Source organism: Sceloporus occidentalis, unplaced genomic scaffold (assembly GCF_023333645.1).
Source record: "Sceloporus occidentalis isolate IW3139 unplaced genomic scaffold, rSceOcc1.0.p SCAF_39, whole genome shotgun sequence".
Lineage (NCBI taxonomy): Eukaryota > Metazoa > Chordata > Lepidosauria > Squamata > Phrynosomatidae > Sceloporus > Sceloporus occidentalis.
In genome coordinates, this window is record NW_028317019.1 from 5,106,570 (window position 1) to 5,178,658 (window position 72,089).

The 72,089-nt window shown below is 42.1% G+C and overlaps 1 protein-coding gene and 1 long non-coding RNA gene across 2 annotated transcripts; both read right to left on the reverse strand.

Annotated features, from left to right (window-relative positions):
* Positions 1 to 21,200: 21,200 nt before the first annotated feature.
* On the reverse strand, positions 21,201 to 24,572 carry LOC149290458 (uncharacterized). Its single transcript, XR_016277226.1, has 3 exons — positions 24,525 to 24,572; positions 23,548 to 23,668; positions 21,201 to 21,271 (listed from the first exon to the last, which is right to left on the reverse strand). It is a non-coding gene; the product is annotated as an uncharacterized LOC149290458 (long non-coding RNA).
* A 14,353-nt stretch (positions 24,573 to 38,925) lies between these two features.
* Positions 38,926 to 45,607, reverse strand: LOC149290459 (uncharacterized). The gene is made up of 4 exons (XM_089489225.1): positions 45,595 to 45,607; positions 44,980 to 45,144; positions 44,013 to 44,133; positions 38,926 to 40,767 (listed from the first exon to the last, which is right to left on the reverse strand). Exons 2-4 carry the CDS (start codon positions 45,049 to 45,051, stop codon positions 39,446 to 39,448), a joined length of 1,515 nt encoding a protein of 504 aa, XP_089345351.1. The 5' UTR covers positions 45,052 to 45,144; positions 45,595 to 45,607; the 3' UTR covers positions 38,926 to 39,445.
* Positions 45,608 to 72,089: the final 26,482 nt, after the last annotated feature.

Below are 72,089 nucleotides of genomic sequence, written 5' to 3' on the forward strand. Positions count from 1 at the left end.
TGGAAACAACAAGAATAGAGGAAAAATTGGAAAATATAATTTTTAAAGAACTTACTATGAAAGAAATGAAGGAAATAGAAAACCCCTTTTTAAAGAATATATTAGAAATGTGGAAAAAAAATAAAGAAAAACTAATGCCAGCTATTTCACCTTTAACACCAGTTATAATGCTAAAAATTTTTCCAGTAAATTTAAAGGAAGAAGTAGGGAAATTAGTAAAAGGTCAAGAAATATATAGGATAAAAGAATGGATGAAGACTATGAGGGAGAAAGGGAAAATAAAGGAGAAATTGCAAGGATCAAAATTAACTTGGTATAATTGTATTCAGTTGGAACAATGGACAAAGAAGTATGAGAAAAATATAGGAGAGATTAGAGAATACACAAAATTTGAACAGTTGATTAGGCAAAGAGAAAGTATAGAGGCGAATGAAACTTTGAAAGGGGTCACAAGTGAAATATATAAATTATTATTAAAATATAATGAGAAAGAAGATTATTTAAAGACAACATGGGAGGATGATTTAGTACAAAAAATAAATGACCACGAATGGGGGAAAATTTGGAATCAACGCCATTTAAAATTTTATTCTATACGAATAAAAGAGAACTACTACAAAATAATTTGGAAATGGTATTTAACGCCTGTAAGGTTAAGTCATATAAATAAGAATTATTCAAGGTTATGTTGGAGAGGGAGTCAAGAGATAGGCACTTATATGCATATGTGGTGGGGTTGCAGAACCGTAAGGAAATGTTGGCAAATGGTATTTGAGGAGATAAAAGAAATAACAAAAATTGATTTAGAATTTAGTCCAAAGATAGCGTTATTATCTCTATATGATAAAATTAACTGCACCCAAGTTATAAAGGATTTAATTACAAATTTATTAACAGCGGCGAGATTAATGATAGCAAAAAAGTGGAAAGACCAGGGAGATTTACAAATACAAGATTGGTATAGAGAGATTTGGCAAATAGCAATTAATGACAAGTTAACTAGTGAAATTAAGTTTAGAAGAGGAATAATCAAGAGAAATGATTTTGAAGCAATATGGAAAACATTTGTACAAAAAGTTTTAGGAAAAGAAGGAGGTGTTTTACCACCAGAGGAAGAGTTACAATTCTGGAGATAGAGTAATAAGAAGACAGGCTCGGGTGATGGGGAGCACTTGGGGGAAGGGGGGAATTATGAAAAATATATGATGAAAAGAAATATGAATTAAAGTTAGATAAAGTAGTAAAGAATGGAATATAAAGGGATATACTATATGTATGGGGAATATAATGTAAAAGTCTTTTTTATATATTATTGTAAGGTGAATTTAATCAATATTTTATCAATTTATTATAATAACATGTATTAATTTCATTCTACCAATAAAATAATTAATTTTAAAAAAAATGAAACATGTGCAAAAATACTTTGATTGACAGGTGGCATCATATCCTGTAAGGCTGCCATAGAGTCCTGAGTGAGAGCCCAAGGCATGATGCAAGCTAATTGTAGAGGTCACTTCATGCTGTTTGGCACCAGGAGATGACTCCCAACCAATACAGTATACAGCTCACATGCAGATTGGTGTGGATTGGACTGGAGTTCTGTGTACAAGAGATGGTGAAGTTCATGGAAGTCGGAGAGGAGAGCTTGCAAATATTTGTATTATTTTGTAACTCGAGATAGATAGATTTTTTGTGTGTAATAAGTGATCAGTGCTTTGCCAATATCTATATCTGGATATTTGCTTCTGTACTCTGCTATGTTATTGTTGAGCTGCATCTGGGAGTGTCACCCTCAGATTGTGCTGTATATTGGCTTGTGAACACGATAGGAATTCATTGCCAAGAAGGACTGAGAGCCAGTGTGCTAATCCTTCTTGTCTGATTTATTTGCTCCAAGCACCCATTGCATTCAATTTGGTTTCAGACCATTCTTCCCCCAGGACACATTCTAAGGTGATTTAAACCCTTTCGGACACTCGGTTTCTGCCTCCAAGCAACAATTACAGCATAAATATCTGCCCTGACTGGCTGTTGTTTGACTTCATTCCAATTACAGACAGACAGTCTGTCGGTTTACATGGCTAAGCACCTCAATGCAGCCGCCAAACCCATTTGTCGCAGGAACTCCTGACTTCTCTTCCCATTTCGAACCCTCAGCAATTGGAATCAAGATCCACCTAGGTAAAGTATTACCATTATGAAAGTCTTACATCTCTTGACCACTCCCACCTGTTATGTAGTTCTTGTGTGTGTGTGTGAACACTTATGTGTGTGTGTATGTGTGTGTGTGTGTGTATTATGCTTTTCCCCTCAATAAAAAATTTAAAAACTATTTCATATGCCTTTGGAGTTCTGTGTGCTTCCAGGTCTGGTATAGTTAAGCTGAATCCCAAGGTTGCTCTTGCCCCAAACAAATTTTATATCTCCTTTCAGCTAAGTAACAAATTGCCCTAAAAGCATAGCACTTGCGGTGTCCTCCCCAGACTCCAGCATTCTGGGTAACAAAGGGCCTCTTGAATCAACCATGGAACTAAGCAAACTCAGGTAGGAAAAGAAACATTAGAGAACATTGCCATTGTTCTCTAAGCCATTGCAGGGCCAACAGAGGGATTCTACCCAAGAAGACTCTCCAGAGTCTCAAAAGGCTTGAAGAGGGGCCAAAAAAGCCAGGAAACCTGGTCAGGGATGGGCTGAGGAGCATTTGGAGTCAAAAAGCATTTATCTCCATGGCTCCTTCCCACAAAATCCTAGAATTGACAGTTTAGGATAAGATTTTTAGAATCCTTAGAAAGTGGAGAGCAATAGTGACTCACTAAACTACAAATTCCAAGATTTCACAGAAAGCTGCTACGACAAATTATGTGTGAAAGGGATCTAGGAGTCCTGGTAGACCACAACTTGAACCTGGGCCAACACTGTGATGCAGCAGCTAAAAAGGCCAATGTGATCCTAGGACACATCAATGTGAGTATAGTGTTATGGCAGGGGGTTGGACTGGATGGCTTTTCTAGTTTCTTTCAACTCTTTGATTCTGCGTTATAGATTAAGGGAAGTAATAGTGCAATTCTGTTCTACTTTGGTTAGGCCCTCACTTGGAATACTGTGTCCATTTCTGGTCACCACAATTCAAAAAGGATGTTGAGAAGCTGGAGTTTATCCAAAGGAGAGCAATAAAAATGGTGAAGGGTTTGGAAACCATCAAGCCCTATGAGGAGTGGTTTAGGGATCTGGGAATGTTTAGCCTGGAGAAGAGAAGGTTAAGAGTGGATAGCCCTGTTCAAATATTTGAAGAGATACTGAGGATGGAGCAAGCTTGCTTTCTGCTGCTCTAGAGCAAAGGACATAGAAGAATGGAAGGAAGCCACAGGAAAAGAGGTTCCACCAAAACATTAGGAGTAACTTCCTGACAGTAAGAGCTATTCAACAGTGGAATATACTCCCTCAGAGCATGGTGGCATCTCATTATTGTTTATTATTATTATTATTATTATTAATTTCTAAAGCGCTCCTTCTTTGAAGGTCTTTAAAGGTCTTTGAAGGTCTTTAAACAAAGGCTAGGTGGCCATCTGCTGGTGATGCTTTCAATGTGTATTCCTGCATGGCAAGGGGTTGAACTAGATGGTCCTTGTTATCTGTTTAAAGTCTTTGATTCTATAATTCTAAACTGGAATCATAGTGCCATGATAATGCAGAATGAAAGGGCCCTCAGTCTTCATAGGAAGGGCAATGAATTCAGCTTCCTTACCCACAGAGGCCACATTCTCGTAATTCTCCATCATCACATCCTTGTACATAAGTCTTTGCTTCTTCGTCAGCAGTTTCCATTCATCCTCAGTGAAATATACTGCCACATCTGCAAAGGTCACCTGCAATAGAAAATAGCCCTCATCCAGAGAATGACTAATAAAAGGGGAGGGAGAAGCACATGATGCATCCCAAAAAATATTTGATCTCCTCAGAATTTAGTCCAGGAAATAAACTTTAAATTCTGTCAGCAAGAAAAAAGCTACTGCCTTTGAGATCCAGTTTGTCTCGAATTCTTTCAATGTAATATACAATATAATTTAGGCCATGGCTGGGATATTAATGATAGATTAGAATACTGACTATCCCAACAGGTATAGTACATTTAGCCTCCAAAGATTATAGAGCATTTAGACATTTGTTGGCAAATTTCAGAGGCGAATGTCATTTTTAAAAAGCAGTTCTTGGGAGCACTGTGGGCTTGAGGGCCATGGGGCCACCCCAAATTTAGATCCAGAGACATTCTCCCATATCCCCCAACATTTCACAGATGGAAAAAACAAGACATATGTGGACAAGCAACAGCAGAAAGTGGTGAAGATGGACAAAGATGTTTATGAAGAAGATCACACAAGTGGGAAAGGGCACAACAGTTTGGTTTTGCCTTAGACTCCTAGCAAGGGCAAGTCCCTGCCCCCTTCTTTCTTCTCCAACCCCCACTTTTGAGTTGATGGGCTGCAAACTCCTTGGCAATCATTATGCAGAAATTGAAATGAGCTGAAGTATTGGGAAAGTGGGAGGAGAAGAGAGAAACCAGGACATTTTAAAAGCCCTCAAAATATTGGGATGAAAGAGGATTAACCAGGACTGTCTCTGCCAAACTCAGACAGTACTTTATTTGCTTCCTTTCATAAATTGGCCCAGCAGTGATCCAGATGAAGCTAATAGAATAGTGACTCACCAAAGAGTTGTTGGACCTCGGCAGCCTCCTTCTCTTGGAGCCCATCTCCCTCCGGTTGGCCTCTGTGTTGGCCATCAGGTCTGCAGAGGGTTCCTGGTGGTCCTGCACTTGGGTCACTTCCAGAAAGAGAGGCCCCAAAGCCGTGTACAAGGAGGCCGAGTTGAAGGTCCTGAGAAAAGGGCCCAGGGTTAGGATTGGCTTTGCAAGAAACCCTGCAGCACTCAAAGAGACAGAGAACAGCATCCTGCTGGTGACACACGCTGATGACATATGCCTCTGTTGGGCCAATGCAGAGGTGGGCATTTGCTTCCTAGCCCGATTCCACACGGAGCAACACTGGAGCATAGAGGGTTCTGCTGGGTCAGGCTTTCTGGCCTAGTGGCCTCTCATTCTCCCATTGGCCAAAGCAGTTGCCCTCCATCCCCCAGGGAGTTGCCCGGTCAAAAAGGGCAGGAAAGGAGCTCTCTCTTCTCTGGTTGCCCCCCTTCCATGGGATCCAGCCCTCCTACCAGGATCGGGGGGGGACACCAGAGGATTGAGCTGATGGGAAGGGAACAACCAATTCCCATGACAGCCTTCTGCATGTAGAGAAGTCACAATTCTGAGAGTGTCTCTGCCCATGTGGAGAGTGCCTATTTTCCACACTGTTGCCTGGCCATCTTGGCTTGGAAATGTCCTGTTCTAGCCACAAGTAGGACTAAATCTTAGCCTGTATCCAATCCTATACTTAGTCCTGATCAGAGTAGAATCACTCAGTCTCTTGGATTTACCTATAGATTGACTCATGTCAATTATGGGTTGAGTCGGTCTACGCTAGGTTTAACCAACAGGATTCAGGTCTCCTCAGACTTTAAATTCCAATAAGTTGCAATAGAATGTAGAAAATATATATAAAGAATTATGCTTTGTATAAAATTCATTGTATGTACTTTAGTTTCAATAAAAATTATTTTAAAAAAAGATTTTAAAGGCAGGAATGTTAATTTTTCCATGCTGCATCATCATCACTGATGAGAATTCGATTTCTCTTTCATGCAGAGGAAGAGGAGGAGGAGGAGGAGGACCACCTTCTTTATGGAAAGAGCAGATCATTAAACAGAGAGTCTGTGAACATCTAGAAAGCAATGCCATAATCACATAAGGTCAATATTAGTTTCAGAGAAATAAGTCATGCCTGACAAATCTACTCTCGGTAGATGATCCTGGTAGATGAAGGGAATGCTATGGATGTAGTATATCTTGATTTCAGTAAGGCCTTGGTAGATGAAGGGAATGCTATGGATATAGTATACCTTGATTTCAGTAAGGTTCCCTATGTCATTCTTGCAAAGAAGCAATTTTGGACTGCATCAATAGAAGTATAATGTCTAGATCAAAGGAAGTAACAGTGCCACTCTACTCTGCTCTGATCAGGTCCCACCTGGAACATTTTGTCCAGTTCTGGGCACCACAATTCAAAAAGGATGTTGAGAAACTGGAGTGTGTCCAAAGGAGGGCAACTAAAGTGGTGCAGGATTTGGAAACCATGCCCAATGAGGAATGACTTAGGGAGCTGGGGATGTTTAGCCTGGAGAAGAGAAAGTTAACAGGTGATATGATAGTTCTATTTAAATTTTTGAAGGGATGTCATATTGAGGAGGGAGCAAGCTTGTTTTCTGCTGCTCCAGAGAACAGGACCCAGAACAATGGATGCAAGCTACAGAAAAAGAGATTCCACCTCAACATTAGGAGGAACTTCCTGACAGTAAGGGCTGTTCAACAGTGGAACACACTTCTTCCTTGGAGTGCAGTGGAGTCTGCGTCCTTTGAGGTCTTTAAGCAGAGGCTGGGTGGCCATCTGTCAGGGATGCTTTGATTGAGAGTTCCTGCATGGCAGAATGGGGTTGGACTGGATGGCCCTTGAGGTCTCTCCCAACTCTACGATTCTTTGATTCTATTATTTATATTCCAGGTGGAGAAACTCTGGCCCCTGGGCTGTATAAGACCTGTATTTCTTCAATGATCTGATCGATGGCCGCCCCCATTATGCCCCCTTCTCCATTTAGACACTAGTGAAAATAATCATTTCATTTTTACAAATGAGAAAAATCTCTGAGCTTAAGTACTGTGTTTATATTATTATTATTATTATTATTATTATTAATAATAATAATAATAATAATAATAAATTTATGTATATACCACCTTTCCCAAAAGATCAAAGCAGTTTACAAACTGACAATTACAAAATGTGTGTGTTTGTGGGTGTCAGTCATAGCACGAGCATGAGGTATGTACCTCCTCCCTCTGTTTGCTAAAGCCACACAGAAATTGAGGCATGTACATTTGTGTGCATTGTTTCTGAATGGATCTATTGTCAAAATCACAATTTCTTCACATTTCCTTGTATATTTTTTTAAAAGATACACACTGCTGAATATGTTGCACTTATACAACAAAAATCTATAAATGTATAGGATTATGAGTGAAACTAATATGTCACAAAGCTCTAGTAAACACCACATACACATACAGTCCCCATAAAAAGGACTCACTGGAGCATTGTGTGTGAGGTCTGGAAATCTCACTTCCACCTTCTGGGAAAACAATGCTGCTAGAGACTGAAATTGGGGCTTTATTCCTGCAAAGCATGGGCTCAGTCTCTCAGCTGCAACCCTTCCACACAATCCTGGACTGAAACATTTAAACAAAGGTCCTCTTTCAGCTCCAGGAATAAAGACCTACCTTCAGTACAAAGACCCTGATTCCTGCAGCCCCAGAAAGGGCTCTCCTTCAGTCCTTTATGGCCGGAGCTTCCCTGGGTCAGAGGCCGTCTCCTCAGCCGTAGAGAAGGGTTGCTCTGAGTGCGAAGGAGGAGGAGGTCCAAGGGCTGAGGGAGGGAAGGCAATGGGGAAAGGTCAGTGCCAATGGCCATGGAGGGCAGAAGGTGACAATGCCTAGGAAACTCCTCTGAGTCCCAGCCATTCTAGGAATGAGTGGCAGGAGTGAGTCCAGGGGGCTGAGGGGGTCTCCTTTCTCAAAGGGGGAGGCAAGGACCGGTGGACCCTCCCCAGCTAAGGCCCAAAGGGAGGGTCTCTTTCCCACCTCTCTCTCCCAGCCCCCAAAGCCCAGCCTCCCCACTGGTTCTGAGTCCCCTGCCTCCCCTTCCTCAGACCCCCACAGACCCCTTCCTTCCTTCCATTCTTCCTTCCTTTCTTCCTTCCTTCTCCCCAAAGTGGAGGGCCAAAGGCAGAAAGGGAAAGTCTCAGGGACAGAAAGAGGAGCCTCTTGGTTCAACTGAGGAGGCCTCAGAGAAGGTTCCAGAACATTATTCCCCTCAGTCACAAGCAGCAGAAAATGGCTGCCAGAACACAAAACGGTTGCTTCTGTGCCAGTGTTTGGCAGATGGCAGTTTGAGGCCATCAGGGAACCCAAAATGGAGGGCCCCAAAGTCGGAAGGGACACCAAACAAAGTTTCTGAACCTAAACAACACAGATAGGTTTTCCTGATGCTATTGAACCTGATCCCCTCCTTAATTACAATCAATAGTGAAAGATATTACTATTAATATTAACAGTGCCCATCGTCCACAACCCAGCTCAGGTCCTGACCGCTCAGGGAGGCCAGTCCAGCTGCAGGACTGGGACCATGTTAACTGCCCTGGCTCAGTGCTAGGGAATTCTGGGAAATGTAGCTTTGTGAAACATTGAGCCTTCTCTGTCAGAGAGCTCTGGGGCCACAAGAAACTCCATTTCCCAAGATTCCCTAGCACTGGGCCAGGGCAGTTAAAGTGCTCTCAAACTGGACTATTGCTGCTGTGTGTTTTGGACCTTACTTGGCCGCAAACTGTCCATAGCCTGCAATGCATCTCCTAATTCTGTTGGCAGTCCCTCCCTCCCAACACTTTCTCATTTCCCCCCAAAACCAGCACAAAGCTGGCAGATGGAAAGAGCTTTTAAAGCAGCATTTAAATTGCCATATTTGCTTTTAAAAGACTAAATGTCCCAAATGCTATTATCAGTTTTGTAGCTATTATTACAGAAAGACGTAGAGTGGAAACTCCTCAAGTACCTTTATTTTCTGGAGTGAGATGGGCTTTTCCAACTGACTCACTTTGATGATCTCCGGTGGTCCAAGCAGCCAAACAGCGGCCCTGTAGTAATAATAATAATAATAATAATAATAATAATATACCCCTCTCTTCAGCCAAAAGGCTGTCAGAGTGTGTTACAAATCGTTAATTACACATTTAGACATAATGGCTCTTAGCCCAGCAGACCCTTAACTTCCTTAAATCACGCTGCCACCATCCAGTGGATTTTTTTTTACTTTTTAAAAATATATTATTATTAAAACATATATACAAATAAACATATATCAATCTTCACATACAAACATATAGACACACACACACACACACACCTACTTATGCATTTCTATCTTACATATTCATCTTTCATCCTTTATTAATATATTCTAACAAAAATATTCTAAAGAGGGGTCACTTTTCTCTTGCTTCAGCTCTTACTCTAACCTTTATCTCTCTACTTTAATCCTTTCCAAAACACACACACACACACTCTCTCTCTCTCTCCACCTCCCAGTGAATTATAAAAGGACTTCCCTTAACCTCCACTGGGACCAGTTAAAGAACCTTATTTCTACTTCTTTACTGATCTTCCCAAGCATCTACTGAGCCAAAACACGTGTAAAAGGAGCGTTGAGTAGTAGATACTCCAAGGAGATATTTACTATATATAACAAAATATAACTGAAATATAAGGCATACAAGATATTAAGAGTCTTGCAGGTACAATATTTGTAAGTATATAATATTCAATTCATACAAGCTATTAAAGAAATAAATAGACCTAAACGTCCAATTCTGAGACTAACTTCCAAGATCCGCTCTTTAACTCTCTCTCTCTCGATCTCCAACCGACACAATTCCCCCAACTGTCTCTTGGTCTCTCAGGCCTTATATCTCCTTCTCACGGAAGCTTCCAGAAGAACCTTCATCTTGCTCTCTGATTGGTCAAGAGAGCCTTCTGTAGCAGTGATGTCACTCTGCATTTGCATAAACCTCCCTTTTCTGCCTGAAGAAGACCTCCATCGACTGGAGCCCAGTCATTACACTTTCCCAAGGCAAGGCTTGCACCTATTTCCCAATGTTGTTCTTGGGGTCTGCCTTCCAGTTGTTTCCAGGTCTTATGGTGACTTTATGGGAGTCTCTGAAAGGGTTTTCTAGGCAGGTTTCTTCAGAGTGGGTTTCCCATGGCCTTCCTCTGAGGCTGAGAGAGTGTGACTTGCCAAGGCTTCAGTTCTTTTGGAAGCCTTTTTGCTTTACCTTCTAGAAGGCAGCTGAAGTGTTGCTTCTTGCTCTGAAGAATGAGAGGAACCTTGTGGCATCCAAAAGGCTAACATTCTCTGGAGTTATGTCTGATAATATGGATATATAGGATTGCAATACTTGTTCATTTATTAAAAGGTTTATAGTGCACCCCATATCATAGAATCTCATAGATATGTCCCTTAATAGCAGTTAACCAAATTAAACAGTATATAAAACAAAAACATGAAAACAAGCTAGACAAGGCAACCGTTACATGATTTTGTAATTGGTTGACTGGCCAAACCCAAAGGATATTCAACAGTGGCTCCTTTTCATCCTGGAGAGAAGTGACCAGTGGGGTGTCCAGTGGGGCTCTGTCTAGGGCCCAGGGCTATTCAACATCTTTATCAGTGACTTGGACGACAGAAATGGGAGCATACTTATCAAATTTGCAGATGACACCAAATTAGGAGCAGTAGCTAATACTCTAGAGGACGGGATCAAAATTCAAAATGACCTGAACAGAGAAGAAAGCTGGGCCCAAGCTAACAAAATAAAATTTGACACAGAGGAATGTAAGGTACTGCACTTAGGGCGGAAAAATGAAATGCAGAGATATAGGATGAGTAATACCTGGCTGAATGAAACTACCTGTGAAAGGGATATAGGAGTTCAAGTAAACCACAAATTGAACATGAGTCAACAGTGTGATGCGGCAGCTAACAAGGCCAATGCGATTTTTGGCTGCATCAAAGAAGTGTAGTGTCTAGCTCAAGGGAAGTAATAGTGCTACTCTATTCTGCTTTGGTCAGGCCTCACCTGGAATAATGTGTCCAGTTCTGGGTACCACAATTCAAAAGTATGTTGAAAAAATGGAGCACGTCCAAAGGAGAGCAACTAAAATGGTGAAGGGTCTGGAGACCATGATGAATGCCTTAGGGAGGTGGGTATGTTTAGCCTGGAGAAAAGAAGGTTAAGGGGTGATATGATAGACCTGTTTAAATATTTGAAGGCATGTCATATTGAGGAGGAAGCTAGCTTGTTTTCTTCTGCTCCAGAGACTTGAACCTAGAGCAATGGATGCAAGCTCCAGGAAAAGAGATTCCAGCTCAACATTAGGAGGATCTTCCGGACAGAAAGGGCTGTTTTTTTAAATTGACAAATTTTTACTAGTTTAAAAAAATTATATAACACAAACTACATTCCTTACAAGGTCTTCTTTCCTCAAGGCAGAGTCATATTTAAGCTTCTTATTTACATTATGAAAGACATCTATCTTGATCCTCTTCTTTCTCTTTCTTTCTTCTGTAATCTCTCATTCTTTAACCTGAACCTTTGCTTTCCTTGATTCTTCTTGTCGTATTCTTGTTTGTAAGTCAGTCACTTGCTTTGCCTTTCGCCCCTTTCTTCTTAAACACTGACACTTTCTCCCTACTCTTACATTCATAACACACACATTCCTACTTATCTGTGACTTCCTCCGCTTTGTGAGAATGATCCAACTAAATGCTCTCTTATACCTTGCTCTCTCGCTTATACCCTCTTCCTTCAATATCTTAACAATACCATACTTTCCAAATGTCCCAACTACTATTTTGTATCTGATACGAATATCTTTGACACAGATAATAACCACTAGGTTTTCCAGTCTTCTTTTTCTTTCGCTATAATCATCATCGTCAAGATTCTATAATATGCTATATTGCTTTTTTATTATTTGTTTGTTTGTTTCTATACTGCTTCCTTAGTTTATCTCTATCTGCCTCTAACAACAAAACAAATTATTTTGTTATATCATGAAATCAAAAATACAGACTACAATAACATATTTAGTAAATTAAAGTGCAACAAGAAGTATCATCAATAGATAATCAAATTATTTCCCCATTTCTTCCTAATGAAACCTAATACTTTCCTCCAGTCTTCTGATATAGTTTCTCCCGAATTTTCTCTCAATATGCGTGATAGTTTGTCCATCTGCAATAAATCATAGAGAGAGTTAATCCATCCTTCTGTTTCTGGTATTCCTTTTGTCTCCCATTTCCTCGCGTATAAACCCTGGCACTAGCTAACATAGACATCCATATCCTCCCATACTTCTTATCTGTATTGTCCTCTAACATGCTTAATAACATTCATCCTGGGGTTTCTTCTGGTGTAATTTCTAGCATCGTATTTATTGCATCTATTATCTGCCTCCAGTATTCTTTCACTTTTATCTAATTTATAATATTTCTTCTCATTCAGATATTTTTAATCCCTCCCCATTCTTTTAAATCACATCGTGTTCCCTCTTGAATTTGTCAATATTCAAACCAATTTAAATCAATTCCATCAGCTTTTAACTCTTCCTGAGATTCTTCCCTTCTCCCAGACAGCCTCACCTTGAAGAGCGGTCTTCCCAAGCCAAGTGTGAAGTCCAAAGGAACTTGCTCAACCCCTCCCTAAGCCAGCCCCCAGTTCCCAACCTAAGCCAACACAAGCGGAGGTTGCATAGATACCAAGGTTGTGTATAGTCCCCCTTCCCTTCTCCCAGACAGCCTCACCTTGAAGAGCGGTGTTCCCAAGCCAGCTTCACTCCTCCTTGATAACCAGTCTCCAGCTGCAACCCCAGCCCCTCTCCAAATGCCCTCCTTCATCTAAAAGCCACTCCATCTGTCTTTCTAACATTTCCCACTACATGCTTTCTATAACCCATCACTCTACACTACCTACTATGAACTACAATTATAACTCCTACTTTAATAACCAAACCCTAATATTTTAATCTTTATGACAGAACCCTTATATACTGTTTCTGACACACAATGGGCCAGTCCCAATCCTTCAGGTATACAGCACCAGTCTGAAGTGACAATTCTCCCATCTCAACCTTTCAGGCAAGAAGCATCAGCCTGAGGTTGCAATGGGCCAGTCTCAATCCTTCAGGTAAAGAGCACCACCCTGAAGTCACAATAGTACTGTCTCAATCCTTCATCCAAGTAGCATCAGACTGAAGTCACAATGGGCCAGTCTCAATGTTTCAGGCAAGAAACATGCCATAAGGGTTATAGGTTTAGGTTTAGATTAGAGTTAAAATAGATGGGATTTATGGTGGGTTAAAATAATATGTTTTAATATGTGCTTTAATAGAATATACTAGAAAGAGGTAGAGATATCATGGCTAAAGAATGTGATTGTTTGCTAGGATTAGAATGTGCAGGAATCATCCTTCTAACAGAGGCTTGAGTTTAAAAGACTGGTTTCTGTAAAAGGAGGAGGAACACAGAGAGTTATTGGTATTGTTATATTGTATTATGTTCTTATGGGTTTATGCTTATTATATTTTCATATGGTACCATATTAAATTGGGATTGATGGGGTTTCATATTATATATTTAACAGTATATATAGTTAAGCCATAATGTTAATGAAAACTGTTGTGTGGATGAGTTCTGTGGTCCAAGGCCACAGGTTCAGTGGTTGAGAAAAGGCACATGAGAGCTTAATTGCTTTTAGAAAAGCTGCCAGAATCCCGGATGAGCGGACATTGCTCAGGAAAGGGCTATCCAATTAATTAGCTTTATTGGTTAATGGGGTGGGTTTAATTGCTATGGTTATAAAAGTGCTATGTTTATACTTTCTTTCTTTCCTGACAAAAAAGTCACTTCTACTGCATGTATCTTCTTCAATGCAAGCTGTTCCTTTTTCAAAGTACTGCCTTTTGTGTTGCAAGAGGGGCTGCAATTAGGAGCCTGACAAATATCTATCTCCCCTTCCATTCACCCTGCTATCCCAAAAGGGCTGGAGAGCATACCAAACCAACCACAGAACCTTTCCCTGCTCTTGTGTAATTCCAGGTCAGTCAAAACTATAACACAGATAGTCCAGGATCTCCTACTGGCCGAAGAGGCTGACCTGGCTTGTTTCACGGAGACCTGGCTGGGTGATGACAACTCAGCCACCTGGGCTCAGGCCCTACCAGCCGGGTTCTCCATCAATGAGCAGGTAAGGGGACGTTGCTTTGGTCCATGAAGACAATCTTGCTTTGGCCAGGATCCCTATCCGTAAGATGGACCACATCAAATGTATTTGCTTCAGCTTAAAGACTAGGGAAAGTCTGGGGATTCTGTTGGTTTAATGTCCACCCTGTTGCTTAACATAAATACTAACATAAATACTCTCTGGAAAAGATAACATCAGAATTATCACAAACCAGGGAAAGAGTGACATTCCTGGAGGAAGAAAATAAAAAGTTGGGAAAAGAGATAGAGAGATTAACAAAAGAACATACTGAAGACATAGCAGAAAGAATTAAATTAGAGCAAAGATTTAGGGAGGGATGTCTTAGAATAAGAGGTCTTCCTGAACAGAAGGACAAAGATCTATATAAAAGGATAATACCAGCCTTGGCTGAATTTATGGACCTAGATAATGAAACCTTTCTCCTTGAGGTGGACAAGATGTTAAAGTAAGCTCCTGGGTTGCAAAACAGAAGAGACTGCCCAGAGATATTGTGATGTATTTTGTTAGGACTCAAATGAAAGAAGCAATTCTACAGCAACACTTTCATACAAGATTCAGAACTGAAGAAAATGAAATGTTATTCTTTAAAGATATCTCTGGGAAAGTGTTAAGGAAGAGGAAGGAATATGGACCATTGACTAAGGTTTTGCGCAGCAATGGAATCTACTACAAATGGGAACTAATTGAGGGTCTTTCTTTTAAATTCAAGCCAAAAAGATACCAAATCAACTCGGTACAAAAAGAAAGACATTTTCTACATGAGAATGAAAAAGAGCTTAATAAAGAGGACAGTCAGAAAGAAGGAAGAAACAACCTGGAAAAGGAGAAGAGGATAAGGAGGAAGAGAGCTTAGAAGAAGAAACAGAAGAAGGAGATTTGCTTAGGAAACCAAACACAAGAGAGGACGATATAGATGGAGAATATGACAATGAAATGGGAAAAGACGGACATCCTATCATCGAATGTTAAAGGAATTAACAGCCCAAAAAACCGAGGTAAACTTTTTCATTATTTAGGGAAACAGAGACTTGATGTCATTTGCCTTCAGGAAACCCATATAAAGAAAGAGGATATAAGATTGTTGAAGAACGCCAAATTGGGGAAAGTATATAGCAGCCTCAAAAAAGAGGGGAAAAGGTGTAGTGATATATGTAAAGGATAAATGAGAATCTAAAGAGGTATTCTCAGACCCCAATGGATACTTTATTGGTGTAGAAGTTGCTTTACAAGACCAAAAGATCCTAATGGTGGGAGTTTATGTACCCTTAGAAAATAAAGGACTGTGTTTTGAAAAACTGAAAATACAAATGCCAGACCGTATGAGCGATAGGACCTTAATGATGGGAGATTGGAATGGACTGATAGACCCCCAGATAGATAGAAAAGCAGACAACAAAACATACTTAAAGAAAGGGAAATTGCCGAAATCTTTCTTTGAATCAAAAGAAGCCTTCGCATTAGAAGATACTGGAGAATCAAGTATGGTCTGTCTAAGGATTTATGTTCTTTTCAAACACCCATCAATCCTGGTGGAGAATAGATATGTTCTTGACTTCCCCAACTATTAGCACAATGGTGGAAGCAGGAGAAACTCTACTAAAAATCCTATCGGGTCACAATCCAATTTTATTGTCTCTGAAGAATAAACCTAAGGAACTGATATGGAGACTAGATGAGACTTTGTTAAAAGATGGAAAACTTCTAGATAAAGAAAAACCCCCACTTAAATCCTTCTTTGAATAAAATCTGAATGAGGAAGTCAGCCCAGAGATCGTCTGGGACACAAGGAAAGCGGTAATGAGGGGTTTCTCTGTGAAACAATCTTACGAAAGGGGAAAAATAGAGAAAAGAATTGGAAAGAACTATGGGAAAAGTTAAAAAATAAGGAACAATTACTGAAAGAAAACCCCTAAAACAAAATGATTCAACAACAGATTCAAAACATTCAAAAGGAAATATCCAGATGGCTAATAGAAGACCAGGAGAAAAAAATCAAGATACATCAAACAGAAACACTTTGAGAATGCTATTAACCTGGTAAATGTTTAGCATGGAAACGGAAAAAGGGAAAGGAGAAACGGATCTTTTCAAGGGTTAAAGAAGGGGTTGAGATTTATTCCAACCAAAAACATATGAAAAAATGTTTATATAAATATTTCACAAATCTATACAAAGAAGAATATATTTCCCAGGAGAGGATACAAGAATCTTTGGACAAACAAGACGTAGTAAAGATTGATGAAGAGCAGAGAATCAAACTTAATAAACCAATAATGGCTACTGAGGTGCTAGAAGCAATCAGTAAAACCAAGGCACCAAAGCGCCAGGGACAGATGGCCTAAGAGCAATATATTACAAGAGCTTACAGAAAGAGCTAATTAAACCCTTGTAGAAATCATGAATAGACTCTCCGAAAGAATAACGCCTGACTCTTGGAAGATAGATGATATTGCACTGATTCCTAAGGAAAGTAAAGGAGGTGCTGGAGGTGAAACATTTCAGACCGATTTCTCTCCTGAACAACGATTGTAAAATCTTTGCAATGGTTTTAGCAGAAAGATTTTTTTAAAACCCTACAAAATATCATAAACGAAGACCAAACAGGCTTCCTCCCAAAAAGGCACCTTAGAAACAACACAAGGAATTTAATAGATATTATAGACTTCTATGAGAAGAAAATAGATGAAAAGCAGCTATGATTTTTCTTGAGGCCGAAAAGGCGTTCGATGAAGTTAATTGGAACTTCATGTTGGAAACCTTAAGAAAAATGGTTCTGGGAGATAACTTTATCAGCTGGATAGATGCAATCTATAGAAAGCAAACAGGGAGACTTATTATTAATGGGGGGGAGCGAAGGCGTTACCTGTAATGAGAGATACCCCTCTCACCTTTGTTATTTATGGCCACTTTAGAGACTCTGAGTCCTAGCATTAAAGAAGATAAGAAGACCAAAGGCCTGGAAATGAAGCAGGAAGAGTACAAACTTAAACTATACGCGGACGACGTGGTGATATACTTATCTGACCCAATAGAAAGTGTTAATCCCCTGCTTTATAAATTAAAGGAATATGGACAGCATTCAGGTTTCTGGATTAAAAGGGATAAGACAAACATTTTACCAATTAATTTAACAAAAGAACGATCAGGAAAATCTACAAGAGGTGAGTGGCTTTAAAGTATGGAAAAGGGTCAAATATCTAGGTGTCGAGTTCACCTCTAAAAACCGAGACCTCTTTAAAAACAACCACAAGAAAATATGGGGTGATATCAAACAAGGTCTCAATAGATGGGCTAAACTCAACCTATCCCTCTTGGATAGGATCGTGGCAGTTAAAATGAACGTACTTCCTACATCACTATTTTCATTTCAGACTATACTATCCTTCTTAATGACAAACCAATTTTAAAACGGCAGAAGGACCTGCAAAAATACATCCGGGAAGAGAAAAAACCTAGAATGAGATTTAAATCTCTAATAGATGATGTAACGATTCACAATCCTCTCTTCTATTTTGACCCGACACCTCTTTGGGTGTTTGAAGGACAGTCGTGTGGATGGATTTTAAAACACAGACCAAGCGGCTGGTTAAACAAGAATATAAGTTTATTTTAAAACAGAATAGGCAAAGGTATCTTTGAGATGGAGTTGTTACTCTGTCTTCTTTTGTTACATATATACAGGGCTGGTTTTAACTCAATAATAATAATAATAACTCTGCCACACAGGCTATTACTATCACTCAAGAAATGATGTAAGCCAAAGCCCTCTTCCTGAGTGTGGTTCCACGGAGTCTCTCTTCTAGACTCTCCAGAACTAATCCTGTCCCTCTCTGGACAAAGCAGTTCCTTAAGTAACCATCCCTCAGGAACTATGGGAACCCAGTCCTCTCTTGGACTCTACTGTTCCCATCCTCTCTATAACTATCTCCCACTGAACTCCCGCTTCATCCCTCAGGATTGCAAACCCTAACTGACTCCACCCAACTGCCAAGCGGAATCTTCAAACTCCTCAGCCAGCACCTGATTGGCTTAGAGTCTCTGGCTTCTGATTGGCTGGTTTGTAAGTCAGTCCGTCACACGCCTCCCCCTTTAATAGGTTCATTGAGACACAGAACCAAACGGTTCTATGGTCCAAGGAACTCCCAGTTATCAATTATACTTACCCATTATATATAACATTATACACATATCAGGTGACACATGTGATATATTTCATATACTTGTTTTATCAATAACCATTTCCAACTTAAATATCTTGGTATTTTCCTGTATGTTCCCCTTTTAAACATATGTCTAATATCAGTTTTACTTGTTATAACAACTTACCATCATTTTCTTATAAGTTTAGCATATTATATCCATACTCCACATCACTTGTTGGGTTTTACTATTTTAATAACACTTAAATAACCTTTTCCCCAACTTTAGAGCTTTATATGTTCCATTTAAATGTTTTTATCAAACATATTTAATCTTTAACCCTTTTCTCTTATTGGATTAAAGGCTGATGGAGCATTATCTCCAACTACTTTGCCCCGTTCCCAGTATGGTTTTGAAAATATTTCACCTTCCATTATACTAATGGCAAACTACAATATATTGGTTTTCCAGTCTATCAACTCAATTATATCCTTGTCCTTTTTAGGAGTCTTCTCTGGATCAGTCCTTGTAACTGACCACGTGTTTCTTTTTACCGGCTGTGGACTTAACACCTCATCTAGTAAAAAGTCTTTGCTTCCTCCTGTTTCACTGGACCACAATCCTTGAGTGCGCTGAGCAATCTTTACATCTTCCTCTGTAGACCGTAAAGTGTCCCTTATCAAAATCATCCCGTTCTCTAGATAGTTCATCACAATCTTTGGTCTTTTTCCCTCTGTTGAATCTCCTTTTCCAGTTGGTTGATGGCTTTTGGGGTCCCACCGACGCTTGTCTGTCATCTGGTCGCCACCAGTATGTTTGACAGCGAAGTTTATAGATGTGAACATGTTCTGCATATACACATCTATTCTTTCAACTTTTACTTTAAGATTCTTCCAGTCTCTGTGAACTAAACCTTTTTCTTGGGTTATATCACCCATTTGCCAAACTACATATCTTTCAACACTGTCCCATTTAATATATAGCTTCCAGAACCCTGAACTCTTTATTAGAACCTACAAAAGCCTGCTGTGATGTTTTTAATAACTACTTGGCAGACAAAATCTCTCAGATAAGAGCCACTTTGGATGCTGGACTTACGACAGAGGCAACAGGAGAGGTATCCAGAGCCTCCGCCTATACTGTTATTCTGGATGAATTTGAGTCAGTTAGTACAGAGGATGTGGCCAAGCTCCTTGGGAGTATGAAAAGGAAGACTTGCTCTCTCTTGATCCTTGCCCATATAGGCTGGCCATCCAGGGGAAAGATACCATCAAGAGGCTGCTAAAAACATAACTAATGCATATTTCAGGGAAGGCTTTCTTCCATCTTGCCTCAAAGAGGCGGTGGTTAAACCACTTCTAAAAAAGCCTTCCCCTTGACCCTCTGGACAGAAACAATTACAGGCCTGTTTGGATCTTAATATTCTTAGGCAAGGTAATTGAGAGGGCAGTCACCATTCAACTCCAAGCAGTCTTGGAAGAAATGGATTTTTCTACATCCATTTCAAACTGGATTTAGGACGGGTTACAGAGTTGAGACGGCCATGGTCGCCTTAGTCGGCGATCTCGGTTTGAGCATCGACAGCTCTTTGAAAAGGAGAAGTGGGACCCTGCTGGTGCTCTTCGACCTCTCAGCGGCCTTCAATACCATTGACCACAGTATCCTTCTGGAACATATGGGAGAGTTGGGAATTGGAGTATTACATTTCGTCGAGTTCCAGATGCTGTCACTTAGGGACAGTTGTTCGACCAAGAGAGAGCTCAAGTTGGGCGTCCCTCAAGGTGCAATTCTGTCCCCAATGCTATTCAACATTTACATGAATTTTTTCATGTGTCCTCCATTTTTTATAAAAACGTGTCCTACATTTGAAAATGTGGCTCTACATTTGTCCTACATTTGTCCCGGCTTGGAGGTCCTGCCTTATGGCAACCCTACTCAGGAGGGAAAGGCAGGAAAGGAAGGCTCTGCTTTGGAAATATAGCTCTCTCTGTGTATCCTGTATGTTTGTGTCTGTGTCTCTGTGTTGTTCTTATGGCTGGGAATGGAGTTGAGAACTGAGGAGAGAAGAAAGAGTCAGTTTTGGGCAAATTCAGAAATTCTGTGCATCAAAGTCCAGTGTGTTGAAACAATAAAGAACTTTATTGAGAAGACATAGAAATTCAGTGTTTAAGCCAGAACTGACCACTCCAATACAAAGAATATATTAAAACCCCTTCCAAACCTAGCCCCCACTTTCAATTCCCACAGTCTCCGCCTCACAGGTAACAAGGCCCCCTTTTGCCATTCCCAGAAACTAGCCCTTTCTGTTAATACCTGCCCCCACCTTTCTTAAACCAAAATCCCACACATTGCAAAAGCTATAATTCCCATAACTATTCTAACCAGCTGCAACAAATCCCAACCTCCCATCTACCTAACCTATACCACAACCCACAATCCCCAGCCAAATTGACAACCCAAAGCAATTATCTATACTATTGGCAATTAAAACCTAACCTTAACAAAATCCAACTTGAAAACATAGAGACATATTGGCAGACAAATTTTACAAATAAGATCATAAGGGCCTTTTCTTTGCACTGCGGGATTGAAAATATATATTTTTGTATTTGTTATTGACAAATATAATGTTAGGATTTTTGTGGCTTCTCTCCTCTGTGGACTCTCTGATGTTTCACTAGGTGTGACTTCTGAGAAAAACATTTCCCACAATGCTGGCATTTGTATGGCTTCTCTCCTGTGTGGACTCTCTGATGTTTCACTAGGTTTGACTTCGAAGAAAAACATTTCCCACAATGCTGGCATTTGTATGGCTTCTCTCCTGTGTGGACTCTCTGATGTTTCACTAGGTCTGACTTCGAAGAAAAACATTTCCCACAACGCTGGCATTTGTATGGCTTCTCTCCTGTGTGGACTCTCTGGTGTTTCACTAGGCTTAACTTCCAAGAAAAACATTTCCCACAATGCTGGCATTTGTAAGGCTTCTGCCCAGTGTGGACTCTCTGATGTATGACAAGGGCTGACTGGAAAGGAAAACATTTCCCACAATGCTGGCATTTTTGTGACCTCTTTCCTGTGTGGACTCTCTCATGACTCAAATGTTTTTCTGTAAAGAAGGACAATTACAGATGAGACTGAAAATCAGACTTAACAAAGGAGGGCATTACCACATGATTTAGCCCTCATTAATCCCTCCTTCTTAGAGATTAAATTAATAAAGTTGCTGTAAGTAACCCAAGCATGACCCTGCTGCTTATGCCTCTAAATCCATTGAATGGTTGCATTCCTACTCATAGGAGCTAGCAAAGAAGAGACCGTATGGTTACTGCCTTGAGGGAATCAGTGGAAGAAGATAGTCAAAGGACTGTTGAAAAAAAATATTTAATTAAACATGTGCAAAAATACTTTGATTGACAGGTGGCATCATATCCTGTGAGACGGCCATAGACTGCTGAGTCAGAACACATGGCATATGCAAGCTAACTGCAGAGGATGTTTCATGCTATGTGGAACCAGGAGATGACTCACAACCAATACAGTATGCAGGTCACATGAGGATTGGAGTGGATTGGATCTGAGTTGTGTGTACAAGGGATGGTGAAGTTCATGGAAGTCGGAGAGGAGAGCTTGTAAATATTTGTATTATTTTGCAACTCAAGATAGAGGACCTCCAAGGATATCAATGAAATCGACTGTGTTTGTGACTTATTTTTAAGTGTGAAAAGTGGTCAGTGCATTGCCAATGCCTATATCTGGATATTTGCGTCCGTACTCTGCTATGATATTTTTGAGCTGTATCTGGGTGCATCACCCTCAGATTGTAGCGTACATTGGCTTGTGAACGCGATCAAAATTCAGAGCCAACAAGAATCTGAGAGGCAGTGTGCTAATCCCTTTTGTCTGATGTATTTGCATCCAACACCCATTGCATTCAGTTCATTTCACACCATTCTTGCCCCACAAAGGAAATATTCTAAAGTGATATAAACCTTTCTGAACCCACAGTTTCTGCTCCCAAGCAGAAACCAATTTCAGTACAAATATCAGCCCCGACTTGCTGTTCTTCGGTGTCAGTCCAGTTACAGATAGACACTCTGTTTGTTTTCATGGCTAAACACCTCAATGCACTCACCAACCCCAATTGTCATGGGAACTACTGACCTCTCCTTATTTCAAATCCTCAACAACTGGAATAAAGATCTGGATAGATAACGTATCACCATTATCAAAGCCTTACATCTTTTCACCACTCCACCTTTGTTACCTAGTTCTTGTGTGTGTGCATGAACACTTCTATGTATGTGTCTGTGTGTTTTGCTTTCCCCCTAAATAAAACACAAAAACCTGTTTCAAATGCCTCTGAAGATCTGTTTGATTCAGGAACTGCTATAGATTGGCTGAGTCCAGAGGTCACTATTGCCCCAGTAAAACTATTTCACTCTATTGAGCTAAGTACCAAAATCCCCTAAAAGCATAGCACTTGCGTCCCACAACATTCCAGAATTGGCAGTTTAGGATTGGATATTTAGAAACCTTACAATGTGGAGAATAAGAGTGCCTCACTAAAACTAGAAATTTCACGATTCTGCAGGAAGTTGTTATGACAATTAAATTATGTGTGAAAGGGAACTAGGAATCGTAGTACAGCATAAGTTGAACATATGTCAACAGTGTTATGCAGCAGCTAAAAAGGCCAATGTGATCCTAGGCTGTATCAATAGGAGTATAGTGTCAAGATCTAGGGAAGTAATAGTGCCACTCTATTCTGTTTTGGTCAGGGCTCTCTTGCAATAATCTTGTGTCCAGTTCTGGGCACCACAATTCAAACAGATGTTGAGAAGCTGGAGCATGTCCAGTGGAGGGAAAGCAAAATGGTGAATGGTCTGGAAACCATGTTCTCTGAGGAACGACTTAGGGAGCTGGGTATGTTTAGCTTGGAGAAGAGAAGGTTAAGAGTGGATATGACAGCCCTGTTCAAATATTTGAAGAGATGTCATATTCAGGATGAAGCAGGCTTGCTTTCTGCTACTCCAGAGAAAAGGACATGGAACAATGGAGGCAAGCCACAGGGACAAGAGATTCCACTTAACCTTTAGGAGGAACTTCCTGACAGTAAGGGCTCTTCAACAGTGGAATATACTCCCTCAGAGTTTGGTGGAGTCTCTTTCTTTGGAGGTCTTTAAACAGAAGTTGGATGGCCATCTCTTGGGGGGTGCTTTGAATGTCTATTCCTGCATGGCAGAAGACTGAAACGGATGGTCCTTGTGGTCTGTTTCAACTCTTTGATTCTATAATTCTAAAGTGGGATCATAGCTCTCTGAAAGTGAATTATGAAAGGGCCCTCAGTCTTAACAGGAAGGGCAATGGATTCAGGTTCCTTACCCACAGAGGCCACATTCTCGTAATTCTCCATCATCACATTACTGTACATAAGTTTCTGCTTCTTCGTCAACATTTTCCATTCCTCTTCGGTGAAATATACCGCCACATCCGCAAAGGTCACCTGCAACAGAAAATAGCCCTCATCCAGAGAGTGACTAAACAAAAGGGGAGGAAAGCACATGGTGCATTGCAAATATTATTTGATCACTTTAGAATTCAGTCCAGGAAATAAACTTTAAATTCTGCAAGCCAGAAAAAAGCTGCAGCCTTTGCGATCCAGTTTGTCTCGAATCCTATCAATATAATATACAATATAATAAAGAATATAATTTAGGCCATTTCTGGAATATTATTGATTGATTAGGATACTGACTATCCCAACATGTATAGTACATTTAGTCACCAATGAATTATAGTGCATTTAGCCATATCTCACCTAATTTCAGAGGTATATTTCATTGTTAAAAACAGTTCTGGGGAGTACTCTGGGTTTGAGGGCCACTGGGCCCACCCTCAGATTAGGCCTAGACATATTCTCCCATATCCCCCAGCATTTCACAGATGGGGAAAGCAAGACACATGTGGCTAAGCAACACCAGAAGGTGGTCAAGATGGACAAAGTTGTATGATAAAGATCACACAAGCGAGGAAAGGTACCGCAGTTTGCTTTTGCCTCCGTCTCCTGGGAAGGGCAAGACCCTGCTTCCTCCTCTCCTCCCTTCTCCCCTCTTTTGAGTGGAAGGGATGAACACTCTTTTGAACTTGGAACAAATTTTTCAGCAACTGAACTGACCTGAGGAGAAGGGGGAATGTGGGAGGAGGAGAGAGAAATAGGACATTTTCTAAGCCCCTGAAAAAATGAGGTGACAGAGGGTTACCCAGGACTCTTTCTGCCAAACTGGGACAGTATGTTCTCCGCTTGCTTTCATGAGCCGGACCAGACATAGATGAAACTAATAGTAAGGATGGCAACTTACCAAAGAGCTGTTGTACCTCAGGAGCCTCTTTCTGTTGGAGCCCGACTCCCTCTGCTTGGCCTCTGTTTCGGCCATCAGGTGGGCAGGGGTCCTGGTGGTCCTGCACTTGGGTCACTTCTAGCAAGAGAGGCCCAAAGCCGTGTACAAGGAGGCTGAGATGGAGTTCCTGAGAAAAGGGACCAGGATTAGGATTTACTTGGCAAGAAACCCTGCAGCACTCAAAGACACAAAGAACAGCATCCTGCTGGAGACATACGCAGGTGACAAATGCCTCCTTTGGCCCAATGCAGAGGTGGGCATCCCCTTCCTCCCTCTGCACCAAAGAAAGCTCCCTGGACCTAGCATAGATTTACTTCAGCTCCCCTACTCAACAGATACTCCATGCCTTATTAGAGTGGGGGGGGGGGGATTAGGGGATGGGGAATTAGAGAGGCCCCTGGTTATGTCCCCATAGATAGATGTGAAATCAGTGCATCATAAATAAATAAATCATCTGCTGAAACCTGCAGAGGTCAACAGTGCTTTTCCCCAGCATCAGCCCCTTTCACAAGAAGGCTGCATGCACACTATAGAAATAAGGCACTTTGACACCGCTTTAACTGCTCAGTGCTATGGAATCCTGGGATTTTACCTTTAGGACACTTAGTCTTCTCTGCCAGAGAGTTCTCATGCCACAACAAACTACAAATCCCAGGATTCCATAAAATGGAACCAGGAGTTTCAAACTGGATTATTTCTGCAGTGCAGATACATCCTGAGTCGATTCTAAAAGGATAGAAGCACCCATGTCTTGTTTTTATCCTCCTAATAATGGTTTTCCTTTAAAAAATTAAGTAGTTTGTTTTAATATGAGTTATTCTGGTCTGTCTCCTTCCTTCTTCCCTGAAAATCTATTAATAAGGAAACTAGGGAGACTTTTAAAACCTCCCAAAGGAGCCACCTTACGCCTTTTATGGGGTACTAGCCTCCTCTTAGGAGCCAAAGCCCGATGTTTCTGAAGAAGAAGAATAAGGCTTGTATTAAAACTATCCTCCCCATTTCTGATCCCTTTTAAAATCCATGTTCCCCAGAAGGAGCAGAGCTGTGTAATAAGAAAACCCTCTCAGAAAAGAGACACAAAAGACACACAAAGGGACACACTTCCTTCCTTTTGGCCCAAGGAGCCTGGCCTCCTTCTGACTCTGGAGCCTCAAGAGAGAGAGAAAGAGAGGCCTCTGTTCAACTGAGACTCAGAGAAGGTTCCAGAACATTATTCCCCACAGTCACAAGCAGAACAAAATGGCTGCCAGAACACAAAATGGCCACCTCTGGCTCAGCACTTGGAGGCCTCAGTGCAGTAGTGAAACCTACCACTTCCAGGCCTTTTCCCTCTGCTCCCTCTCCCCTCTCTCTCTGCCTCCTTCCTTCCTTCTTCCTTCCTCCTTCTTTCTCTCTCTCTCTCTCTCTCTCTCTCTCTCTCTCTCTCTCTCTCTCTCTCTTCCTTCCTTCCTTCCTTCCCTCTCTCTGTCCCCTTCTCGCTCACTCTTCCGCGCGCAGAGCTAAATAGAGAGGCACAAGCTCCTCCCCTTCTTTAATCTGGCCAATGGGAGCAGAGGAGCTGGAAGGCCCCGCCCCCTGCCCCACCCTCACAGGCTCCTCCTGCAGTTAATATGGAACAAGGCAGGAGGGACTGAGGGACCCTGGAGCCCCAGCCACACTGGCGGCCATTTTGTGTTCTGACAGCCATTTTGTGTGCTGTTTGTGACTATGGAGTATGTTCTAGAACCTTCTCTGAGTCCTCAGTTGAACATGCATAAACACACACAGATACACACACACACACACACACACACAGAGACATACAGACACACATATACACACATTATATATATATATATATATACACACACACACACACACACACACACACATATATACACATACATATACTGTATATATACATACGTGTCACAACAAACTACAATTCCCAGGATACCCTGATTTGACAAGGGAATTGCCTCCACGCTTCCAGATCACAGCCCCAGAGAAAGAGTCTCTACAGTATATCAGCATTGCCAATTTAAGTCCACTTTTTCAGCTGCATTTGAATTTAATAATGATAATAATAATGGTGATGATGATGATGATAGATAGATAGATAGATAGATAGATAGATAGATAGATAGATAGTGTAGCACATTTGAGACTCACTAAAAGAAAAGTTGGCAGCATGAGCTTTCCTAGACTTAAGCGTACTTCCTCAGATGTATGGGAATTGTAGTTTATTGTGGCACCAGAGCTCTTTCTCACAAAACTACAATTCCCAGGGTTCCCTAGCACTGAGCCACGGCAGCTAAAGTGGTCTTGAACTGGATTATTTCTGCAGTGTGTCTTGGAACCAACTCAGACTGCATCTTCACTCCAGAGACAATCCAGTTTCATACCGTTTTAACTGCCATGGCCCAGTGCTATGAAGTCCTGGTAATTGTAGTTTGTTATCATACCAGAGTTTGCTGAGAGAGAAGGTTCAATGTCTCACAGAACTAGAATTCCCAGGATTCCATAGCACCGAGCCTGGGCAATTAAAGGGGTGTCAAACTGGATTATTTCTGCAGTGTGGTTGCAGCTGAACACATTTCTATTTTGCATAAATCTTCCTGGCCCCCCTTCATGTCCAAATAAGTATCTTAAAGGTATTAGAAGGACTGAAAGATTCTTTGTTTGGTCCAATGGTAATTTTGAGAGTTGAAATAAGTTAAAATTATTTTTATTCAATTAGGTTTACATTTATTTGCTAAAGATCCACCATATTAATAAAAATATAAATAAATCCTATTATTATTATTATTATTATTATTATTATTAACATTACGGGAACTTTCAAGGGATTTTGACTGAATATTCCGTGTAATATGGGGTGGATTCCATGGATTTTGGTAAAACATGCCGGGAAATAAGTTCAAGGCTTCTTACCAACACTGGTCCTGCCCTGCAGTAAGGCCACTCCAATCCCTCTCAACCGAGGACTACAACTCCCAAGTCTTCTTTCTTTCTTTCTTTCTTTCTTTGTTACTTTCCTTCTTCCTTCCTTCCTTCTTTTCTCCCAAGCTGCCTTGTGTTAGTGCTGTTACTGCTCTTGTTGTCGTTGTGTGCTTCTAAGTTGTTTCTGACTTATGGTGACCCTAAGGGAAGTCCATTGAAGGCTTTTCTTGGCAAGATTTGTCCAGAAGTGGTTTTGCAAATGCCTCCCTCTGAGGCTGAGAGAGTGTGACTTCTTGCCTAAGGTCACTCAGTGGATTTCTGTGGCCAAGAGGGCATTCGGACCCTGGGCTCCAGGGTCATAGTCCAATGCTCCAGCCACTAAACCACCGCTGGCTCTTTCTTGAGGCTTTGTAGTTTTTTGTGGAGTGGCTCTAAGTCATTGCTGACTTCTGGGGAGCCTTCCCTGGGGTTTTCTTGGCAAGAGTTGTTCAGAGGAGGTTTGCCATTGCCTTCCTCTGAGGCTGAGAGAGTGTGACTTCGTGCCCAAGGGACCCAGCTGGTTTCATGGAGGAGTGGGGCACTGGAGCCTGGACTCCAGAGTTGTAACCCAACACTCAAACCATTGCACCACACTGCTTCCCGTTCCCATGTACAACCTGAGAAATAAGTGCAGACTTTTTTCTGTTCTTCATGTGTGTCTTCAAGTCTAATCCAATTTATGGCAACCCTAAGGCAAACTTATCATGGGGTTTCCTTGGCAGGTTTATTCAGCGAGGGGATGCCATTGCCATCCTCTGAGGCTGAGAGAGTGTGACTTGCCAAGGGTCACCTAAGTCCAAAACACACTGCAGCAATAATCCAATCTGAGATTGCTTTAACTGCCCTGGCTCAGTGCTAGGGTATTGTGGGAGATGTAGTTTTGTGGGACATTGAGCCTTCTCTGTCAGAGGGCTCTGGTGCCACAATAAACTCCAGTTCCCAGGATTCCCTAGCACTGGGCCAGGGCAGTTAAAGCGCTCTCAAAATGGACTATTGCTGCCGTGTGTTTTGGACCTTACTTGGCCGCAAACTGTCCATAGCCTGCAATGCATCTCCTAATTCTGTTGGCAGTCCCTCCCTCCCAACACTTTCTCATTTACCCCCAAAACCAGCACAAAGCTGGCAGATGGAAAGAGGTTTTAAAGCAGCATTTGAATCTGTCATATTTGCTTTTAAAAGACTAAATGTCCCAAATGCTATTATCAGTTTTGTAGCTATTATTACAGAAAGACGTAGAGTGCAAACTCCTCAAGTACCTTTATTTTCTGGAGTGAGATGGGATTTTCCAACTGACTCACTGTGATGATCTCCGGTGGTCCAAGCAGCCAAACTGCGGCCCTGTAATAATAATAATAATAATAATAATAATAATAATAATAATAATAATAATAAATTTTATACCTTTCTATTCAGCCAAAAGGCTATCAGAGTGGCTTACAAATTGTTAATTAGACATTTAGACATTATGGCTCTTAGCCCAGCAGACCCTTAAATTCCTTAAATCACGCTGCCATCATCCAGTGAATTATAAAAGGATTTCCCTTAACCTACACTAGGACCGGTTAAGGAACCTTATTTCTCCTTCTTTACTGATCTTCCCAAGCATCAACCGAGCCAAAAGACGTGTAAAAGGAGCGTCGAGTAGTAGATACTCCAAGGAGGTATTTACTATTAATAACAAAATATAACTGAAATATAAGTCCTGCAAGGTATTAAGAATCTTGCAGGTACAATATTTGTAAGTATATAATGTTCAGTTCATACAAGCTATTAAAATAATAAATAAACCTAAGCGTCCAATTCTGAGACTAACTTCCAAGATCTGCTCTTAACTCTCTCTCTCTCTTGATCTCCAACCGACACAATTCCCCCAACTGTCTCTTGGTCTCTCAGGCCTTATATCTCCTTCTCACGGAAGCTTCCAGAAGAACCTTCATCTTGCTCTCTGATTGGTCAAGAGAGCCTTCCATAGCAGTGATGTCATTCTACATTTGCATAAACCTCCCTTTTCTGCCTGAAGAAGACCTCCATTGACTGGAGCCCAGTCATTACACTTTCCCAAGGCAAGGCTTGCACCTATTTCCCAATGTTGTTCTTGGGGTCTGCCTTCCAGTTGTTTCCAGGTCTTATGGTGACCTTATGGGAGTCTCTGAAGGGGTTTTCTTGGCAGGTTTCTTCAGAGTGGGTTTCCCATGGCCATCCTTTGAGGCTGAGAGAGTGTGACTTGCCCAAGGCTTCAGTTCTTTTGGAAGCCTTTTTGCTTTATCTTCTAGAAGGCAGCTGAGATGTTGCTTCTTGCATTGAAGAATGAGAGGAACCTTCTGGCATCCAAAAGGCTAACATTCTCTGGAGTTATGTCTGATAATATGAATATATAGGATTGAAATACCTGTTCATTTATTAAAATGTTTATAGTGCACCCCATATCATAGACTCTCATAGCTATGTCCCTTAATAGCAATTAACCAAATTAAACAGTATATAAAACAAAAACATGAAACAAGCTGGACAAGGAAACTGTTACATGGATTTGTAATTGGTTGACTGTCAAAACCCAAAGAGTGCTCAACAATGGCTTATTTTCATCCTGGAGAGAAGTGACCAGTGGGGTGTCCAGTGGGGTTGTGTCCTGGGCCCATTGCTATTCAATATCTTTATCAATGACTTAGATGACAGAATTGGGGGCATATTCATAAAATTTGCAGATGAAACCAAATTAGGAGGAATAGCTAATACCCCAGAAGACAGGATCAAGATTCAAAATGATCTGAATAGACTAGAAAGCTGGGCCAAAGCTAACAAAATGAAATTCGACACCGAGAAATGTTTGGTATTGCACTTAGGGTGGAAAAATGAAATGCAGAGATATAGGATGAGGTACACCTGGCTGAATGAAAATACTTATGAAAGGGATCTGGGAGTCCAAGTAGACCACAAGTTTAACATGAGTCAACAGTGTGATGAGGCAGCTAAAAAGGCCAATGCGATTTTAGGCTGCATCAATAGAAGTATAGTGTCTAGATCAAGGGAAGTAATAGTCCCACTCTATTCTGCTTTGGTCAGGCCCCACCTGGAATATTGTGTCCAGTTCTGGACACAATTCAAAAAGGACATTGAGAAACTGCAGCGTGTCCAAAGGAGGGCGACTAAAATGGTGAAGGATCTGGAATCCATGCCCTATGAGGGAGTGGGAATGTTTATCCTGGAGAAGAGAAGGTGATATGAGAGCCCTGTTTAAATATTTGAAGGGATGTCATATTGAGAAGAGAGTAAGCTTGTTTTCTGCTGCTCCAGAGACTAGGACCCTGAACAATGGATGCAAGCTCCAGGAAAAGAGATTCCAGCTCAACATTAGGAGGAATTTCCTGACAGTGAGGGCTGTTCGACATTGGAACACACTCCTTCCTCGGAGTGCAGTGATCCTTGGAAGTCTTTAAAGAGAGGCTGGATGGCCATCTGTCGGGGATGCTTTGATTGAGAGTTCCTGCATGGCAGAATGGGGTTGGACTGGATGGCCCTTGTACTCGCTTCCAACTCTATGATTCTATGATTCTAAGTGATCATGAAACATGTAATAAGAAAGTAATGCTATGTAATGAGAGGAAAAGGTATGTATACAAAGAACAATTACAATACACAAATCAGCTTCAATTTATCTACTCTGAATAACATACTGATGTCATGCAGAATAACATCTAAACAATGATAATGTAAAAACTAATTTCAGTTTATTACTATGAATAACCTACTAATGTAAGTAATACAGAATGACTGTATATAAACAAGGGCAATTGTGAGTACAGTTACACAAAGGCTTCAGTACAATGACAATACATATAATTAAGAATGGGCTACAACAAAACAACAAAAGGAACAATTACAAGACACAAACTCCCTCCAATATATCTGCTCTAGGTGACATGCTAAAATAGATGATATGAAACTGAATAAAGTGCTGTTATCCCTGTCTTTGGGAATTGATGGAGGACATTTCAAGACAAAAGGTCTTCCTCAGCCACAATGGAGCAGGCTGTCATCTGAGATACTCTCGTTCTTCCTCATTCAAAAAATGTGCCAGAGACGTATTTTGCAACCCATCTTCCTCTACTCTCTTGCATGAAACCTGTCCTGGTTTTGGGATCTTCTGGGGAGGCCCTGGTTGCTGTCCCAGGAAACTCTCAGGTGCATTTGGGGGGAAGGCAGGAGAGGGCTGCTTGGGGGCTGCTCTCAGGATTGGGAACCCCTTCTTAGTCTTGCCGTTTTCATTAATATTCTGCTTCCCCTGATTTGGGACACAAGGCAGGTTCTAACCATTAAAACAACCGTTGTTTTTGTTGTGTGTCTTGAAGTGGTTTCTGACTTATGGCGACGCTATCCTGGGTTGTTCTTGGCAAGATTTGTTCAGAGGAGCTTTGCCATTGCCTTCCCTTGAGGCTGAGAGAGTGCGACTTCCCCAAGGTCACCCAGAAGGTTTCTTTTTTAAATCTTTATTGTATTAAAATACATATAACTTGAATAGATGGTACCTTACTCCCTGGAAAATGAAAAGAAATGTATAGAGTATTGGACGGAAACTGTTGGAGATGTAAAAGCAAAAAGGGTGCCCTTTACCACTCTATGTAAACCGCTTTGATCTTTTTGGAAAAGTGGTATATAAATAAAATTTATTATTATTATTATTATTATTATTCTTAGTGGTGGGGTTGCGAGGAAATTCAGAAATTTTGGGAAATGATTCATGAATCCATTTTCATTAATATTCTGCTAAAAAATTTTACTTTATTTTGTTACAGCAGCTAGAACAGAAATAGCTCAATTATGGACATCTGATAAGAGACCAATTTGGGAAAACTGGATGTGAAAGTAAATGAGTCCAGGGAATTGGACAGACTTTCATTTATATCCCAAAATCATGATAAAGGCAGAAGAAAGGAGGAGTGGAAGAAAGTTTTGATAAAGTGGGGAAAAGAATGGGAATTAAACTTGTCGCTAGTGGAGGACTAATCAAAGTCCTCTCTTTTTACTCTTCTCAGTGGATTTGGGAGAATGAAATTTAAGAACCTTTAAGAATATTATGCTATGAATGTTATAAATTGAATATAAGAATATTCTGTTTCTTTTTGCTTTCTTATATAAATCCCAGGTCAACAAAGAATGATTGAATGACTCACTGTGTATATTAAAAACAATAGAGAGAGATCCATACAATGAAATTGATGTAAACATCTGTATAAATATATATTTCTTCAGTTGTTGTTAACCTTACAAAATAGTAAGAGAAGTAAACACATTTTCTATGTAAAATTGAATGAAAAAATTTGCAGTTTCTTTCTGTTTTTACTTAAATTGTAAAGGAATAATTCACAGTTAGACTTCATATTTCGGAGGGAGGTTTCAAGGCGAAGGACATTCAAATGGGCTCAGATTCAGAAGACGGAAAAGGAAGACTTAAGAGGGTCCCAAATGACCAGTCAAGACTCAGATTTGCTTTTACAGGCAATTTTTATTTGGATTATGTATTGGTCGTGTTTTATGTATTTGGAAACTTAAATAAAGATGAATTAAAAAAAATACATATAACTTATAACAAACAAATGAAGAACATTTAAATTACCAAACATACATAGGAATACCATAGATACATATAATTCTAAATGCAAAATACATTGGAATAAACTTCCAAACCTAAAGCGACAGCTAGCTCCTTTCTTTAAATAATCCTCTTTTATCTCTGGCTAACTAGTCTTTACATCTTTTCTTGTTCTTATCTGCCCTCAAGTCGATTTAGACTCATGGTGACCCTATGGATGAGAGTCCATAATTCTCTATTTGTCTTCATACTTGAACTATACCAATTTTATTTTGAATTGGAATTATTCCCTCTCCTTTTCAATGTAAATCCTTTGTACATGTTCCCCCAGATATTACCATTTCTTCCCACAATACATAGTAATCTTCATTACAAATTTGACGTTTATATAATCTTTATTATTTTCTGAGTCATAAAAATAGAAAAAACGATACAAATCCAGTATCCATAACATCACTGTCACAAATCTTTCCGTTTCCTTGGACCCACTTTCTGCTTTCTGTCTTCTTGGCCTTTCAAAGAGCTCACTTTCATAATATTATAACCGAACCCTGCTTTTAAACACAAATTTTATGCACAACTCTAAAACATATGAACACAATATATCCCAGTTGCTTATTGATAATATCAGTTTTCATTTATGTTCTTATCTATTGTCAAAATACCATATGCATAACTTTGCAGTATTCGATTCCTTCTTTATCATGCTTTACTTTGAGCAGGAGACTCAAACTTTCTTCTACTGACCTATAATTAAGCAGGAAATAAAAATACACATTTAAACCTATTTTTGAAGAACAGACTTTGTAGATTCAATTCCAGTTAATTCAGACCTCAACGAGCTTCAGATTTCAGTTCCATTCTTTTCCCATTCCTCTTCTCTTTTTCCATATCCTAATTCTGAGCCCTACAAGAGAGTTTGTCCCGTTCCCTGTAATCATTAACTCTCTGCATCCAATTTTCCCGTCTTGGAGTCTCATCTGACTTCCATAACTTTGCTATTTCGATTCTAGCTGCTGTTACAAGATATAATATAATCCCCCAATATTGTCTTTTGTCCCGTGGGCTTAAAATCGAAGTTATATTGATTAAGTACAATTTAGGGCTCATTGGGAATTTTATTCCCAATATCTGCTGTATTGAGTCATGTACTTTCTTCCAAAATGTCTGAATTTCCCTGCATTGCCACCATATATGATAGATGTTTCCCTTTTTACAATCACACCCCAACAATTCCCCTGTGCTAATTTATAAGGGTTTTTTAGCTTCCATGGGGTGTAATATCACCTGTTCATTATTTTCATGTGATTCTCTTTTAGATCCTGCGCTACTGTAAATGTATTTGTTCTATTCCAGGCGTTTTGCCATTCTTCCATTTCAATTTTGCATCCCATATCCTGCGCCCATTTCCCCATATACTCTTTTACAGTCTCCTGTTCCATATTCCTCCTCAACAGTACTTTGTGTCATTTGGATATCTTGTTCTTATCAGGTTGCCAGAACAAATCATCCAATCCGTTTAGTCTAGCTTCGATCCCTATTGTTTTGTTGTCTACCAGAAATCTTTGTTTTAGCTGGTAGAAATTAAACCACTGTCTATTATGTCCATCCTTGTTAATATCTTCCCTAGATCTTATCGACCAATTCCCTGATTGATCCTTCTTAAGCCAATGTTTGTAAGTGAGCCAATTACTGATGCTTATCCATCTATCGAAGAGTGCCTTCTGGGCCGATGTCCGAAGTGGTAACTTACAATAAAATGTCTTTTTAATCTTGTTCCAAGTGAGTAGTAAAGATTTCCTCATTGGATGATTATTGAAATCTTTATTCATCCTCAGCTTCTCATAACATAAGAAGGCATGCCAACCAAATCTTAACTGCACATCCTCTAGATCAAGCATTTCTTTGTCCTCTAATTTAATCCATTTTTGGATCCAAATTAGATTACATGCCCAATAATATAATCTGAAGTCTGGGAGCGAATAGCCCCTCTCTCTGAAGCATCTTTGAGCTCTTCCCATTTAATCCGAGGTTTGTGTCCTTTCCATATGGATTTTTTTAGCTTGGCTTCCCAACCTTTAAATATCTTATCCTTAATCTCTATTGGCAAATTTTGTAGCAGAAACATAATTTTCTGTAGAACTGCCATTTTGATTACGGCAATTCTGCCTAGTAGTGAAAGATTTAACCAGCTCCATCTCCTTAAATTTTCTATTGTGTCTTTCCATACCCCTAAATAATTATTGTCTTTAGAAATCCCAATTCCGAAGCACCTCAGTTTCTTTCCTACTTGGAAGCCCAGTTTCCTCTTTCATTCCTCTACCTCTTCTCCAGTCATACTTTTAGTTATCAACACTGTCTTGTCTTTATTGATTTTCAGTCCTGTGAATTTGCCGAATTTGTTTAGCTCCTGTAGCAGCGGTTCTCTGCCCCGATTTGGGTCCTCCAAAAGTGTTACCACGTCATCCGCAAACGCTCTTATCTTGGTTTCCTTTCCTTTCCTGTTAATCCCTTTTATATTTGGATTACCTTTAACAGAGGAAATCAAGATTTCCATCACTTCTAAGAATAAGAGCAGTAATATCGGGCATCCTTGCCTTGTGCCCTTATTCATCATACATCTTTGGGATCTTTCTCCGTTGATAATTAAGTAATCTCTTTGCCGATTATATATTTGCCTTATTGTCTCCCATTTCCATACTTTTTACCACTTCTATCAAAAAATCCCATCTCACGCCGTCGAAGGCTTTCTCCGTGTCATTAGCAATTATGGCACATTTTTCTCATTATTGACCTGGTAAAATTCAAGACGATTTATAATCGTTCTGATATTGTTCCTAATCTGTCTGCCTGGTAAAAATCCGTTTTGCTCCTTCCCAATTGTCGAATTCAAAATTCCCTTCAGTCTGCTGGGAAGTATTTGTGTGAATATCTTATAATCAGTGTTCAGCAAACTTATTGGTCTATAATTAGTCATTACCAAGCTGTCCTTTCCTTCTTTGGGAATTAAAGTGATACTCGCTAGCTCCCATGAGTCTGGAATCCCCTCTGCATTAAAAGAATTAAACCATTTATATAGTGGATCCACTAGTTCCCCTTGAAATATTTTATAATATCTAGCTGTAAATCCATCCACTCCAGGGGATTTCCCCTCTTTATCATCTTCTTATCTTCCCTCCGTCTATGGGGCCTGCAAAGGGAGGGGGCTTCCTTTCCTGGGGAGGGCATGGTCTAGATCAGTGATGGCGAACCTTTTTCGGTTCGCGTGCCAGAGGGTGGGGCTTCAGCCCCCTGGGATGGGGCTTCTGGCCCAGGGGGTGTGGCTTCCACCCTCCATGGGCGGAGCTTCCACCCTCTGGGCGGGGCTCCTCCCCTGCCTTTTTTCCAGCCCCCAGATGTCTCTCAGAGACAGCTGGGGGTCAGCAAAGGCCCGTGAGGGGGCACGGCCCCAGTCCTCCTCTTCCCGGACCTTTCTTCACCCCAAAGGGCTCTCTAAAGCCCTTTGGGGGCGAGGAAAGGCAAAAGGGGAAGAAGAGGAATGGCAGGGCCCCTTCCTCCCGCCCCACGGACCTTTCCCTGCCCTCTAGGAGCCCCGTTTGGGGCACTTGGAAGGCAGGGAAAGGTAAGTGGGGGAGGAGGGAGATGGGGAGGGCCTCTGCCTCCCTCCCCACAGACAATTCCCTGCCCTCTAGGAGCCCCGTTTGGGGCACTCTGAGGGCAGGGAAAGGTAAGTGGGGGAGGAGGGTGATGGGGAGGGCCCCTTCCTCCCTCCCCACAGACCTTTCCCTGACCTCTAGAAGCCCCGTTTGGGGCACTTGGAAGGCAGGGAAAGGTAAGTGGGGGAGGAGGGAGATGGGGAGGGCCTCTGCCTCCCTCCCCACAGACAATTCCCTGCCCTCTAGGAGCCCCGTTTGGGGCACTCTGAGGGCAGGGAAAGGTAAGTGGGCGAGGAGGGAGATGGGGAGGGCCCCTTCCTCCCTCCCCACGGACCTTTCCCTGCCCTCTAGGAGCCCTGTTTGGGGCACTTGGAGGGCAGGGAAAGGTAAGTGGGGGAGGAAGGAGATGGGGAGGGCCATTTCTCCCTCCCCACGGAGCTTTTCCTGCTTCCAGCTGTCTCTGTAGACAGCTTTAGGCAGGCAAAGCTCCCTGGGGAGGAGGCACTGGTGCGCGCCGGTGGCTCCTCCTCTCCCCGCCCTTTTCCCAGCCTCTAGCTCTCTTGAAGAGGCAGCTGGGAGCCGGGAGAAGGCTTCGAGGAGGAGCCAGAGGCGCATTCCTCTGGCTCCTTCTCCAGAGCACCCTTTTCTGGCTTCCAGCTGTCTCCAAGAGACAGAGGGAGGCCAGGAAAAGGCAGGGAGGGGGAGGAATGGGCACGCACATGTCTCTTCCGCCTTTTCCCTTCCCCCGTGCCCGAGAAAGTGGCCCAAAGTGCCACTTCCGGCATGCATGCAGTGGGTTCGCCATCACTGGTCTAGATCTTCCCTGTCTATGGGACTTCAAAAGAAGGCTCCAGGGCAGAGGAGAATGTGGCCCAATAGAGGGACCTTAACATTTCCCCAAATGAGCACATTGTCCGTCTCTCTGTCCAGAGGCAGAGCCCTCTTTCCCAAAATGGCTGCTGAGGGATTCCTATCCAAATGCCCTCTGTCTTTCAGCAGCCCCTTTATGCCACCTCTTCCCTTGGCACTTTCCTTCTTTCCTTCCTTTAACCTCCATCCCTTCAATGAAGGGGACTTTCAGGCAAAGAACTAACAACGGCTTCCATGTCCTTTCTGCATGTTCCCATAGGAGGATCACTGAGCTTTGCAAGGTTGCCATGAAGGATAAGGAAAGGATGTGTGTGTGTATGTATGTGTGTGTGGGGGGACTAATCCAGGTCCTGTGGGCCTCTAAGCCTAGTTGCCAGGGGGTATCCCTATCCCCAGAAGGGGCTTTGAGCTCCCTCTGTCTGCCTGCTCTTGGCTTTGGCCTAAATCTGGGCTCTTCTCTCCCCCACAGACAGAGCCCCCTTCCCCCAGGGAAAACCCCTTCCCCCCAGAAAGCTGTTGTTTCCAATGCTATTGAAGCCTAAGCTATCTGATGCTTTTTATTTGTCACAAAAGTCTTTTGACTGGGAGCTTCCCCTCTTCCCAGAGATGAAGAGGGTGTCCCCATTGGAAGACCAAAGAGGGGGGCTTGCGAGCCCTTATCTCCCCCCAAATGAGGAGGAAGGGAGGGAAGGTCTCTCCTCTGCCCCACTTTCCAGGAGGGAGGGGCTCCTCAAAGCCCTTTTTACATCTAAAGGACCCTGCCCCCTCCCCCCATGGCCATGCCTCTCCTCAAGTGCCCCCTGCCCCCCTTTTCTCATACATTTCTCTCCCCCACTTCCATCTCTTCCCCCCTCTGAACAGAATGTGAGGGCTGCAATGGCTTCAGGGCCTGAGACTGAGCATGTGCACATGCCCCAAAGGCCCCTCCTGAGCATGCGCAGGGATCGCCAGGGCCTTGCTGCTGCTGCTGCTGAGGCTTATTCCATTGGCAGCCTTTGCAGAAAGGAGTGCACCCTTCCTTCCTTCCCTTCCTCTCTTCCTTCTTTCCTTCCTTTAAGGAGACTTGGAGGATGCCAGATTGGAGCCCAAGGAGAAGCTGGACTCAGGAGGGAAAGGGAAGCAAGGAAGGCTCTGCTTTGTTCATAGAGCTCTATCTGTCTGTTTGGTATGTGTGTGTGTTTGCCTCTTTTCTTCTTATGGCGGGGAATGGAGCTGAGGACTGATGAGAGAATAAAGTGTATTTTGTGCAAATTCAGAACTTCTCTGCATCAAAGAGTCCAACACATTGAAACAACAAATAACTTTATTGAGAACACATAATCAGAAATTCAGTGTTTAAACCAGGACTGCCCTCCCCAAGACAAAGAATACATTGAAACCCCAACACCTAAAACCCCACCCTCTTCCAATCCTAGCCTCCACCTCCACAGTCGCACAGTCCCAAAGGGAACAAGGCCCCCTTTGCCATTCCCAGAAACTAGCCCCTTTCTGTTAACACCTGCCCCCACCTTTCTTCAGACAACATCCCACACTTTCTAAAAGCTATCATTCCCATAAATATTCTAGCCAGTAGTAAAAAATCCCAGCACCCCCATCTAGCTGACCTATACCATGACCCATAATCCCCAGCCAAGTTTATAACCTGAAGCAATTATCTATCCTAATAGCAATTAACAAACTATAACTTTAAAACATAAACAGACATAGACAGCAAACGTAACACACAATTCACAAGGGCCTTTTCTTTGCATTATTGGATTGAAAATATACTTTTTGTATTTCTTATTGACAAAAACAATGTTAGTTTACTGCTGAGATTTGAGTGGCTTCTCTCCTGTGTGGACTCTCTGGTGTCTCACTAAGTGTCCCTTCAAAGAAAAACATTTCCCACAATGCTGGCATTTGTATGGCTTCTCTCCTGTGTGGACTCTCTGATGTGTCACTAGGTTTGACTTCCGAGAAAAACATTTCCCACAATGCTGGCATTTGTATGGCTTCTCTCCTGTGTGGATTCTCTGATGCATGACAAGGACTGATTTGTAGGCATAACTTTTCCCACAATGCTGGCATTTGTATGGTTTCTCTCCAGTGTGGACTCTCAGATGTATCATTAAGTATGACTTTGAAGAAAAACCTTTCCTACAATGCTGGCATTTGTATGGCTTCTCTCCTGTGTGGATTCTCTGATGTCTCACTAAGTCTCCCTTCAAAGAGAAACATTTCCCACAATGCTGGCATTTGTATGGCTTCTCTCCTGTGTGGACTCTCTGATGTCTCACTAGGATTGACTGCCGAGAAAAACATTTCCCACAATGCTGGCATTTGTATGGCTTCTCTCCTGTGTGGATTCTCTGATGCATGACAAGGACTGATTTGGAGGCATAACTTTTCCCACAATGCTGGCATTTGTATGGTTTCTCTCCAGTGTGGACTCTCAGATGTCTCACTAGGTTTGATTTGAAAGAAAAACCTTTCCTACAATGCTGGCATTTGTATGGCTTCTCTCCTGTGTGGATTCTCTGATGTCTCACTAAGTCTCCCTTCAAAGAGAAACATTTCCCACAATGCTGGCATTTGTATAGCTTCTCTCCTGTGTGGACTCTCTGATGTCTCACTAAGATTTCCTTCAAAGAAAAACATTTCCCACAATGCTGGCATTTGTATGGCTTCTCTCCTGTGTGGACTCTCTGATGTGTCACTAGGCTTGACTTCCGAGAAAAACATTTCCCACAATGCTGGCATTTGTATGGCTTCTCTCCTGTGTGGTTTCTCTGATGTATCACTAGGTGTGACTTCGAAGAAAAACCTTTCCTACAATGCTGGCATTTGTATGGCTTCTCTCCTGTGTGGACTCTCTGATGTGTCACTAGGCTTGACTTCCGAGAAAAACATTTCCCACAATGCTGGCATTTGTATGGCTTCTCTCCTGTGTGGTTTCTCTGATGTATCACTAGGTGTGACTTCAAAGAAAAACCTTTCCTACAATGCTGGCATTTATATGGCTTCTCTCCAGTGTGGACTCTCCGATGTATGACTAAGACTGACTTGCAAGCAACATTTTTTCCACAATGCTGGCATTTATGTGACTTCTTTCTTGTGTGGACTCTCTCATGACTCACAAGTTCTTCTGTAAAGAAGGACAATCACCGTCAAGAATGAATATCAGAATTAAGAGAGGAGGGTGTTACCCCAAGATTTAGCCCTTGTTGAACCCTCCCTATTTGATATTAAATTAATAAAGTTGCTGAGAGTGACCCAAGCATGACATTATTGCAGATGTCCCCAAATCCATGGAACAATTGTATCCCTACTGACAGGAGCAAAGAAGAGATTGTAGTGGAACTGCCTTAAGGGAATCAGTCAAAGCAGATAGTCAAAGGACTGTTGAAAAAAATATTCCATTAAACATGAGTAAAAATATTTTGATTGACAAGTGACATCATGTCCTGTGAGACTGCCATAGAGTACTGAGTCAGATCCCAAGGCATGATAACTGCAGAGGTCACTTCATGCTGTCTGGCACCAGGAGATGACTCACAACCAATACAGTATACAGCTCATCTGCAGATTGGTGTAGACTGGATTGGAGTTGTGTGTACAAGAGATGGTGAAGTTGATGGAAGTCAGAGAGCTTGCAAAGATTTGTATTATTTTGCAACTCAGGATAGAGAACCTCCAAGGACTTGGGTGAAATCAACTGTGTCTGTGAGTTACTTTTAAGTGTGGACAGTAGTCAGTGCATTGCCAAAACCTATATCTGGATATTTGTTTCCATACTCTGCTATGTTATTGTTGAGCTGCATCTGGAAGTGTTGCTTTCAGATCGCGCTGTACATTGGCTTATGAACAGGACTGGAATTCAGAGCCAAGAAGGACCTGAGAGCTGGTGATCTAATCCCTTTTGTCTGAGGTATTTGCATCAAGCATCTGTTGCATTCAGTTTGGTTTCAGACAATTCTTTCCCCACCCAGGAAACATACTAAAGCGATTTAAACCATTTTGAACCCTCAGTCTCTGTCCGTAAGCAACAATTTCAGTATAAATATCCGCCCCGATATTTACTGTTCTTTGGCATCAGTCCCGTTGCAGAGAGAAACTCTGTTGGTTTACATGGCTAAGCGCCTCAATATACTCAACAAACCCACTTTCCGTTCCCTTGTAGGACCCTCAGCAATTGGAATCAAGAACATTCTAGGAAATGTATTAACATTAATATAGCTTTACATTATTCACCTATCTCACCTTTGTTACTTACCTCTTGTGTGTATGTACGAAGGCTTGTGTGTGTGCGTGTGCGCACGTGCCCGCGTGCGTGCATGTATTTTGCTTTTTCCCTAAATAAAACATAAAAACCCATTTGAAATGCCTCTGGAGTTATGTGAGATTGCATGCCTGGTATAGTTGGACTGACCTCCGAGGTCACTGTTGCCTGAACAAAATAATGTCTCTTCTTTGAGCTAAGTACCAAATTCCCCCCCCCCCCACCAAAAGCATAGCACTTGCAAGTGTCCTCCCCAGACTCCAGCATTTTGGGTAACAAAGGGCCTCTGGAACCAAAAATGCAGCTAAGCAAGCTCAGGTTGGAAAATAAAAGTGCTTTTTCTCTAACTGTGTCCTCCTTTCCTTCCTTCCTAAATATTACTCATAATTGCTAAATGAAACCACTTAATATGTCTAAAAACAAGGACCTGAGCTGGTTCTCATTAGTTCACTGAAACCAGTTCTGAAAATCTGTCAGAACTGCCTCCCAATCCCCAAGGCCCCTCTCCTGGCCCTTCCCAGGGGTCCCTTCCTCTCTGCACAGAGCTAGGCGATCCTGGCTTTGCTCCTGCCTTCCCCTCCTGGCTCCCAGAGGCCTGATCCCCTTCTCCTCTGCTCTCTAACCTTCCTTCTTGCCCATCAGCATCTCATTTTTAGCTATCTCTTCCCTGCCTTTCAATTTTTCAGTTTCCGTCTGTCTCTTTATCACAGACATACCCACAGAGTGTGATGCATAAAAGGGACACTTTGAGGCCCATTTGTTGAGAAAGGTGGGATAATCAATATACAAATAATTCATTGGCAAAGGCAGAGCAAAGGAGCTGGGACCTGGACTCCAATTTTGGTGAGGGTCAAGCGCCAGGGAGCAGCCTTAAAACAGCCTTAAAACATGTATAAGACAGGCATGGACTACTGATGGGATTTGGAGGAGATCTCAGGGGCAACCGCACATTGTATTGCTGGGGGGGGTTGGGGAGGCGGGGGGGGGTGGTGGAATGAAATAATATTTTGCCCCTCAGCATCCCTTTTGGGAAGTGGGGGCCATTTTGCCACTGTTGAGCCCTCTCTGAGCCATTGCAGGCCCAAGAGAGGTCTTTCCCCCAAGAAGACTCCAGAGCCTTAAAAGGATGGAAGAGGATCCAAAAAGGGTAGGAAACTTGCTCAGGGATGTGCTGAGTACCATATGGGTGTGAAAAGTATTTATCTCAATGGCTTCTTTCCACAAAATCCTAAAACTGGCAGTTTAGGATGGAGTATTTAGAATCCTTAGAAACTGGTGAGCAATAGTGCCTCACTGAAATACAGATTCAAATATTCTACAGGATGTTGCTATCACAATTAAATTAGGCTTGAAAGGAATCTATAACTCCTAGTAGACTGCAAGTTGAACATGGGCCAACAGTGTGATGCAGCAGCTACAAAGGCCCATGTGATTCTAGGCTGCATCAATACAAGAATAGTTTCTAGATCAAAGGAAGTAATAGTGCCACTCTATTCTGCTTTGGTCAAGGCCTCACTTGGAATAATCCTGTGTCCAGTTCTGGCCCCATAATTCAAAAATGTTGACAAATTGGAGCATGTCAAAGGAGGGCAACCAAAGTGGTGAAGGGTCTGGAAACCATCAAGCTCTATGAGGAGCAGCTTAGAGAGCTTGTTATGTTTAGCCTGGAGAAAAGAAGATAAAGAGTGGATATGATATCCATGTTAAAATATTTGAAAGGGTATCATTTTGCGCAAGGAGCAGGCTTGCCTTTTGCTGCTACAGAGAAAAGGAGACACCACAATGGATGCAAGACACAGGGAGAGAGGTTCCACCTAAACATTAGGAGGAACTTCATGACAGTAAGAGCTCTTTGACAGTGGAATATACTCCCTTAGAGTTTGGTGGAGTCCTCTTCTTTGGAGGTCTTTAAAGAGAGGCTGGATTGCCATCTCTTGGGGGTGATTTGAATGTGTATTCCTGCATGGCAGAAGGGGGTTGAACTGGATGGCCCTTGTGGTCTATTCCAACTCTATGATTCTATAATTCTAATGGAACCATAGCAACATGATAATATAGTATGAAAGGGCCCTCAGTCTTTATAGAAAGAGCAATGGATTCAGGTTCCTTACCTACGGAAGCCACATTCTCATAATTGTCCATCATTACATAATTGTACAAAAGTTTCTGTTTCTTCGTCAACAGATTCCATTCGTCTTTGGAGAAATATACTGCCACATCTGCAAAGGTCACCTGAAATAGAAAATAGCCCTCATCCAGAGAGTGTCTAAGCAAAAGGGGAGGAAAGTGCATGGTGCATCCCAAATATTATTTCATCCCTTCAGTATTATTCTAGGAAATAAATTTTAAATTCTGTTAGCAAGGAAAAAGCTACTGCCTTTGAGATCAGATTGTCTTGAATCCTTTCAATATAATATACAATATAATAAAAATATAATTTAGATCATGGCTGGGATATTGAGGATGGATTAGGATACTGACATTCCCAACAGATATAGTCCCTTTAGCTGCAAAAGAATTATGGTGCATTTAGCCATTTCTTGCCAAATTTCAGAGGCAAATGTCATTTTTAAAAACAGTTCTGGGGAGCACCCTGGACTTGAGGGCCACTGGGCCCACCCCCAATTTAGATCCAGAGATGGTCTCCCATATCCCCAACATTTCACAGACAGTAAAAGCAAGGCACATGTGGACAAGCAACACCAGAAGGTGGTGAGGATGGCCAAAGTTGTTTATGAGGAAGATCACACAAGCTAGGAAGGGCACAGCAGTTTGCTTTTGCCTCAGCCTCCTGGCAAGAGAAGACCCTTGCAACTTATCTCCATTCTTCTCCCCGCTTTTGAGTTGATGGGGTGCAAACTCCTTGGAAGTCATTTTGCAGCAACACAAGAGAGCTGAGGAGAAGGGGGAAAGTGGGAGGAGAGAGAAACCTGGACATTTTTGAAAGCCTCTGAAAAAGTGGGGTGACAGAGGATTTACCAGGACTTTCTCTGCCAAACTGGGACAATATGTTCTCCACTTGTTTTTATGAGCTGGCCCAGCAGTGACACAAATGAAACTAATAGGATGTCAACTCACCAAAGAGTTGTACTTCGACAGCCTCTTTTTCTTTGAGCCCAACTCCCTCTGCTTGGCCTCTGTGTTGGCCATTAGGTGGGAAAGGGGTCCTGGTGGCCCTGCACTTGGGTCTCTTCCAGCAAAATATTTCACAAAGCTGTGTAGAAGGAGGCTGAGATGAAGTTCCTGAGAAAAGAGACTAGGGTTAGGCTTCATTTGTCAAGAAGCCCTACATCACTCAAAGACACAGAGAACAGCATGCTGCTAGTGAGATATGCAGGTGACATATGCCTCCTTTGGGCCAATGCAGAGATGGGTATGCCCTTCCTCTCTCTGCACCAAACAAAGCCCCATGGACCTAGCATAGATTCACTGCAGCTGCCGTACACAAGAGATACTCCATGTTAAAACGCTTTTGACGTTGCTATGTTGCGCAGCATGTGAGGCAACACGTTAACGTATGGCGCCAGATTCTCCACCTTGACTGTAGTCAGTAGATTGTGAGTTGAAGAAACACCTGTCGCTTTCTCAATGTAATCTTCTCTCAGATGAGGCTTTTATTCCTATAAGAAGTTCCACTGTGTACAACACTATATACATCGACACCCTCCACCATCCACACCAGTAACAACCCACTCTGAGGCACACACTGTCTCACTCTTCCTCAGTGACAGTTGAGAATGACAGTTGACAGTTGCATCAACATTCCAATGATGCACTGTTTAAATGCTGACACATCTAACTGCCACTAGAGCTGTAAATGACTTCCACAACAGCTCCATCTAGTGGCCACATGCATGTCATTTCCTGAGACCTGTTCACCATGGTCCTGACACTCCATGCCTTGTGAGAGTGGAGGGGGGTCAGGGGATGGGGAATTGGAGAGAACCCTGGCTATGTCCCTGTAGCTAGATGTGAAATGAGCGCATCATCTGCTGAAACCTCCTGACCTCCCCAGTGGCCCTCAGAGGAGAAGGCCTTCCTTTGGCTTCTGGCTAGAGAAACACAGCTGGAGGCTTCTCCAATGCCTCACACCCAACACTCTCATCAGGCATGGAATGACCATGGAGCATGGCTTCCATAATTCCCGTTCTTCATTTTGTATTCCTTCTAATTTCACATCTATTTTAAACCTCTCCCTCATTTGATGATAAAGATACCAGTGACAATCTAGGCCAGATTCTTTAGGTTCTTCTTGTGTTTTGATCTCTAGTTTTCCTTGCAATTCTTTCAGTACATCCTTGTATCTTAAACATTTAGTTTTCTGGATACTTTTCCTCCCGAAAAGAGCCTCATGCGCCAAACACCATAAACGTATTTTTGGACATATTCTACACTTGTTTTCCCCCAGATCTTCAATAGAGCTTTTCTTACAAAATGATTTCTGCTTTCTTTATGAACTTTCTCTTTACCGTAAATTAGGTATCCATGCCACCCAAATCTTAAATGTTCACCCTCCAGACATAACAACTGTTCATTCTCTAACAAAACCCATTCTCTAATCCAAACTAAACAACAAGCAGCATAATAAAGTCCTCTTGTACTTTTGTCATCACAAAGTATTTTCGTTTTTATCCTGGCTCTTTTTTAATTCCAAATAAATTTTGAGATTTCCTTTTACCATAGATTCAAGGGTTTTTCATTCTGGATTATGGGTATCGCTTGAAACAGAAACAGCATTTCAGGAAGGAAACTCATTTGGATCTGCAATATTTTTCCTAATAGCGATAAGTGTAATTTCTCCCATTTTTCTAGGTCTTTTCTGATTTCCTTCCATGTTTCTCATAGTTATTGTGAAATGGATCTGAATTTTATTTGTTAAATTTATTCCTAGATATTTAACTTTATTTCCCACTTTAAATCCACTAATTTCTTACAAGATTTGTTCTTCCTTTTCCCCATATTTTTTGTTATTAATGTTGTTTTGTCTCTGTTTACTTTTAGTCCTGAATCATATTCCAATTCCACTATTACATCCATCAATTGTCTTGTGCTCTTTTCTGGGTTCTCCAGGGAATACAAATGTCGTCTGAGAAGACTCTCATTTTAAACTCAGTTGTTTTTAATTTTTATTCCATTGATCTTATTTTCTAATCTTATCCTATTATTCAGTGCTTCAAGGATCAGAATAAACAAAAAGGGTGAAAGTGGGAAAGCTTGCTATTTACCTTTAGAAATCTTAAATTCTTCTGTTTCTTTATAGTTAACAATTAGTTTGGCTCTTTGTCTTTATACATTGCCTTTATCCATCTTAAATAAGAAGCTCCTATTTTGATTTTTTCAACTGTGGCAAATAACATATCCCATCCTATCTTATTGAAGGCCTTTTCTAAATCAATAAAGATATGTACAAGTTTTTTCATTGTGCCTTTCAAAATATTCAATTATATTTAAGATGTTTTGTATGTTATCACTTTCCTTTAGATATTTAAGTTTATTCTGTATTTCCATTGCTTCTTCTGTATAGGTTTATGAGTGAAGATTGCATCCTGGATTATGCTCATTTTTGGGATGTGAAGACCAGTGTAAATTCATTATATAAACACAGTGAAACAAATACCTCACAAAACTCTAGCAAACACCACATACACACACAGTCCCCATAAAACGGACTCGCTGGCGCACTGTGTCTCTGGGGTCTGGAAATTTCACTTCCACCTTTTGGGAAGACAATGCTGCCAGAGAGTGAATTTGGGGCTTTATGCCTGCAAAGCATGGGCTCACTCTCTCAGCTGAAACCTTTCCAAACAATCCTGGACTGAAACATTCAAACAAAGGTGTCAGAACTCCAAAGCCAATTACTGATCAATATTCACATTCACCTTGGTTACTGTTCATATTGGGTAATTGCTTTAATTGTAGTTCTGTCTGCTTTGCATTGCTTTGCTAAGGGGGATGGGGTGCTTGGGACGGATTGCAGCTTAGGATTGGAATGCACTGTTTAATTAGTTGGAGACATCTGTGGAGACTGTCCAAGGTCAGGTTGGTTTCTCAGGCATCGTTAGCTTGGGAAGCAAAGGGGGGAAAGAAGGTGGAGAGGAGAAAAGGCGGGAGAGGAAAAAAGGTGGGGGCTTGGGTACTTTTAACTTGGTGTTTGAGGCTTGGCTTTCAGATTTCACTGAAAAGTCTGTCTGTTCACTTTCATCTGTATCTCAATAAACTTCACTGCTTTTAAGCAAGTTGCTGTTGTGGATCACTGGTGGAAGTTGGCGGATCTTACAGTCAGTGAAATCTACTGTAATCTACTTGTCATCATGACTGAAGTGAAGATGCAGGTTGAACCATCCGATCTGGAGATCGAGGTGGTGGAAGACACCGGGGCCCTCGGGACCGAGGGAAAGAGCGGCGTCGAGGAACGCCAGGGAGCAAGGCCCAAGACAGGGACCAGCTCAGAGGACCAACCAGAGGACTGGTGGTACCTGCCAGCGGGGACCGGGAGACACCGGCGCCGGGCTGGCAGGCTGACGGCGTGGAACCAAGGACTGGGGGAAGCTATGTTGCAGAGCCCCGGACCTGAGGACCTATCGGAGGAGGTGGCAGGTGTCAAGGACGACATCCGTCAACTGAAGGAGATGATGGCCACCCTGATGCCCAAGGAAGGGAAGAAACCGGGGCAGGAAGCCCGAAAGGCACCCGCACTCGCCGCCGCCCGGGCCGCCCGCCCAGTGGACCTGGAGGAGGACGTCGACTCGGAGATGGAGGACGAGGATGACCAGAGCTCAAGGCCGCCCTCTCGTCGGAGAGGAGTGGGGGGAACCTCACGAATTCGTCGGGGAGAAGCAGAGGCACTGTGCGAGCTGTTGGCGAGCAAGCTGGAGGCCAAGTTCAACGGGGACCCGGAACAGCTCCCATTCTTCCTCGCGCAGGTGGCGGGGCACATGCGGGCTCGAGGGGACTACTTCCCGGACGAAACCGAGAAGGTGAGATGCGTGGCCGGCCGACTGGAGGGCCAAGCGGCTCAGTGGCTAGTGCAGCTGTATGATTGTGGGGCACCCGAGCTGCGGTCCCTGGACGCCTTCATGACAGCACTTCGAGCCCGGTTCGAGGACCCGTTCCGCGTGGATCGGGCAAAGGCCAAGTTCGCCACCCTGCAGCAGGGAAGTCGATCCGTGGCCGAATACGTGTTGGAGTTCCGGAGCGTGGCTGCAAACATTCCGGATTATCCGGACGCGATGATGACCCGCCAGTTCCAGGATGGCCTCCGCGCAGACCTGCTAGAGTGGATCCTGATGAGAGAAACGCCTGCGGGACTACAAGAGTGGATTCGTTGTGCCGGCGAGGCGGAGGCCACCAGGGAGCGGATTCGGCTTGCCAAGCAGCGAGCAGCTTTCCAACAAGGGAAGGTGGCCGTGACCCCGGGCCGAGAAGGCAGACCCAAGACTTCGGCGGAGGTGGAGAAGCAGCGCCGGATGAGACTGGGCCTGTGTTTGGCATGTGGGAAAAAGGGCCACATGATTGCGACCTGTCCGGATAGGGCCACCGGCAAAAAGACCCCCAAAGCGGCGCCAGGCGGTTCCGGAGGCCCAGGGAAAGGGGCCGCCGGCCAGGCTGCCGAGCCGGCCGGGGCCGAGGACGAGCGCCCAGCTGGATCGGCCCAAGACCAGGCCATTCCGGATTTGGTGAGTGGAGGGATCTCCATTTATTACTTGGAAGTTAAATTGGGACATAAAATAAAAGGGACTACAGAGCCAATGCTGGCAGCTCTGGACTCGGGGTGCACCCGATGTCTAATCAGCGAACAGCTGGTGCAATCGCTCCAGATTGAACAGGAGCCTTTGCCAGAGTCAATCCCTTTCCTGCAGATGGATGGGACGGTCATGGGGGGAAAACCCAGCAGTCATCAGACTGAGAAACTTATGCTTCAGGTTTCGGGACATTGGGAAACCCTCCGGTTTGTGGTTGGGCCCACCAGGGGTTGCGATTTAGTGTTGGGAATAGACTGGCTGGCGTTTCACAACCCATTCATCAATTGGAAAACCAAGCAGTTGGTGTTCAACGACCCTGGGTGCAGTAAGCATGTGGCGCCTGCAGGGAACATGGGGAGAGAGCCGCACCGTGCCACTGCGGTGACGGTCTATGGCCCTTACCCAAAAGCGACAGTCAACCGGCTACAGGAGATGGGGAGTTTCCCAGAGGTCTATAAGGATTTGAGTGCAGTGTTTGAGGAAACTGAGTGTGACCTCTTGCCGCCTCACCGAGACACAGACTGTGCCATTGAATTGACCCCCGGGGCCCCACTCCCCAAACCCAAACTGTACTCCATGACTCCAAGGGAGATGGTGACATTGAAGGAGTTCATTAACAAGAATTTGGCTAGAGGGTTCATCCGCCCCTCCAGTTCACCGTTCGGTGCGCCAGTGTTTTTCAGGGAAAAGAAGGATGGGTCCCTGCGGTTGGTGACAGATTACAAGAACTTGAATGCTATCAGCACTTGTAGCAAATATCCCCTTCCATTGATGAAGGACATGTTGAGCAGATTGGCCACGGGGAAGATTTTCACCAAATTGGACTTAAGGGATGCTTACTTTCGAGTAAGGATTAAGGAGGGGGATGAATATAAGACCGCATTCCATTGCCCGTTGGGGGCGTTTGAATACCTAGTCCTCCCGTTTGGCCTTGCGGGGGGGCCTTCGTGTTTCATGCAGCTGATCCATGAGGTGCTGCAGGACTTGCTGTACGAAGGGGTGCTGGTATATTTGGACGACATTCTCATTTACTCTCCGGACCTTCCCAGCCATGTGAAACTGGTGCGAAAGGTGTTGCAAAGGCTGTTAGAGAACAAACTGTATGTCAAACTGTCTAAATGTGAATTTCACACAGATAGTTTGGAGTTCTTGGGATATAGAGTGTCCACCCGGGGATTACAAATGGACCCACTTAAAGTACAAGATGTCATGAACTGGCCGCAACCAAAAACCCGCAAACAGGTGCAACGATTTCTAGGGTTTGCTAACTTTTACAGACAGTTCATCCCCAATTTTGCTCAAATTGCATTACCCATCACCAATCTGTTAAAAACCAAGGTGGGGGAATCTGGTGAACCTGCAAGTGCTGGAGAACAGGCAGCCCGAATGAAACCTTCCTTTAAAGTGGACTGGACTCGGGAGTGCACAGAGGCTTTTGTGCAGTTAAAGAAATTGTTCAGTACAGAGCCTGTGTTAAAGCACCCAGACCCTGAGCAGCCTTTTGTGGTGCAAGTAGATGCTTCAGATGAAGCAGTGGGGGCAGTGCTGATGCAAAGGGATAGCGAGGGCAAACTGAGGCCTTGCGCCTATTTGTCTAAACGCTTTGATTCTACCCAAAAAGGTTGGCCATGCTGGGAGAAAGAGGCCTATGCCATTAAGAGAGCTTTGGAGGTGTGGAGGCAATTCTTGGAGGGGGCTCCACACCCGTTCGAAGTGTGGACGGATCATCGAAACTTAGAGGCCCTACAAACCCCCAAGCAGTTGACCCCCAAACAGAGGCGGTGGGCCAAGGAGTTCTATAAGTTCAACTTCACAATAAAGTTCTTCCCTGGTAAAGACAATGTACTGGCAGATGGGTTGTCCAGAATGCATGGCCCTGGACAACAAGAACGTAGTGAACTTCAGACTCTGTTCTCCTCCAAACAATTGGGGCTGGGAGTGACCACGCGCTCTCAGGCCAAAAGGGAGCAGGAATCTAGCTGGGAAGCTCTAGACCCCATGGTGAGAGAAATTTTGGAGGCATATGAAACAGATGAGGAGTTGGCAGGCCTAAAGACTGAACTCCAATGCTCAGAGCAGGGAGTATGGACCAAAGATGGGAAAATATATGTGCCTGGGGCCTGCAGGCCTAAAGTGATGGAACTATGTCATGATGTCAAAGCCGCAGGTCATTGGGGTTTCATTAAAACCTGGCTGACACTAAGCTCCAAGTACTGGTGGCCCAAAGCTCGTAAAGGGGTGGAGGCTTATGTACAGGGGTGTTCAATTTGTGCCAGAGCCAAACCCCACACGGGCAAGCCGAGTGGCCTATTGCAGCCGGTGGAGACCCCATCTAGGCCTTGGCAACACATTGCAATGGACTTCATTACTGACTTGCCAGAAAGCAAAGGCAAAGACACCATTTGGGTTGTTACGGACTTGTTTTCCAAACAGGTGCACTATGTGGGTTGCAAAGGGGTCCCCACTGCATCCAAACTGGCTGACCTTTTCATTGAAAACATATACAAGTTCCATTGTTTGCCGGACAAGATTCTGTCCGACCGGGGATCATCCTTCACTTCCAAATTTTGGAGGTGTTTGCAAGACAAGTTGGGGGTGCAATTGGCGTTCAGCTCTGCTTTTCACCCCCAGACGGACGGTCAGACGGAAAGGGTTAATCGGAGCCTGGAGGTCTATTTAAGGTGCTATGTCAATTACCTACAAGATAACTGGATGGACTTGCTGCCCCATGCTGAGGTGGCCTTTAATGTATCTAGTCATGCCAGCATTGGGATGTCTCCTTTTCAAGTGGTGTTTGGATATGAGCCTAGGGTCATCCCACAACTATCCCCTGAACCAAAGGATCCGGTGCCAGTAGGAAAGTGGAGTCAGCTATTGCGGGACAGTTGGCCTAAAATTGAGGAGGCATTGAAACAGGCCAAATTGGACTACAAGCGCTTTGCTGATCAGCACAGGAAGCCTGGTTGGGACATTCAGGAGGGAGACTGGGTGTTCCTGTCTACCAAGAACTTAAAGTGTAGAGTGCCTTGTAAAAAGTTAGGCCCCAAATTTGTGGGTCCTTTTGCTGTAAAAAGACTTGTTAGTGAAGTGACTGCTGAGTTGGACCTGCCTAAGATGTACAAACACATTAACCCTACATTTCATTTCAGCCTGCTGAAACCTGCTGGGAAGAGAACTGAAGATGAACTGAAGGAACCTGCTCCACTGCCATTGCTCATTGAGGGGGAAGAACATTTTGAAATTGTGAAGATTTTGGACTCTAGGGTTGTAAAAGGGGGCTTAGAATACTTGGTGCAGTGGAAACATTTCCCAGTTGATATGGCTGAGTGGGTGGGGGTTAAACATGTCAATGCTGAGCGGCTGATACATGAGTTTCATTTGGCTTACCCTGATAAACCTAAAATGAGTAAATAGAGCTTTGGGGGGGCAGAGTGTCAGAACTCCAAAGCCAATTACTGATCAATATTCACATTCACCTTGGTTACTGTTCATATTGGGTAATTGCTTTAATTGTAGTTCTGTCTGCTTTGCATTGCTTTGCTAAGGGGGATGGGGTGCTTGGGACGGATTGCAGCTTAGGATTGGAATGCACTGTTTAATTAGTTGGAGACATCTGTGGAGACTGTCCAAGGTCAGGTTGGTTTCTCAGGCATCGTTAGCTTGGGAAGCAAAGTGGGGAAAGAAGGTGGAGAGGAGAAAAGGCGGGAGAGGAAAAAAGGTGGGGGCTTGGGTACTTTTAACTTGGTGTTTGAGGCTTGGCTTTCAGATTTCACTGAAAAGTCTGTCTGTTCACTTTCATCTGTATCTCAATAAACTTCACTGCTTTTAAGCAAGTTGCTGTTGTGGATCACTGGTGGAAGTTGGCGGATCTTACAAAAGGTCCCTTTTCAGCTCCAGGAATAAAGGCCTACCTTCAGTCCAAAGACCCTGATTCCTGCAGCCCCAGAAAGGCCTCTTCTGCAGACCTTTATGGCCAGAGCTTCCCTGGGTCAGAGGCCGTCTCCTCAGCCGTAGAGAAGGGTTGCTCTGAGTGCGAAGGAGGAGGAGGTCCACAGGGCTGAGGGAGGGAAGGCAATGGGAAAAGGTCAGTGCCAATGGCCATGGAGGGCAGAAGGTGACAATGCCTAGGAAACTCCTCTGAGTCCCAGCCATTCTAGGAATGAGTGGCAGGAGTGAGTCCAGGGGGCTGAGGGGTCTCCTTTCCCAAAGGGGGAGGCAAGGACCGATGGACCCTCCCCAGCTAGGGCCCAAAGGGAGGGTCTCTTTCCCACCTCTCTCTCCCAGTCCCCAAAGCCCAGCTTCCCCACTAGCCCTGGGTCCCCTGCTTCCCTTCCTCAGACACCACAGGCCCCTTCCTTCTTTCCTTCCTTCACCCCAAAATAGAGGGCCAGAGGCACAAAGGGACGCACTTCCTTCCTTTTGGCCCAAGGAGCCTGGCCTCCTTCTCTCTCTGGAGCCTCAGGAGAGAAAGAGAGGCCTCTGTTCAACTGAGGCCTCAGAGAAGGTTCTAGAACATTATTCCCCACAGTCACAAGAAGCACAAAATGGCCACCAGAACACAAAATGTGAGTCTGGGGCAGGGGGCGGGGTCTTCCAGCTGCTCTGCCCCCATTGGCCAGCCTCAAAAAGAGGCGGACCTTCTGCTTCTCTATTTAGCTCTGTGCGCAGAAGAGAGAGCAAGGAGCAGAGTTTTAGAGGGAGAAGGAGGAGACAGACAGACAGGAGGAAGGAGAGAGAGAGAGAGAGAGAGAGGAGTGAAGCGACAGCAGAGAGACAAGGCCTGGAACCACTAGGCTTCACTGCTGCCCTGAGGTCTGGCTGGGCCTGTCTTGGGTCTCCTGCTGCTGGTGCTGCTTTCCTTTGGCCACTGCCATTAAGGAGGGGAGGAAGGAGGCCCAGCAGTCCTTCTAGGCAAGGCCCACTCTCTCTGAAGGTGGGAGAGTGTGACTCCCCAAAGGGCATTTCAATGTTTTTAATGGTGGCTCTCACGCTGTAGCAAAGATGATGATGATGATGATGATGATGATGATGATATCAGGCCTGGGGGGGAGGATAGAGCTGCCGCCAGACCTTAATCATCATTAATGCCACCATCTCTGGGCATTCCTGCTCTGCACCACTGTAATGGCCATGTTTCAGTGCTATGGGACTCTGGGAATGTTCTTTTGGTTTGGCATTTTAGGTGTTATTAAGGTTTGGAAATCCTGTTTGAGGACCCTTCTGACTTTGGGGCCCTTTCATCCTCCATTTTGGGTTCCCTGAAGGCCTCAAACTGCCAAGTGCTGAGGCAGAGGCAGCCATTTTGTTTTCCAGCACCCATTTTGTGCTGCTTGTGACTGTGGGGAATAAGGTTCCGGAACCTTCTCTGAGGCCTCAGTTGAACAGAGGCCTCTCTTTCTCTCCTGAGGCTCCAGAGAGAGAAGGAGGCCAGGTTCCTTGGGCCAAAAGGAAGGAAGTGTGTGTCTTTTCTGAGAGGGTTTCTTAATACACAGCTCTTCTCCTTCTGGGGAACAAGGGTTTTAAAAGGGATCAGAAATGGGAGGATAGTTTTAATACAAGCCTTATTATTATTCTTCACAAACATTGGGCTTTGGCTTCTAAGAGGAGGCTTGTCCTCCAAAAAAGGCCAAAGAGGCTCCTTTGGGAGGTTTTAAAAGTCTCCCCAGTTTCCTTATTAAGAGACTTTAAGGGAAGAAGGAAGGAGGCAGACCAGACCATCTCATATTATTCCCAAATAAACACAGAAACAAACAAGAACAACAAAAATAAGGATTAGACAGAAAAGCAAACTGCTTATTTCTTTTAAAGGAAAACCATTATTAAGAAGGTAAAACCAAGACTTGGGTCTTTTGCCCATTTACAACCGACTCAGGCTGTATCTGCACTGCAGAAATAATCCAGTTCGAAACCACTTTAACTCTCCTGGCTCCATCCTGTGGAATCCTGGGATTTGTAGTTCATTGTGGCATCAGAGCTCTCTGGCAGAGAAGGCTAAGTGTCCAAAGGCAAAATCCCAGGATTCCATAGCACTGAGCGGTAAAGACAAACCTATTACTCGCATTTACCATCCACTGCTTCCAAACTACCAGACTAACTTTTATTTCTATCTCGTTCATTTCTTAATTATCTGTTAATAAGTAAAAAGCAAATATATATTGTTCTACTTATCCTTATGAATCATTTATTTTCTCATTCAGTCCTCATTTAAATTGTAAAACAGTTGATACAAAATCGCTCTCAATAGATTAAACTAAATATCATTGGGTCTTTAACCTCCCAAGATACTTCTATTTTACAGCTGTTATATTTCTTTGAATAAATTAAAATACTTCAACTTAAATTAGTTCTATCCCTAAAGTAGCATTTTCCCTCCATGCTTCTGGAGATATTCAATTATATTATTCCAGTCTCCTTTATATTAATTTGACGCTCCTTTCTAATTCCTCTTGAGAGTTTGTCCATTTCCATCATGTCCAGAAGCTTAAATATCCAATCTTCTTTTGAAGGTATTTCTTTAGTTTTCCATCTCTGAGCAAACACTATTCTTGCAGATGACAACATATAAAAGAATATTTTACAATGTGTTTTGTTCTATGGATTGTTTTATTACATTAAGCAAAGAATTTCAGGTGAGGATTTAAAAGATATATTTACAATTTTCTTAATTTCAAGTTAAATCAACTTCCAAAATTGTATTTCTTTCCTACAAGTACAAAAACATTTGATAGATTGAGCCCTGCTCCTTTTTACATTTCAAACATGAATTACTGCAATTCTTATACATCTTGCTTATTCTCTCTGGTGTTAAATACCATCAAAAATGTTTTATAATAACGCTCTTTGATGTTTTGGCTGCAAGTATAGTTCAGTCTGTTTTTCCAAGTGTATTCCCAATGGTCTAATTCAACTGCAAAACCAAAGTTTTGAGACTATCTGATCACATTTTCTTTAATAACTTTTTCTTCTGTATAGATTTTAAGAATACAATTATAAAGTCTTGCTAATAAGGCATCTTTGTTCAACATTATTTCCTGTTCTAGATCAGAGTCTGATTTGCAAATACCGTATTGTTTTTATCCTTTAGGAAGAGCTCTCTTAATTGTCTATAAAAGAACCATGAAAGATCATAACTCTGATCATTAGGATCTTCTCGTGTCATTATTCTATAACCAGTTCTATCTATTTGCATTAATTCTTTATAGGAGATCCAATTTGCGTCCTTTTTTGAATCTCTGGTCTCTTTTCTCAGGGACTTCATCTTGGTCCCCCCTTGGACACAGCTTTGGGGCACCTTTTGTTAGAAGAGACCCAAGTGCAAGATCACCAGGACCCCTGCCCACCTGATGGCCGACACAGAGGCCAAGCGGAGGGAGTTGGGCTCCAAGAGAAAGAGCATGCAGAAGTACAAGAACTCTTTGGTGAGTCGAGGTTCTTGACTATTAGTTTTATCTGTGTCACTGCTGGGACAGCTCTTGAAAGCAAGTGGAGAACATACTCTCCCAATTTAGCAGAGACAGTCCTGGTTAATCTTCTGTCACCCCACTTTTTCAGGGGCTTTTAAAAATGTCCCGGTTGCTCTCTTATCCTCCTACTTTCCCCCTTCTCAGTTCACTTCAGTTCCTGAGTGCCATTGAGTTTGCACCCCATCAACTCAAAAGTGGGGAGAGGAAAGGAAAGAAAGAGGCAGGATATTGCCCTTCCCAGGAGGCTGAAGCAAAAGCAAACTGCTGTGCACTTCCTAGCTTATGTGATCTTCCTCATAAACAACTTTGGCCATCTTGACCACCTTTTGGTGTTGCTTTTCCATATGTGTCTTTCTTTTCCCATCTGTGAAATGTTGGGGGATATGGGAGAACATCTCTGGGTCTAAATATGGGGTGGGCCCACAGTGCTCCCCAGAACAGTTGTTTAAAATTAACTTTTGCCTCTGAAATGTGGCAAGAAATGTCTAAATGCACTATAATTCTTTGGTATCTAAATGTACTGTATGTGTTGGGATAGTGAGTATCCTAATCCATCCTCTATTATTTAGACCATGGCCTAAATAATACTGTTTATTATATTGTATATTATATTGAAAGGATTCGAGACAAACTGGATCTCGAAGGCAGTAGTTTTTTTTTTCTTGCTGACAGAATTTAAAGTTTATTTCCTGGACTGAATTGTAAAATGATGAAATAATATTTGGGATGAACCATGTCCTTTCCTCCCCTTTTGCTTAGTCACTCTCTGGATGAGGGCTATTTTCTGTTGCAGGTGACCTTTGCAGATGTGGCAGTATATTTCACTGAGGAGGAATGGAAACTGTTAACGAAGAAACAGAGAATGATGTACAGTTATGTCATGATGGAGAATTATCAGAATGTGGCCTCTGTGGGTAAGGAACCGTAATCCATTCTCCTTTCTATGAAGACTGAGGTCCCTTTTATCCTAAATTATCATGGTGCTATGATTCCACTAGAATTACAAAATCATAGCATTGGAATAGACCACAAGAGCCATCCAGTTCAACCCACTTCTGCCATGCAGGAATACACATTCCAAGCACCATCCAGCCTCTGTTTAAAGACCTCCAAAGAAGAGAACTTCATCAAGCTCTAAGGGAGGATATTGCACTGTCAAAGAGCTCTTACTGTCCCAAAGTTCCTCCTAATGTTCAGGCGGAACCTCTTTCTCTCTAGCTTGCATCCATTGTGGTGTCTCCTTTTTTCTGTAGCAGCAGAAAGCAAGCTTGCTGCATCATCAATACGACCCTTTCCAATATTTAAACATGGATATCATACCCACTCTTAACTTTCTTTTCTCCAGGCTAAACGTACCCAGTTCTCTAAGCCTTTCCTCATAGGGCTTGATGGTTTCCAGATCCTTCACCACTTTGGTTGCCCTCCTCTCGGCATGTTCAAACTTTTCAACATACTTTTGAATTGTGGTGCCCAGAACTGGACACAGGATTATTCCAAGGGAGGCCTGACCAAAGCAGAAGAGAGTGGCACTATTACTTCCCTTGATCAAGAAACTATACTCATATTGATGCAGCCTAGAATGACATTGGCCTTTTTAGCTGCCGCATCACACTGTTGGTCCATGTTCAACTTGTGGTCTACTGGGAGTCCTAGATCCCTTAAAAGTGTAGTTTAATTGAGATAACAACATCCTGTAGATTATTTGAATTTGTGGTTTAGTGAGGTACTATTGCTCTACACTTTATAAGGATTCTTAATACCCCATCGTAAACTGCCAATTGTCAGAACCAGCTTCTGTGGTTCATCCACAATGGTATTGCGGTTTAGGGGGGAATTGTTAGTAGTTTGAATGTTAGTAGTTTTAAGTTGTTGGTAAGTATAATGGGGCCTAGAACAGCTTGGAGGAAGGGAATCTGTTGTGGAGGCTATTAACTGACTGGTTTGTGAGATTTGGGTGGCAGGCATGCCCCAGGGGGAGAGGCATATGAGAACGGTGGAAGAAGAAGGCAAGAGGTACCTTGGCAGCTGGGTTGGTTAAGGGCTGAAGGGAGAGGAAAGGGAGGAGTGTGGAGATAGTAAACGACGGAGGGAAAAGATTCTGACTCTTCAAAGACTGCTTAGACAAGTTAATGGATGCTTCTGCCGGAGTTTCTCAATAAACCTTTTGGTTCAAGCAAAGGACTTTTTAATTCTGAAATTTAGGATTTTGTGGGAAGGAAGCATGGAGATTAATGCTTTCCTCACCCAAATGGTACTTAGCATATTGCTCAGCAAGTTTTCTACCCTTTTTGGTCCCTCTTCCATCCTTTTGAGGCTCTGGAGAGGGTTCTTGGGGAAATTATCTCCCTTGGCCATGCAATGGATCAGAGAGGGCTCAACCGTGGTAAAACGGCCTCCACTTCCCCAAAGGGATGCAATGGGATACTGAGGGGCAAAACATTATTCCATATTTTTAGGCAATACAATGTGGGGGTGCCCCTGAGAGCCAATATGACCCCCCCCCCATGTGACAGTAGTCCATCCCTGTCTTAGAGATGTCTTTAGGCTGCTCTCTGGTGCTTGATCCTCACCAAAATTCGAGTCCAGTTCCCAGCCCCTTGCTCTGCCTTTCCCAATGAATCACTTGTATATTGATTATCCATGCATTGTTGATTATCTCAACAAATGGGCCTCAAAGTGTCCCTTTTATGGATCACACTCTGTGGGTGTGTGTCTGTGATAGAGAGAAGGAGGGAATGTGAAAAACAGAGGCAGGGAAGAGATGGTGAAGGTGAAATGCTGAAGCAGTGCAGATGGGCAAGAGGGAAGGTTGGAGAGCGGAGGGAGAAAGGGAAGGGGATCAGGCCTCTGGGAGCCAGGAGGGGGAGGCAGGAGCAAAGCCAGGGTTGCCTAGCTCTGTGTGGACAGGAAGGGACCTCTGGGAAGGGCCAGGAGAGGGGCCTTGGGGATTGGGAGGCAGCCACCAACCTGACAGATTTTAAGAACTGAACTGGTGAGAACCGGCTCAGACCCTTCTTTTCAGACATATTTAGGGGTTCCATTTAGCAATTATGAGCAATGCATATGAAGAGAGGAAATGGCAACACATAAATTCCTTTTTCTCTAATGTTTCTTTTCCAACCTGAGCTTGCTTAGCTCCATGGTTGATTCCAGAGGATCTTTGTCACTCAAAATTCTGGAGTCTGGGGAGGACACTCTCAAGTTCTATGACAGTGATGGTGAACCTATGCCACACGTGCCAGAATTGGCACTTTGCCCAGCCCCCTTCCTCCCCACTTATCCTTAATGCCCTCCAAGTATTTGGAGGGCAGGGAAAGGTCCGTGGGGAGGGAGGCACGGGGGCTGCCCTGCTCCCTTCCTCTCCACTTACTCTTCCTGCCCTCCAAGTGTCCCAAATCGCCATCACTGTGCTATGATTTTAGGGAAAATTCATACTTAGCTCAAAGGAGAGATTAGGGCAACAGTGACCTCAGCATTCATCCCAACTATACCAGGCTGGGAAACACACAGAACTCCAGAGGCATTTCAAATAGGTTTTTGTGTTTTATTTAGGGGGAAAGTAACACACACACACACATACATATATGTGTTCACGCGCGTGCGCGCACACACACACACAAACTAGGTAACAAAGGTGGGAGAGGTGAATAGTGTGAGGCTTTGCTAATGGTAATACATTACCTAGATCAATGATGGTGAACCTTATATTTATTTATTTACATCACCATTTGTTCTTCGTATCTTTACTTCCTGTCTTTACAAATCTTCTTTTGTGTTGCTTATTTGTCTTCTTTTGCTTCTTGCAATTTTTCCATATACAACCCATTTTCCCTCCAAAAAAACAGATATTAAACGGCCGCCTCTCTGGACCAATTTAAAAAGGGGCTCAAAACACACCTTTTCCAACAGGCATACCCCTAATACCCTTGAGATAACCCCTTTTCTCCCCTCACTGTTGCACTATTGTGCTAGTTTGGACAGTTATTTTTATTGTAGTATGTTTTAACTGATGTTATATTGATTGATGCTTTTATTGTATTTTATGGATTGTACTGTTGGATGGTCTAAGTGCTGTAACCCGCCTTGATCTTTGGAAAGGCGGGCTAGAAATAAAGTCATTATTATTATTATTATTATTATTATTATTATTATTATTATTATTTCCTACTTATGGTATATAAAACAGAATCCTGTTATCACTTTTCCCATCGGTTATATACTGGTTGTATATCCATACATATTCTCCAAAAATTATCTCATCATACATTTTAACCTTGTTTAACTAGTATATATTCACATCCTGGTCCAGTTATATAACTATCTGTTTCTATATTCACATAATCAAATCAACCAGGTTTTTTGTGCAGACACCATCTTTTTTCCAAAAACAGCAATATTTGTCCCCATTCTTTTTCCAATTTATCTTTCTTCTTATCTTCAAGTTTACATGAGAGTATATCTAACTTTCTAATATTGTTTAATTTTAATAACCATTTGTCTATTTGTAGCTCTACATTTGCTTTCCAGTATTTTGCAATAACCATCCTGGCAAGAGTTATCATATATAACATAATTCTCCACAGTTTATTCTCATCCTCTGCCCTCAAATAATGTGTCATATTCAACAGATAAATCTCTGTTTTTTTCTTGTATTTTATATTTGTTGTATTGTTTTATGTATGTCCTCCCAGAAACTTTTAACTCTTTCGCATTTCCACCACATGTGGGTCATTGTTCCCTTTTCCTTTTGGGAATTCCAGCAAATGTCTGTTTCAGTTTTAAACATCTTCTTTAGCCTATCAGGCATGTAGTACCACCTATTACTCATCTTTAAAAAAATTTCTTTAAGATCTTGGCACCTTGTAAATGAATTTGTTTTCCTCCAAGATTTTTCCCACGCTTCTAGTGGTATCTCATGCCCAAGATCTTTTGCACAATCAGTCATATATTGTTTTATTGGCTCTCTTTCTAACTCTCTTTCTCTAAACAAATTGTAATATTTTGTTATTTTCTTTCCTCCATCCTCCATTATTATTTTGTCCAACTCTACTGGTTTTAATTCAATTCCCGTTGTTTTTATATCTTCTTTGATGGTATTTGATGGTAACTGTACCAATTTATTTCTTTACCTTCTTTAATTAGTTCTTCTCTAGTTTTTATACTCAACTCCTGTTTTTCATTCATCGTTACTACATCATCATATCTTAACCAAGTATTTTGTACATCCCATCTATTAGCAAAGGCTTCATGAGTTGACACCCATCCTGGTATTTTAAAGTAAAATTTGGCTTTAATTGTAATCCATGTCTCTATTAATACCCTCCAAATTGGATTGTAGTAAAAATCTTGATGTACTAAATCTTTATTATACCAGAGGTATCCGTGCCAGCCAAAACAAAGAATTGCTCCTTCCAAATTTAATATACTTTTATCTTTTAGCTTAATCCAATCCTCCAGCCAGAGCATATCACACGCCCAACTATATGTTTTAATATCTGGCATGGCACATCCCCGTTCTCTTTCTTCTCCTTTATATTATTCCACCTAATTCTCGCCTTACCTCCCTTCCAAATACATTTTTTAAATTCCCTATTCCACTGATCTATAATTTTATTATTAATAGTTGTTGGTAAATTCATAAAGATAAACAAAATCTTTGGTAGGATGGACATTTTTATTGCATTAATCTTACCTAGGATAGACAAATTTAGTTTTGCCCATCTACTCAATCTATTCAACATTGCCTTATAGTTATTATCAAAAAGATTCATATTGTTATTTGAAATCCAGATTCCTAAATATTTTACCTTGTTCAATATTTCAAATCCTGTTTTTTTCTTTAACATTTCTTTTTCCTCTTTATTCATATTTTTAGCTATTATCACCGATTTACCTTGATTTACTTTAAATCCTGATAATTTTCCAAACCAATTTAATTCAAATAACAGACTTTCGATATTTACTATCGGATCTTCAAGGATTACCACCAAATCATCCGCATAAGCTTGTACTTTAGTTTCTTCTCCTCGTACTTTAGTTCCTCTTATCCTCTGATTTTTCCTTATCTTATTCAACATATATTCCAATACTATTATAAACAGTAAGGGTGACAGTGGACATCCTTGTCTTGTCCCCCTTCTTATAATAAATTCCTCCATTAGTTCTCCATTAACTATTAATCATGCTTTTGCTTTTTATATATTTCCTCCACACGTTTAATAAAGTTTTGCCCTAAATCCATTACCTTTAATAAATTAAACATAAATTTCCAACTGATACTATCGAACGCTTTTTCCGCGTCGACAAACAACAGTGCCACCTTTTTTTATTATGCATGTTATAATAGTCCAGTACATTTATTATAGTTCTTATATTATTTTTAATCTTCCTCCTAGGCAGGAAACCATTCTGATCCTTTTTTATTATATCATTCAATATTATCTTAAGTCTATTTGCCATAATAAACGCCCAAATCTTATAATCGTTATTCATTAAGGAGATTGGCTCATAGTTACTCATTAATTTTTCATCTTTACCTTCTTTTGGTATCAAAGATATTAAAATTTTTCCCCATGTCTCTGGTTTCTCCTCTGTTTGAATTAAATTATATGTTTTCTTTAAAGGTTCTTGTAGTTCTGTTTCAAAAACTTTATAGTATTTTGACGTAAGCCCATCTATCCCAGAGGCTTTTGCGTTTTTTATTTCATCTGATGTTATTTCCGCGTTTAATTTCTCCTTCTGATCCAAATTTATTCTTATTTCATTGTGTTCATGCAGTTCTGTTATCTGTTTCTCAACAGGTACACCCCCTTCCTGTTCCTCAAATAATTTTTTAAAGTATGAAACAAAGGCATTCTTAATTTTCTCCTGTTCCATTATAATTATATTATTTTTATTAATTTGCATTATCATCTTTTTCTCTCTCTCGTTCTTTAATCTATTAGCCATCCACCTACTTATTTTATTTGCGTTTTCAAATTGATTTTGTTTAATTTTTTTAAATTAACGGCAATCTCCTCTGTTATTTTTCTTTCCAATTGTCCTTTCAAAATCTTTATTTCATGTACTAATTTTTTATTTTTCTTTACTTGTTGTAGCTCTTGTTCTTTCATTTTAAGCTCATTTCTAATTTTTTCCTCCTTTTGTCTTTCTTTCCTTTTAATTTCCATCATTCTTTGTATAAATAATCCTCTTACAAACGCCTTGCTTGTATCCCACACTACTTTCATTTTATTCTCCTTTCCACTATTTGTCTCAAAGAAAAACTTCAACTCTTTTTAACCCTATTTACAAAATCTTCATCCTCCAGAATATCCTCATTTAATCCCCAACCTTTATTTCTTTTCCATTTCTCATTTAATTCCAGTTCTATCATATTATGGTCAGAAAAAGTCCTTGGCCATATTTGCATTTTTTTACCTTAGTTGCCACTGTTTTTGTAAGCAACACTAAGTCTAGTCTTGATAGGGATTTGTGCGCATCCGAATAAAAAGTAAACCCTTCTTTATCCCCATTGCAATGTGTCCAAACATCTATCAAATTAAATTCCTCCTTCATATTAAAGAAACTTTTAGGCAGCTTTCCTTGGAATTGTTGGTTTGTTTTTTTCTGGGATTTTCTGTCCCTCAAAGGGTTTATCACGCCATTAAAGTCCCCAGTTATAATTAAGTTGCCGTTTTCAAATTCCCTTATATTCTCTGCCAAATTTTTATAAAACATTTCTTTCCTTTCTAGTGGGGCATAAACATTACATATCACATATTTCACATTATCCAGTAGGATTTCTACACAAAGCAATCTACCATCTTTATCTTTTTTCACAAGTTTTGCTTCATATCTTGATTTACAAAAATAGCAATGCCCTTTTTCCTTTTATTTACTGTTGCACAAAATAAAGTTCCCAGTTTCCTATTACGTAAATATTTTATGTCCCCAGCTTTCATTTTAGTTTCCTGTAAACATAGTAAATCAAAATTATGTTTCTCCAAGTAATGCATTACATGCCTTCTTTTCCTTTCCTGACTTATTCCCTTTACATTCCATGAAATTAACTTAAATCCCATTTTTCCTTTGCTTTTCAGCCCGGGTCCTTATATTCCAATTAGCCTTCTACACTAATTTTTATGTCCCTGCTGTGGCGCCCTCTTCTGCTTTCTTGTTTTCTTGATGGTCTGTATTCAGCCCCTTTGTCTCCTGATTACCTTTTTCTCCTTGAGCCTTCCTTTGTGTCCTTTCCTCTCTTTGCCTATTAGCACTTTCTCTTTCCCTCTTATCCCTTTCTTTATTTCTCTCTTCTCGCTTTATTTCTCTCTTCTCGGAGAGAAGACAGTAACTTCAATGGCAAGTGGGGCTGGCGAGTGTAGAGAGGTGTTTAGCAATGTAAATCAACACAGGGTCTGTCTGCAACTGGACTGATGCTGAACAACAGTATATTTATACTGAAATTGTTGCTTGTGGGCAGAAACCGAGCATTCAAAAAGGCTTAAATTGCTTTAGAAAGTTTTTTGTGTGGGGAAAGAATTGTCTGAAACTGAATTAAATGGTGGAAATACTTCAGCCACAAAGGATTATCACACCGGCTCTCAGGTCCTTCTTGGCTCTGAATTCTGGTCCCATTCAAAGCCAAAGTATAGCACAGTCTGAAGGCAACACTCCCAGAGCTCAATAATAACACAGCCAGAACAGAAGCAAATCTCCAGATATAGGTATTGGCAATGCACTAACCACTTTCCACACTTAAAAATAACTCACAGACACAGTTGATTTCCTCCAAGTCCTTGGAGGTTCTTTAGCTTGAGTTGCAATAGAAAACAAATATGTACCAGCTCTCCTCTCTGACTTTCATCATCTTCACAATCTCTTGTACACACAACTCCAACCCACATCAATCCACATGTGAGCTGTATACTGTATTGGTTGTGAGTCATCTCCTGGTGCCACACAGCATGAAGCATCCTCTGCAGTTAGTTTGCATCATGCCATGTGCTCTGACTCAACACTCTATGGCAGTCTCACAGGAAATGAGGCCACTTTTCAATCAAAGTATTTTTACATATATTTATTGGAATATTTTTCAACTGTCTGACTATCTGCTTCCACTGATTTCCTTATGGAAGTTCACCTACAATGTCTTCTTTGCTAGCTCCTAGGAGTAAGGATACAATCATTATATGAATTTGGGGCATCCAGAACAGGATTATGCTCGGGTCACACACACCAACTATGGAGCGTTACAGACTTCCTGAAAGCGGCGGTTTGCCAGCACCGCCGGTTGCTGCGTCCGAGAACCGGAGTGGCCAAACCGTGCGATTCCCAGACGCAGCAAAAAAGAACCTCGGAAATGGTGCTTCTTTCAGCACCCTAGAAGTGGTGCCGCGAGGCACTAGTCGCACACTCACGGCATCACTTCCGCCACACAACATCCAGACGCTACACATCCACGACGTCAAAATGGTGGTGCCCGGGTTCAGGGGCGTCTACAATAGATGCCCCTTTCTAACCCTAGTACGCGCCGAGCACGTACTATTGGTGCGTGTGTAACGCTCCCAAATTAATTTAATCTCACATAGGGAGGGGTGAACATGGGACTAAATCTTGGGGTAAAACCTTCCTCTCTTAATGCTGAGATTCAGTCTTGTCTCTCATTGTCCTTGTTTACAGAAGAACTTGTCAGTCATGAGAGATTCCACACCAGAAGGAAGTCACATAAATGCCAGCACTGTGGGAAACATTTTGCTTACAAGTCAGTCCTTGTCAAGCATCTCAGAGTCCACACAGGAGAGAAGCCATACAAATGTCAGCGTTGTGGGAACTTTTTTTCTCAGCGGTCCCACCTACTGACACACCAGAGAATCCACTCAGGAGAGAAGCCATACAAATGCCAGCGTTGTGGGAACTGTTTTTCTCACCAGTCAACCCTACTGAAACACCAGAGAATCCACTCAGGAGAGAAGCCATACAAATGCCAGCGTTGTGGGAACTGTTTTTCTCACCAGTCAACCCTACTGACACACCAGAGAATCCACTCAGGAGAGAAGCCATACAAATGCCAGCGTTGTGGGAACTGTTTTTCTCACCAGTCAACCCTACTGAAACACCAGAGAATCCACTCAGGAGAGAAGCCATACAAATGCCAGCGTTGTGGGAACTGTTTTTCTCACCAGTCAACCCTACTGACATACCAGAGAATCCACTCAGGAGAGAAGCCATACAAATGCCAGCGTTGTGGGAACTGTTTTTCTCACCAGTCAACCCTACTGAAACACCAGAGAATCCACTCAGGAGAGAAGCCATACAAATGCCAGCGTTGTGGGAACTGTTTTTCTCAGCAGTCCCACCTACTGACACACCAGAGAATCCATTCAGGAGAGAAGCCATACAAATGCCAGCGTTGTGGGAACTGTTTTTCTCAGCAGTCCCACCTACTGACACACCAGAGAATCCACTCAGGAGAGAAGCCATACAAATGCCAGCGTTGTGGAAACTGTTTTTCTCAGCGGTCTCACCTACTGACACACCAGAGAATCCACTCAGGAGAGAAGCCATACAAATGCCAGCGTTGTGGGAACTGTTTTTCTCACCAGTCAACCCTACTGACACACCAGAGAATCCACTCAGGAGAGAAGCCATACAAATGCCAGCATTGTGGGAACTGTTTTTCTCAGCAGTCTCACCTACTGACACACCAGAAAATCCACTCAGGAGAGAAGCCATACAAATGCCAGCATTGTGGAAACTGTTTTTCTCAGCAATCAAACCTACTGACACACCAAAGAATCCACACAGGAGAGAAGCCATACAAATGCCAGCATTGTGGGAAATGTTTTTCTTTGAAGTCAAACCTACTGACACACCAGAGAATCCACACAGGAGAGAAGCCATACAAATGCCAGCAGTGTGGAAAATGCTTTTCTCGGAGGTCAGGCCTTTTCAATCACCAGAGAGGCTACACAGGAGAGAATCCACTCAAATCCAAGCAGTGAACAAACATTATTATTGTAAAGAAGGAATACAAAAATATCTAACTGTCCAACCAAAAGGCCCTCATGATTTTATTTGTTCGGTTTTTATGTCCATATGTCTGTTTATGTTCTATTTTCATAAGTTTAGGTTTTCATTGCTACTAGTATGGCTTTGGGTTTTAAATTTGGCTGGGGATTATGGATCATGGTATAGGTTAGATAGATAGGTGGAGGGGGACTGGGATTTGTTGCAGCTTTCTAGAATAGCAATGATAGCATTCACAATCTGTGGGATGTTGGCTGAAGAAAGTTGGGGACCAGTAGTAACAGAAAGGGAGCTAGCTTCTTCAAATGTCTGGGACAGGGAGAGATTGTGCATGTGAGAAGAATAGCAAAGAGGGGCTGGTTAATAGTGGGGGATAGATGGCGGGAATTGTAGGTGAGGGCTAGGTTTGGTATCAGATGGAGTTTTAGGTTTTAGGGTTTCAATATATTCTTTGGTTTGGAGTGGGCAGTTCTGGCTTAAACACTGAATTCCTGACTATGTGTTTTCAATAAAGTTCTTTGCTATTTCAACACACTGGACTCTTTAATACACAAAAGTTGTGAATTTGCACAAAACTGACCCTTTCATCTCTCCTCAGTCCTCAGCTACATTCCCAGCCGTAAGAACAGCAGAGGCAAACACACATCTATCTATCTATCTATCTATCTATCTATCTATCTATGTGTGTGTATACAGTATACACAGAGAGACTATTTCCAAAGCAGAGCCTTCCTTTCCTGCCTTTCCTGGACCCTCTTCAAAATCTCCTCAAAAGAAGGAAGGAAGGAAGGAAGGAAGGAAGGAAGGAAGGGGAGGCTACTGAACTCCTGATGCACTCCTTCCCTTTCCCCTGGCAACCTGGAAACTAGGCTTAGAGGCCCATAAGATCTGGGTTTTCCTTGACAACAACTCTGCGAAGGAGGACCAGCAGAAAAACCCTCAGCCCCAGAAAGATTAACCCCATCCCGGTTCTGGGAAAATGCTGAAAAGGCCTTGGACCCCCTTGAAGGGATGTAGGCTAAAGGATGAGAAGTAAAGAAGCAGGGAGGGAAAGTAGCAAGGTAAGAGAAGCATAAAGGGACTGCTGAAGTGGGGAAGGGAGCATCTGGGACCTGATCCAGAAATCTACTTCCCAGAACACATTATTGGAGCCTGCCATATGGGTAGATTACAACAATAAAATACATTGAGGTTACAATAAAATCCAAAAGAATAAATCCCTATGCCCACCCTCCGATCCCAGTACTAAAACTGGATTAAAAAATGATAGTATAAAAACAGGAAAACAGGAAAAAAATTTGATTCAAATTGCAGAGGCTATAGGTGAAGTGTCCAGTGACTCTGTGAATAAGATCATACTGGATCATTTTGAATCTCTGAGTACCGAGGATGTGGACAAGCTCCTTGCAAGTGTGAGGAAGACAACTTGCCCTGTCAAGCCTTGCCCTTCATGGCTGGCCATCCAAGGAGGAGATGCACTTAGGACTCACCTGAGATATATCTTAAATGCATCTCTTAGGGAAGGCTATTTTCTATCTTGCTTAAAAGAAGCGGTGGTACGGCCGCTTCTGAAAAGCCCCTCCCTAGATCACTTGGACATTAGCAATTACAGACCAGTCTCCCATCTTCCATTTGTAAACAGGGTGATTGAGAGGAAAGTTGCTCTTCAACTCCAAGCAGTCTTGGAAGAATCAGATTATCTAGACCCATTTCAACCTGGCTTCAGGATGGGATACGGCGTCAAGATTGCTATGCTCACCTTAGATCAACTCCACTTGAGTATTGATAGGGGAAGTGCGACCCTGTTGATGTTTTTGGACCTCTCAGTGGCTTTTGATCCTATTGACCATGGCATCCTTCTGGAACGCCTGAGGGAATTGGGGATCGGGGGCAATGCATTGCAATGGTTCCAGTTCTATCTCTCAAGCAGATTCCAGATGGAGATGCTTGGGGACAGTTGCTATCTAAAAGGGATCTTAAATCCAGCGTTCCTCAGGGCGCCATCCTATCCCCAATGCTATTCAACATCCACATGAAACCGCCAAGGGAGTTCATCCAGAGGCATGGGGCGGGGTGCTGTCAGTATATCCGTTTGTTGCTGCTACGGACTGCAAGTGAGAGGCAATTAAAGGTAACTTTGTAAAGCTACTTTAGAAGCGAATTGGGACAGAATTGGGACAGAAGAGAATTGGGACAGAAACATAGCCTTTAAGCTACTTTAAGCTACTTAAGCTGCTTGTGAAGCTGCTTTTTGCCTACTCTATTTCTTTTTTTATTTTTTTCCTCTCCCTGAACTGCTTCATGATATTTTTGTTGTTATTTCACATGTATTGGACTTGAGAGGAATCTGGAAGCTACACCAAAGCTGCCCTCCAGTGCATAGGAATGGAGTGTGGCTTTGGTGCGACCTCCGGACTCTTAGGACCCATGCATCATTTAAATAGCATACCTCCAAAGAGACCCGAAGCAGCTTTATTTTGGCAGAATGTAACAGGCCTTAGTGAGGATAAAAGCTAGAGATGATGTGCTTTTCCAAAGCTACCATAAAGAATGGAACGTTGAAGGAAATCAAATAAAAATTTACAAAGACATACCCAAGGGAATCTTACGGAAACGGGAAGACTACAAATATTTGACTGTACAACTAAGTAAGAAAAAAAATTACAAATGGGAAAAACTAGAGGGCATTTCAGTTAACTACAAACAGAAATGGTATAGACTCAATACAATACAGAAAGCAAAAGAGTTCTGGAAAAAAATTGGTCAAGAAATTCAAAATACATTTGTAAGACGTAATCAAACAAATCAACAAAGGGAACGTATTTAAAGTATAATTCAAACTAGAAGTCAGAAAAGGAAGGAAGAAACTCTGAGAAGAGAGAATGAGTCGAGGAGTGAGGAACAAGGTGAAACTCAGGAGGAGAGCCAAAGCAGTAAAGGAGATTTAGTTGGCGAAACTAGTGAAGAAACAACCCCTAAACAAGACATATCTGAAGAAGGAAAGGAGTAGGTGGGTGAAGAGAGACGGGAGGAAATAGAAGACGGGGAAGAAGAAAATACCGAACAGTAAGGTAACTAATAAGACTTCCCCCCTCTCCCCCTCCTCTTTTCATATCTCAATTTATAGTTTATAAACTTTAAATATTGGAGAAAATGTCTCAAAAAATATAAATATTGTTTCTTGGAATGTAAATGGAATGAATAGTCCAATGAAAAGAAAGATGATTTTTCACTACTTGAGTAAAACAAAAGCAAATCTTGTATGTCTGCAAGAGACGCATATTAAACTTAAAGATGTTAAATATCTTAAAAATAATAAATTAGGAAATGAATATTTATCTGCAACAACAAAAGCAAAAAGAGGAGTAGTCATATATGTTAATCAGAGAATCAAAAGCAGGAAGATTTTTAGTGACTCAGATGGTCACTATGTGGCTGTTGAAGTAATAAACCAGGAGGGAAAAAATTTAATAGTGGGAGTATATGCACCCCAAAATAACAAAAGCAAATCCTTCAGACAGCTTCTAGAAGAAATCCAAGAAGCAGCATATGAAAACATTATTATGCTTGGAGGCTTTAATGGGGTAATAGACCCCAGAATAGACAAAAGCAATATAAAGCAAACTTTAGACCTTCAAGGTAAACTTCCTAAAACCTTCTTCTTATTAATAGAAGAATTGGATCTACAAGATATATGGAGACTTAAAAGCCAAATGAAAAGGACTTTAACTTTTTCTCAAATCGTCATAACTCATATTCAAGAACTGATATGTGTTTTGTGACAAAAAGCTATGTAAAATGAGGCACAAATCAAAAATCCACCCTAAATTAATATCAGACCAGAATCCGTTGGTGATAAATATGAAGGGTTCTAAAAGTGAATTAATTTGGAAGCTCCAAGATTACCTGTTACAGAACAACTTAATTGTAGAAGAAGCACAAAAGACCCTTAAGTATTATTTCAAAGAAAATGATA

What these genes read in the sequence shown, in the direction of transcription:
- LOC149290459 (XM_089489225.1), bottom strand. Translation starts at nt 45,051, where the DNA reads ATGGCCAACACAGAGGCCAAGCAGAGGGAGTTGGGCTCAAAGAAAAAG. An exon ending in TGTCGAAGTACAACTCTTTG is followed by an intron (nt 44,134 to 44,979) that starts GTGAGTTGACAT and finishes TTTCTATTTCAG; the next exon opens with GTGACCTTTGCAGATGTGGC. An exon ending in TGAGAATGTGGCTTCCGTAG is followed by an intron (nt 40,768 to 44,012) that starts GTAAGGAACCTG and finishes CCTTCTTTACAG; the next exon opens with AAGAACTTGTGAGTCATGAG.